Below are 71,279 nucleotides of genomic sequence, written 5' to 3' on the forward strand. Positions count from 1 at the left end.
TCTGACATTGCTTTTAGTAATATTTTTTCTGATATATCTCCTAGGGCAAGGGAAACAAAAGAAAGAATAAACAAGAGGGATTACATAATGGTTTTGTACAGCAACGGAAACAATCAACAAAATAAAAGGACAACCTACTAAATGGGAGAAGATATTTACCAATGTTACATCCAATAAATGATCAATATTCAAAATTTATAAAGAACTTATACAACTGAACACAAAGAAAAAAACACAAACAATTTTAAAAATGGGCAGAAGAGTAGAATAGATATTTCTCCAAAGAGGACATATAGACAGTCAGCAAACATATTAAAATATGCTTAGCATCATTAATCATCAAAGAAATCCAAATTAAACCACAATGCTACATCACCTCACACCTGTCAGAATGGCTATCATAAATGGATCAATGAACAAGTGTGCCTAATGGGTACTAGAATCATTAAGAGTGCCACTTCATAAATTCTATAATTGCCTAACCAATATGCTGTGACTTGAAATAAATACAAAATAATGTTGAATGTCAATGGTAATTGAAAAGTAAAAAAGATTTTTAAAACTAAATGTTGTCTTACCATGAAATAAAGCTCTCTTACTTGTTTACCATTTGATTTGAAATGGTACCCAGACTGTTAGGTCGCTGAAGGAGGAATGCACGAGGCCAGAATGGTGAGAGATTAGGAATTTATTCGATCATCCACACACCGGGTGGCTGAGCCTGGATAGCTCCAGCCCGCAGTGACCAGAGTTTTTAAAGGACTTTGGGTGGCTTTTTCTGGGCAAAGAATTCTCTGTACAGGTGGGGAGGGGAGAGATAATGGAACGTGGTCTCAACTAGTAAAGTGTGGTCTCAGCAAAAGGGAATGTTCCTAATGAAATGGCCTGAAGATCAGTTCCCGGGGAGGAGTATCCATTCAGTTATTTGATCAAACCTAACACGGACAAATTCTGGACACAAATGTTCATAGCAACTTTACCCACAATTGCCAAACACTGGGAATAAGATATTCTTTAATAGATGAATAAACAAATGCCGTTACATTCAAATGATAAAATATTATCTACAATAATAAAAGTGTAATATGCTAATTAGACCAAACATCCTTCTGGATGACCTTCCAGACGAAGCCGGGGCTGTGAGGGCCTAGGCAAGCTGCTGCAGCTGCAACCAACCTGTGGGCTGCAGGGAGGGGGTGGTGGTGATGGGTAGGGCCTCCCTCTCCGAGGAAAGCCTGGGTCCCAGATGCCTGCCGGAAATTCGAGGGAAGCTCTGGTCCTGGATGTCGGAGGGAAGCCTGTGCCGGCAGCTGGGGGAAGGAAGGCTTACTCTTGCACGAATTTCGTGTATAGGGCCTCTAGTCCAACAATAAAAAGAAACGAGCTACCAAGCCATGAAAAGACATGGTTAAGCTTATGTCCCTATTGCTAAGCAAAAAAAGCCTACCTGAGAAGGCTACATACTGTATGATTCCAACTGTCTGACAGTGTGAAAAAGGCAGACCTCCAGAGGAAAACAATCTTGCTTGTCAGAGTTCAGGGATAATAAGTAGGTGGGCCACAGGGGATCTTTAGGGCAGTGAGACTGTTCCGTATGATCCTGCAGTGGTGCATACACAACATTATTCATTTGTCAACACACATAGACTATACAACACAGAGTGAACCTTTATGTAAACCATGGACTTGAGTTAATAATGTATCGATATTGATTCATCAGTTAGAACAAATTACCACACTAATGCAAAATAACAGGGAGAAGTGTGCCTGCAGGGGGAGGTGTATAAAGAACTCCCTGCTCAATTTTTCTGTAAATCTATAACTCCTCTACAAATAAAGTCTATTAACTTTTTAAATTGCTTTTCTCATCTCACACTGTATAATGTACTCGTGCAAGTAAGCTTCTTTCCCTCTAAAATAGTTGTCCTTGTCACTTGACCCTCATTCTAGGAGTGCTCATAAGATCCTTTGATCCTCCTGGCACTGGCACGTCTCTTGGGAGAGACTGTGACTTTGAAGAGCAGCTGACAGTTTACCTAAAGCTAAACTAGCAAATAGCATGGCTGATTATATATATATATATATATATATATATATATATATATATATATATATATATATATAAAGAAAAATAAGGCTGACTTTATGTGGCCTACACATTTAATCCACAGACAATTTGCCATGTTGAAATGAAAAGGAAAATTATTTCAAAGACTGGCCACACCTCTGGAATATAGTTGTAGCCTCTATATCTGGACTTTTCCCTAAATAGAAATAGCTTTATATTATTTTTTATTATCATTTAAAATGTATACAGGAGAAGGAAATCCAGTTTAATCCCAAAAGAAAAAAAGTCAGTTTTCAGTAATCACTGCTCCTTTGAAAGTGAAAAATACTCTCTCTAGCTCCTTTAGGATTCTTGGTCTTTTTTTCTTACCTGATTCCAATCATGTGTTTAGACATAGGTTATTTGTAGCTTTAATTTTGCTTTAGGTTTATTTTTTAAATAAATCTTTATTGTTCATATTATTACAAATGTTCCTCATTTTTTTCCCCTCCATTGCTCCCCTCCACCAGGTTCCCACCCCACCCTCTGCCCTTTCCCCACTCCCCATTGTCCTCATCCATAGGTGTACAATTTATGTTCAGTCTCTACCCGCACCCCTCACTCTCCTTTTCCCGGAGAATCATCAGTTCACTCCCCTTCCATACCTCTAATTCTATCATATTCACCAGTTAATATTGTTCATCAGATTTTTAATTCCCTTGGTTTTAAGATTCACTTGTTGATAGTTACATATTTGTTGTTCATAATTTTTATCTTTATTTTTTTCCTCTTCCTAAAGAACCCCCTTCAGCAATTCATATAATTCTGGTTTGGGGGTGATGAACTCCTTTAGCTTTTTTTATTTGTGAAGCTCTTTATCTGGCCTTCAATTCTGAGTGATAGCTTTGCTGGGTAGAGTATTTTTTTGACTGTAGGTTCTTACTATTCATCAGCTTGAATATTTCTTGCCATTCCCGTCTGGCCTGCATGGCTTCTGTCGATAAATCAGCTGACAATCATATGGGTGCTCCTTTATAGGTAACTACCTTCTTTTCTCTTGCTGCTTTTAATATTCTCTCTTTGTCTCTTGCTCTTGGAATTTTAATTATGATGTGTCTTGGTGTGGTCCTCTTTGGATTCCTTTTGTTTGAGGTTCTGTGCACTTCCTGGACTTATAAGTCTAATTCTTTCACCAGGTGGGGAAGTTTTCTGTCACTATTTCTTCCAATATTCTTTCGGTATCTTTCTCTCTCTCTTCTTAGCCCCCCATAATTCTGATGTTGGTCGCTTGAAGTTGTCCCAGAGTTTTCTTACATTATCTTCAACTTTCTGGATTCTCTTGTTTTCTTGCTTCTGTGGAGGAGTGTCTTCTGGCTCTTTATGTTCCAAATCTTTGACTTGATTCTTGCGATCTTCCATTCTGTTTTTAGGACTCTGTATAATATTTTTTATTTCAGACAATGTATTCTTTATTTCTAGTTGATCCCTTTCTATTTCTAGTTGATCCCTTTTCATATCCTCACAGATATCATTTATTTTATTGGCCTTTTCTAGGAAATTCTTGAAAAACCTTATAAGTGTGGTTTTGAACTCTATATCCAGTCTCTTGTTGTCCTCCATTTCTTTCGTTTGTGATCTGTTTCCTTGTCTCGGCATTTTTGCAGCTTCCCTGAGTTGGTAGGGTGGCTTTGTGTGCTAAAGCATCCTATATGTTTCAGTGGGTCAGCCTCCCAGTTACCTGAGGTGGACACTCTTGGTGCACCCCTTTGTGGACTATGTGTACAGCCTTATTGTATAATGGTTAAGTTTTGATTGTTGTTGGTATCACTGGGAGGAACTGAGCTCCAGGACAATTGGCTGTGTCTATGCTGGAAGACAGCCTTATTTGACTAGACTCGGAAAATTGTGAAAGCCTCTGTGGTCAGCTTGGATGAAGTGGAGTTTCAGGGTGGAGCCTACAGCCTTGGCTTTCTTTCAGCCCCGCCATATGAGGTTCCTGAGTCTCAGTGTTCCTCAGTGTCCTTTGGTACTCGCTGCAAGCACCTCTGAGAGAAAGATGCCCTTGAGTTTTGCCCGCTGCCAGACAGTCTAGTCTCTCCCCCAATGAGGGGGTTCAGGGTAATTGGAATTGGGGTTGGAAGTGGGGTTCAGTGCATTCCGGAGCTTTTGTCGCCTTCCTGCTAGGGCAATCCAGCGGAACAGTCAACAGTCTGTCCTCTGTGTGCAAAGTGCATGCCTCAGGGACTCTGCCTTTCACTGCTCCCCTGTGTTTCCACCTTACAGCCCAGATTCCCTCCGTATGAGCCTGGGACCCCAGGGTCTGGCCTAGAACTGGGGTTCAGTGAAGTCAGAACTGAGGCTCAGCACAGTCAGGAGCTTTTGTCGCCTTCCTGCTAGGGCAATCTAACAGCAGAGTTAACAGACCATCCTCTGCATGCAATGTGCGCGCCTCAAGGACTCTGCCTTTTGCCGCTCCCCTGAGTTTGCACCTTATAGCCCAGATTCCCTCCATATGAGTCTGGATCCCCAAGGTCTGGCCCAGAACTGGGGTTCAGTGCAGTCAGAACTGGGGTTCAGCACAGTCTGGAGCTTTTATCTTCTTCCCGCTAGGGAACACCAGCCAGGCACCCAGCCTCCCCCTCCTCTCCGACTTCGTCCTCTCCCTGTGAGCACACCGTGTCTCTGTACCTTAGGCTTTTATAGCTCCTCTGATTTTCCTTCTGGTTTTCTCTTTCCTTCTAGTTGTAGAATTTCCCGTCAGTCCACTTTCCTGTAGTTCTGGATAATGTCCATTTAGTATTTTAGTTGTATTTTTTTTATATTGTTGTGTGAGGCTGCAGTTAGGTGTTTACCTATGCCACCATCTTGGTTTCTCTGCTTTAGATTTATTATAGCACTGTGACATGATGTCTTTTGTCATTTGGGGAAAATTGCTGACCATAATTTTCCAGTGTCCCTTCTACCTAATGGAGCCTCCTCTCCCTCAGGGAGTCCTATTGTGGCTCTTAATTTGCTTTCACCAGGCTCCAAATGTCTCATATATTGTCACTGTATTTTGCATCTTTTTCTCGCCATGCTTCAGTCTATTCATTTTTATCTACCTGATTTCCAGTTAATGAATTCGGCTATGATTTTATTGTATTTTACTTCTAGAATGTTCATAGAATCTTTGTAATCATTTCCTGATAAAAGTCTCCTTTTTTCCAGCTAACTCCTTGAACATATTATTATAGAGTTTATGCCTAATAAATCCAATGCCTGTATTTTCTAGGGGTCTGTTTGTGTTGTTTGATTATCTATTTTTAAAATCCTTAACATAAAGTGCACAAATATTGACTATACAACTCAATGGGTGTCTAGATATAACAGTGATTAATAATATATAAAGTTTTAACAAAGTAATAAGAATAGAAAGAATTACCCCAACAGAACACAGGCAAAGAATATAAACATGCAATTTAAAAAAAGAAAAAACACCCACAAACGTGTTATACAAGAATGGGTCTGATAGATGTGCAGGCCCACATTTAATCAAGAAAAATGCAAATTAAAATAGCAATAACATGCTATTTTTATACATTGCATTAAAAATTACAAATTGATAAACATCATTGATCTATGATAGTGAAAAAGACTTTCATTACCTATGGAAGTAGGAATGAAAAATTTTAATTGGCATGTATCTCTATATTTCCAATTTATCTACTTTTTGATTCAGCGATATCATTTTAGGACTGTCATTCAAAAATTTTCACAAAAGCAGATATATTACCTGATAATAACATTAACATTTGTTGACAACTTAGTATTTGCTGATACTGTTCTTAGTGCTTTATATATATGAACTCAAATAATTCTCAAAATAACATTGACTCAATAAATATAGCCCAGTCTGAATGATAGTTGAAGTTGGCAACTAAAGATTAAATGGTGCATAGTGCTTGTTTCTGCCTCAAACACTAGGTAAAAGAAGCTTTTTTAAAAATGGCTAAATGGAGGCGACCAGGCATAGATCAGAAAATGTTGCCCAGGTGGTTCAAGGGGGTATGACGTGAAACAGGTGGATAAAGCCATGAGCTAGACAGGCCTGGCTCCTACAATTTGATAACCATGTGGGGAAGATTTTGCTTCCTTCATAACATTATTTTCAGTCACCTGCCATCTCTGTGTGCACTCCACTGTGCCTACTGCTATGGGCTGAGGGAGAACTATTATACAAGAACTAGACTTAGTTGTCTCTCAGAGACATTGGGTAGGAACACTGTGCCCTCTTCTCCAGTTGCTCAGAAAAGGAGCCCTGCCCAAACATCGAGGCAGCACCTACAGCAGTCTGCAGGGACTTCCTGTCCAGTGTTCCTCTCCTGTACACGTCTCTGCTCTTCTTGATGGCGATTCTATATCTAATTCATCTCTGCATCCTCCGTACCTAGTACAGTGTCTGGCTCACAATGGACAACTAGTGAGTGGCTGTGAAATAAATGAAAGATTGGATCCATGGATGGATAAATGAAGGTAAGTGCATGGTGGATGGGAGGGTAAGTGAATACCTCAGATATAGGGCTAAACCTTCCCTGTTATATATAGACTAGGGGCCCAGTGCATGAATTCATGCACCTTGAAAGGAACTCTGGGCCGTGAGGCTGAGGTGGGCACAGGGGTGGATCTTGGCCTCTCCTACGTGCCCCCACTCGGCCCCTCCCACAAGGGCCCCCAAACCCTTGTCTGCCAGCAGCCCCATTTCCGCCAGCCCTGCTTACACCTGCTGATGGCACAGAGTGAAAGAGGCTGGCACCAGCAGTGGCTGTGAGCGGGGCCAGTGCGAGCGGCAGTTGCTGCCCCAATCATCCCTCAGGAGCAAGGAAAGGTGGAGATGCCCTCAGGGGCGATCAGGGCCAGCAACCACCACTCGCACTCACTGACGGCACCGAGTGATCAGGACGGGTGCCAGGCACTGGCAGTGGGTGCAAGTGAGACCAGCACTGGCAGCAGGTGCGAGCACAAGGCAGGACCCCAGTGCAGGAGCAAAGAATTTTTAGTAACCACCAGAGCCTCGCCCCTTCACCTGCTCCACCATCCCACTGTGGCCAATGCCCGCCATGTTCCACGTTCTGCCACCTGCTGCCAACACCCACCATGTTCCCTGCGCACCCTCTCATGGTCAGCGCACATCATAGTGACTGGTTGTTCAGTTAGTTCAGTTGTTCCGCTGTTCGGTCTATTTGCATAATAATGTTTTATATACATAGATAAGAGAGTTGCACTAGAGAATATCTAAAGTGTATTGTCCTGAAACCGTTTCTATATTCTGATCTAGCTATTTTCCATCCTTTAGATTTCAGTTTTGTGGAATTTATTTCTACTCTTTAAGCTTCACCAATACAAAGAAAGCTATAATTAAAATGGTAATGTTTTCTTTAACTGCTTTTTCTCCTTTCAAAGCAGACAGATCTTTTGTACTTCCTGTTTCATGTTTCTGAGAAAGCAAACACTAACAGACTCAGAGATGAATACAGAATATCTGTTCATTGTCCTATTACGTCTTATCTGAAAATAAAATCTATTTCATGTTTATCATTTAGTATTGTTGCCATAGTCAATGAAATCATGATATGTTTCAGACTGTCATTGCCAGCAATTTTAAACACTCAATCAAAGCTTCGAGGTGGAACAGTGAGAGCCAATGACACGTCCAGCAGTGTGGCTCCCTGGAGCATGCTCTCCCCACAGCGGAGGGCTGGAAGCCAAGAAGCTGAGCCAAACCATGCAAACACATTCCGAGCCTCTGCTGCGGTGGGGCTAAGGTCATGACCACTCACATTCCACCGGCCAAAACACATCCCATGGCCAAGTCCGTCCACAGAGCAGGGCCCTGCTGGGGAAGGGGAGGATAAGCATTTGTGGGATGATAACACAAGTTATCATAGGGGGTCATTCCGAGTGAATCCTCAGACTTTAACCCCTGATGGGTAACAATAATAAGAAAATGAGTCGTCACTTATTGAGTTCCTCCTATGTCCCAGGCACTCCTATTTTTTGAAATGTATCTTTACTGTTGAAAGTATTATAGGATCCAGAACATGGCAGCAGGCAGGACTGGAGTGAGGGTGAGTGTATGTGGGTGCGAGAGTGGGAAGGCATCTGTTTGTGGGAGTAGGTATCAGGGCTGACCAGCAGACCCTGAGTGACGGATGAACAGATTACTCCAACAAAGGTTTCTGTAAAAGAAAGGGCTAAGGGACTCTCTACTTCAGTCATAAAAGCAGTCCTGTTCACCTGCCTCATTGGCTTTTTACTGTAACAACAGCTGAACTCAAACTAACCTTTAGATACAATCAGCAGGGTAAGCATCCTTGAGAAAGTATATACTTCTACAAGGCCAGGTCTTTAAAGACTAAACATAAAGATTCTAGCAAAACACCAGGCGATTGGACTTGTTTGGAAAAGTCAAAGCAGGGGCTGCCGGCTTCAGCAAGGTCCCCTCAGAGGCCCCTGACCTTTCAGAGAATCCTCTTCACAGACCTTCCAACCAAGTCCTGTGCTTCCCCACGAGCAGGAGTTTAGGGGGGACTGGGGTGCTCCAGATGGAGGAACTGCCACTCCAGAGTGCTGCTCAGCCAGGCACTTCTCTCCATTACAGGGGAGAGTACACTATTTTGAGGGAGCTGCAGGGTCCTCTGTGGAAGAAGGCTGTGGGGAGCAATCCTGCCCCAGCAACCCTTGGCCACTGATAGACACTCACAGCCCCACTGCTGAGGCCCAGAGTCCCCAGACACACAGACAAGTCATACTGGCCCAGTTAGCCTGAACTGTGCTCCTTGGAGGACCTGCTCGCTAACTTGACTGGCAATGCACAGGGTCTGCCCTTGCTATGTTGGTGAATGGGGCACCTGTTTGGCCCTGCCTCCTCCATAGGGAAGTGACAAGCTGCCTCCTCCCATTTTGGCTAACAGGGCACCTGACCGGACACCTCCTCGGCAGCAGAGTGCCCAGCTTGCCCTAACACTTCAGTGAGCACAGTCAGTACCTGACTGGCCCTGCCTCCTCCACAGGGGAGAGACAGGTATTTCTGCCTCATCAGCAGCAAGTACTCAGTCTGCCCCAACCCCTCTGAGGACAGAGCAAATGGGGAACCAAGCCTGCTCCCTGCATCAGCAGAGCAACACCCAGCCTGAACCTCCTACCTCAACACTGGAGCAGCTGACCCGACCCATCACTCTAACACAGGCTACTCCTGGACACAGGGACCTGCCGTCTCAAAGCAGCACCCTGACCGAGTATCCCTGGACAGCTGGTCCCAATGCCTTAATGTGGTGAGCCCAGCTCTGCCACTACGAATTGATGCCCCCAGATGCATGGGCCTGTCATCATGGCCCACTGTGTATTACCCAGCAACCCTGGACAAATGGCCCCATTGCCTGACACTGCCCAGGAAATGTAACCTGATGCACCCCAACACATGGATCTTCCAGAGACCGGATGTGCCTAACCCAGTGCCAGAAGATCAGGTGCACTGCTGTGACCCAGTGGCACCAGTCACCTCTGAACACACAGAACCACCATCATGAATCTACCCATCTCAACTGACTCCTCAGACTACCAGACTAAAATGGGAAGACAAAGAAACAATCCCCAAATGAAAGAAAAGAAGGAATCACAAGAAAAGAAACTAAGCAAAATGGAGGTAATTCATCCATCTGATAAAGAATTCAAAATAATGGTTATAAGGATGCTCAAACATCTGAGTGAGAATAACAAGCAACTTAATGAGAATTCTAAAAAGCTGAATGAGAAATATACCAACATGAATAAAAATCATGTAATAAAGAACAATCTGAAAGGATTCAGCAGTACACTAGAAGAAGCTGAGGACTGAATCAGTGTGTTAGAACTCAAGGAGAAAAAAAGCACCCAATCAGAGCAGCAACTGGGGAAAAAATTAAAAAGCAGGAGGAGAGTTTAAGGGAGATTTGGGACAACATGAAAGGAACCAACATCGACATAATAAGGGTGCCAGAAGGAGAAGAAGCTGAGAAAGGAATAGAAAACCTGTTTGAAGAAATAATGACAGAAAACTTCCTTGACTTGGTGAAGAAAAAGCCACACAAGTCCAGGAAGCACAGAGAGTCCCAATCAAGATGAACCAAAAAGGACCCCCACCAAGAAACATCATAATTAAAATGGCAAATGTTAAAAACAAAGAAAGAATCTTAAAAGCTGTAAGAAAGAGACAGAAAGTTACCTACAAAAAGAACTCCAATTAGACATCAACCGAATTCCAATAGAAACACTTCAGGCCAGAAAGGAGTGGCATGAAGAATACAAAGTAATGAACTCCAAGGGACTACTTGAATCCAAGACTACTCTATCCAATAAGAATACCATTTATATAAAATTGAAGGTGACAAAAAAAGACTAAAGGAGTTTATTACCATCAAATAATTGATACCAAAAAAAATGCTAAAGAGACTGTCGTAAGAGGAAGAAATAAAAAAGAGGAAGTAACACAGGCATAAAGAATAAAAATGGCAATAAATAAGTACCTATTAATAATGACCTTAAATGAAAATGGATTAAATCTCCAATCAAAAGATATAGGGTAGCTGAATGGATAAAAAAATAAGAAACCCACATCAAAACAAAAGATTTAAACAGAATAAAAGAGAAGGTATGGAAAAACATTTTTCCATGTAAATGGAAATGAAGAAAAAAAAATGAAAAAAAAGCTGGGGTAGCAATACTCATACCTGACAAAATGAAGGCCATACCAAGAGACAATGAAGGCCATCTCACAATAGTACAACAAGAAGATATAACTCTGGTAAACATATGCACACTGAATATAGGAGCACATGAATACATAAATTTCTGGAGCATTTAAAGGGAGAGATTGACAGCAATACAGTCATAGTAGATGACTTTAAAACACCACTGACATCACTGGATAGATCTTCTAGACAAAAAATTAACAAGAAAACAGCAACCCTAAATGACACACTAGATCAAATGGATTTAATAGACATTTATGGAACATTTCACCACAAAGATACTGAATATACATTCTTCTCAAGTGCTCATGGGACATTTTCAAAGATAGACCACATGCTAGGGCAAGCCTCTACAAATTCAAGAAGATAGAAATTATATTAAACATCTCAGTTCACAATGGCATGAAACTAGATACCAAATACAATAAAAACACCCCAAAGCATTCAGACACACAGAGGCTAAATAGCATGTTATTAAACAATGAATAGGTCACCAATGAAATCAAGGAAGAAATAAAAAACTTCCAGGAAACAAATGAAAATGAACACATAACCCAAAGTCTATGGAACATAGCAAAAGCAGTCCTGAGAAGGAAGTCCTGATAGGCACTGCAGGCCTATGTCAAGAAACAAGAGCAACTGCTAATAAAATATCTAAACTATGACTTAAAAAATTAAAAAGAGAACAACAAGAAAAGCCCACAGTAGGAGGAAGAAAATAATAAATATCAGAACAGAAAGGAATGACATGGAGACAAAAAAAAAAAATACAAACGATCAATGAAACCAAGAGCTGGTTCTTTGAAAAGATAAGATTGATGCTTTAAACTGGCTCATCAAGAAACAAAGACAGAGAATTAAAAACAAATAGTCAGAAACGAAAGCAGTGAAACAACAATGGACACCACAGAAATTCAAAGAATTGTAAATAAATACTATGAACAACAATATTCCAACAAGCTGGACAATGTGCATGAAATGGACAAATTTTTAGAAAAATACAACATTCCAAAATTGAATCATGGAGAAGCAGAAAATCTGAATAGCCAGATAATTTCTGATTCACTATAACCAGTAATCAAAAAAAACTTCCAGCAAATGAAAGCCCTAGCACAGAAGACTTCAAAAGACAGTTTTAACAAACATCGAAAAAACTAATACCTACCCTCCTCAAACTATTCCAAAAAATCCAAGAGAATGAAATGCTTCAAGCTCTTTTTATGAGGCCAGCATTATCCTAATTCCAAAAACAGATAAAGACACCACAAAGAAAGAAACTTACAAGCCAATATATATAATGAACATAGGTACTAAAATCCTCAACAAAATATTAGCAAGTCAGATTCAGCAATAATGAAAAAGATCAGCTCTAGCTAGTTTGGCTCATTGGCTAGATAGAGTGTCAACCTGCGCACTGAAAGGTCCCAGGTTCAATTCAGGTCAAGGGCATATGCCTGGGTTGTGGGCTCGATCCCCAGTAAGGGGCGTGCAGGAGGCAGCCGATCAATAATTGAAGTTTCTCTCTCTCCTTTCTATCCTTCCTGTCTGAAATCAATGAAAATATATTAAATAAAAAGTTCATACACCATGAAGAAGTGGGATTTATTCCAGGGATGTAAGTTGGTACAATAAATGTGATGCACCATATAAAGAAACTAAAAAAAAAAAAAAAAATCACATGTTCATATCAATAGGTTCAGAAAAAGCATTTGACAACATCAAACATACTTTTTTGATGAAAACTCTCAGCCAAGTGGGAATAGAGGGGTCATATATCAACATATTAATAGCCAACATCATACTCAATGGGCAAAAAATAAAATTATTTCCTCTAAGAACAGAAACAAATGGTCTGCTTTCACCACTCTTATTCAACATAGCACTGGAAGTCCTAGCCATAGTGATCAGAAAAGAGGAAAACATAAAAGGCATTCAAATTGGAAAAGAAGTTGTAAAACTATAAATATTCTCAAGTGACATTATATTGTACATAGAAAATGCTAAGGATTCAACCAAAAAACTGTTATATTTAATAAATGAATATGGCAATGTATCAGAATACAAAATCAACACCCAGAAATAAATTGGCATTCTTATATACCAATAATGAACTCTCAGGAAGAGAAACTAAAAAGTAATGCCATTTACCATTGCACACAAAAATTAAAATACTTAGGAATAAGCTTAACCAAGGACCTAAAAGACCTTCACTCAGAAAACTATAGAACATTGAAAAAAGAGATAGAAGGGGATATAAACAAGTGGAAGAATATAGTGTGTCAATGAATTGGTAGAAATAACGTCACTAAGATGCCCATACTAAAAGAGGCAAGAACATACAAGGAAGTAAAGACAGTCTCTTCAATAAACAGTGTTGGGAAAACTGGTCAGACACATACAAACACATAAAACTAGGTCACCAACTTACACTACACACAAGAATAAACTCAAATGGATAAAATACTTAAATGTAAGTCGTGAAACCATAAAAATCTTAGAGGAGAATATAGGCAGTAAAATCTCAGATTTCTCACATAGCAATATGTTTATGGATACATCTCCTAGGGCAAAGGAAACGAAGGAGAAAATAAATAAATGGGACTACATCTAAATAAAAAGTTTCTGAACAGCAAAAGAATTCATTAAGAAAATGAAAAAGGAACCCACTGAATGGGAGAACATATTTGCCAATGATACATCTGATACAGGGATAATAGCCAAAGATTATATATGTATGTATTCATACAAGTCAAAAAAAGGAAAACAAATAACCCGATGAAATAATGGGCAGAAGACCTGAATAAACATTTCTCCAAAATGGTCATAGAGATGGTTAAGAGACATGAAAAAATGCTCACCATCCCAAATCATCAGAGAGATACAAACTAAAATGACAATGAGGTAACACCTCACACCTTCCAGAAAGGCTGCCATCAATAAATTAACAAACAGCAGAAACCGGTTTGGTTCAGTGGATAGAGCACCACCCTGCGGACTGAAAAGTCCTAGGTTCGACTCCGGTCAAGGGCATGTACCTTGGTTGTTGGCACATCCCCAATAGGGGGGTGCAGGAGGCAGCTGGTCGATGATACTCTCTCATCGATGTTTCTAACTCTCTATCCCTCTCTCTTCCTCTCTATAAAAAAATCAATAAAATATTTATTAAAAAAAATTAACAAACAAGTGCTGGTGAGGATGTGGAGAAAAGGGAACACTGCTGGTGGGAATGCAGACTGGTATAGACACTAGGGAATTCAGTATAGAGTCTCCTCAAAAAATTGAAAATGGGACTGCCATTTGACCCAGTTTTTCTACTTTTAGGAATACATCCTGAGAAGTTTTTAACACAAATCAGAAAGAAAATAAGCACCTCTGTGTTCATAGCAGCGTTACTTACAATAGCTAAGATTTGGAAACAGTTCAGGTGCCCAACAATACATGAATCGATAAAAACACTGTGAGAAACTTGCACTTTGAAATACTATTCAACTTTAAAAAAGAGGGATCTCTTTCCCTTTGGGACAGCATGGATGGACCTGGAAAATATTATGCTAAGTGAAATAAGCTAATCTGAGAAAGACAAATATCAAATGATCTCACTTGTGTAATTTAATGAGTAAAATAAATTAACCAACAAAATAAGACAGAAGTGAGGATGCATGGAACAGACTAACATACCTCCATGTGGGTTTGGGGTGATGAGAAGAGATAAACCAAAGATCTTATATACTTGTAGGCATAGCCCATGGACACAGGCAGTAGTAAAGTGAAGACATGGGCTGGTGGGTAGAGGTTGGAAAGATGGAGGTAAAGAGGGGAGGAAAGGAGAGATATCTGTAATACTATCTATACACAGATAGTCCTTGGGTTACATTGGACTCAGCGTACGTTGTTTTATGGTTACATCACCATCTCCTATTTATTTATTTAAAAAAAAACACACACAAAAAAAGTTCTGTCATTTTGACATATGTCCATATGTGCTTTATGTTTTTTATTATTTATTTACCACAAGTAAATGTCAGGAATTGTTATCTTTCTTTTAAGTTTTTTTACTGTTTCACTTCATTACTGCTGTGTATGTGCTCCATGTGAATGATAAGTGCTTATGTAGGTGTATTCCCACTTATGGCAAAAGTCTCTTTATGTTGTGCTATAAGAACGGATCTCCAACATAACAAGAGGACCTACTGTATATAAAAGTCCAAACGACCGAACAACCAAATGACCAGTTGACTGGTCGCTATGACTGCACTGACCACCAGGGGACAGTTGCTCAACACATAGAATTGGGCTCTCTCCTATCTGGATTGGCCCTGCAAGGATCAGGCCAAAACCAGCTATCCGACATCCCTCCAGGGGTCTCAGATTGTGAGAAGGTGCAGGTCAAGCAGAGGGACCCCAATGGTGCACAAATCTATTTGACCTCAAAGTGTTTAAATTTTTTTTTTATTGTTTTTATTGTACTTTATTTCTAGTATTATGCCATTGGGATCTGAAAAGATGCTTGATACGATTTCAGTCTTCTTGAATTTGAAGAGACTGTGCCTGTGTCCCACAATACGTGGTCTGTCTTTGAAAATGTCCCATGTGCACTTGAGAAGAATGTACATTCTATAGCTTTGGGGTGAAATGTTTTGAAGATGTCAATTAAGTCCATCTGATCTAGTTAGTCATTTAGTAGAGTATTAAAATCCTTTACTATGATTTTATTGCTGTAAATCTCTCCCTTGATATCTTCCAGCAGTTTTTCTTTTATTTAGGTGCTCTTCCATTGGGTACATATATGTTTACCAGAGTGATACCCTCTTGTTGTATCAATCCCTTTAGTATTAGAAAGTGGCCTTCCTTATCTCTTGTTATGGCCTTCACTTTGAGGTCTACTTTGTCAGATGTGAGTATTGCTACTCCAACTTCCCCCCCCCCCCCATTTCTGTTTGCCTGAAAAATATTTTTCTGTCCCTTCACTTTTAGTCTGAGGTGGCTCTCTTGTAGACAGCATATTTATGGGTCATCTCTTCTTATCCATTCAGCCACTCAATGTCTTTTGATTGGAGCATTTAGTCCATTAACATTTAAAGTTATTATTGATAGGTACTTGTTAGTGGCTATTTTTATTATTTATGCCTGTGTTCCTTCTTTCCTTTCTATTTCTTCTTTTTACAACAGTCCCTTTAGTATTTCTTGCATTGCTTGCTTGGCAATGATAAACTCCCTTAGCCTTTTTTTTTTTTTTTTTGTCTGCAAAGCTCTTGATTTTCCCTTCAATTTTGAATGATAGCCTAGCTGGATAATGTTTTCTTGGATTTAGTCATTTGTTTTGCATCACTTTGTATACTTTGTTCCATTCTCTTCTGGCCTGATGTGTTTCTATTGAGAAATCATTTGGTAATCAAATGGGAGATCCTTTGTAGGTAACTCTCTGTCTCTGTCTTGTAGCCTTTAAGATTCTCTTTTTGTCATTAATGTTTGCCATTGTAATTATGATGGTCTTGGTGTGGGTCTTTTTGGGTTAATCTTGTTTGTGGCTCTCTGTGTTCATGTGACATTTTCTTCCCCAAATCAGGGAAGTTTTCTGTCATTATTACTTCAAATAAGTTTTCTAATCCTTGCTCCTCTTCTTGTCCTTCTGACACCCCTATTATATGTATGTTACTTCTTTTAATGCTGTCCCAAAGTTCCCTTAGGCTCTCCTCCTGCTTTCTAATTTTTTTTCTCCAATTACTATTCAGATTGGGTGTGTTTTTCTGCCCTATCTTCTAACTCACTGATTCAGTCCACTGCTTCTTCTAGTCTATTGTTGAAACCTTCAATTGTGTTTTTTATTATAGCACTATCACTTTTTATTTCCTCTTGATTCTTACATAAGTTTTTTTATTTTCTCATCCATCAGGTTTATGAACTGTAGTACCCTTACTCTGAATTATTTTTCTCACATATTACATGCCTCTGTTTTATTTAGTTTCTTTTCTGGTGATTCCTCCTTTTCTTTCTTCGGGCGGGGGGGGGGGGGGGTTGTTTCTTTGTCTCCACATGTTTGCTGTCTCTTTTTGGCCCTGGGCACTCTGCTTGGGGTTTGAGAGATGGAAGATTCTATCAGGGCAATGGTCCAGAAATTGTTAGCCCAGAGGATGGGTCTGGCTTGAGTCTCATGCCTTTATCATCTCTGCTCTGAATTATATCTCCTTATCCCATAAATCTGGTCCCTCAGTTGTCTGCTTCAGATGCTCGGGGTGTTGGGAGCATGTGCATAGTTCCTCTGGTGTACAACTTCCTGTGAGGACCCAAAGCCCTCTGGCATGCAATTCGCTGTGCGGCCCCAGTATTGTGGAGGGTGACACCCTAGGTCTTTCTGGAAGTGCACTTGCAGCATGGTCCTGTGACCCCTGGCTGGGCCACCACTTGTTCCAGGTCACTCCTGGGTGACCATCCCATGGGCTGGGAAGAAGTGAGTGCAGGTTGCTCTGGGTTGCACAGTCAGAGCTCCCCTATGGCCTGAGAGGAGTGTGCACTGGGCTACTCCAGGTTGCCCCAGCAGCAAGACCCTGGGCTAAGGGTGGAGTGGGCTCTGAGTCACACAGTCCTCACTTTATTATAGCCCAGAGTGAGATGTGCACTGGGTTGCTCCAATTTGCCCCTCCTCAGTGTGGAGCAGGGGCAGGTTGCTCTGGGTAGCTCAGAGTGAGGTGCACATTGGGTTGCTCTGGATGGCATGGCAGAACTCTTCCGGGGCCAGTGGGAAGCGGGCACAGGTTGCTCTTGGTCATACAATCAGAGTTTCTTTGTGGCTCTGAGTGAGGCATGCACTGGGTCGCCCCTTCAGGCTAGAGTCCAGTGGACATGGATTGCTCCAGGTCACCCCAGCAGGGTTGTCCAGGGGACCAGGGCAGAGCAGACCCCAATTGCTTTGGGTTGCATAGTCTGTGCTATCCGGGAGTGGGATGTGCTCTGGATTGCTCTGGGTTGCCCCAGCAGCAGGTCCTTGGGTTCAGGATGGAGTGGGCACTGAGTGGCTCTGAGTCATGTTGGCAGCACTGCTCTGGGTTCCAGGGTGGGGTTGGAGCACAGGGCTTGCACTCACTGCAGGGGTCTTGGAGCTGGATTCTAGGATGCTGGGTCTCAGCAGGGTGGTGGGAGGCCTGGTGCAGGAGCTCACTCTGGTGGCACATACTCCTGCAGACGTCTGGGAGCCTACCACTCACTGTCAGGGCATCGTGGTGGTTCCACGAGTGTTATGCCTGGTAAGCAGTGTTCTCTAGGTGTCCTCTGCCCTTCCTTATTGAAAATTGTCTCCTCAGCTGTGTCTAATTTGTTAATTCAGGGTGGATGCTCTCCAATTTAATTGCTTTTTTAGCCTGGTCCTAAAAAGAGGTGCACTGCTGTCTATTCATGACCATTTTCTCTTCCTGACCCTTCTTATTCTTTATGTCTGTGTTCCTCTTTTTTTAATTCTTTATTGTTTAAAGTATGTCTCCTTTTTTCCCCATTGACCTCTCCCCAGCTATTCCCACCCCTCTACCACATGCCCTCATCCTCTTACTGCCTATGTCCATGTGTTATGCTTATATGAATGCATACAAGTCCTTTGGTTGATCTCTCATACCCTCTACCCCTGTGTCCTTCTCTTTCCCTATATTTCTTTCTCTTATAACAGTTCCTTTAGGCTTTCTTACAGGTCAGCTTTGGTGGTAACAAAGTATTTTAGCTAAGGTTTTTTGTTCAGCAAACCACTTTATTTTACTTTCAATTTTGAATGATAGCCATGCTAGATAAAGTAGTCTTCAGTTCAGTCCTTTGGTTTGGTTTTCATTACTTTGTATTCTTCATGCCATTCCCTTGTGGCCTGAAGTGTTTCTACTGAGAAGTCAGCTGACAGTCTAATAGGAGTTGCCTTGTAAGTAACTTTCTCTCTCTTGCAGTCTTTAGGGTCATTTCTATGTCTTTATTGTTTGCCATTTTAAATATTATGTGCCTTGGTGTGGGTCTTTGGGGCTTCTTCTTGATTGGGGATCTCTGTGATTCCTGAACTAAGTGACTTTTTCCGTCACCAGGTTAGAGAATTTTTTGCCATTATTTCTACAAACAGATTCTCTATTCCTGTCTCAGTTTCTGCTCTTTCTGGTTCCCTTATAATGTAAGTGTTATTAACTTTCACATTGTCCCAAAGCTCCCTTAGACTCTCCTGCTTTTTTTCTCTCCATTTGTTGCTCTGAATGGGTTTTTTTTCTACCTTGTCTTTTAATTCGTTAATTTGGTCCTCAGCTTCTTCTCATGTACTGTTGAATTCTTCCAGGGTGTTCTTTATTTCAGCTATGTCATTCCTCATTTCCAATTGATTCTTATATATTGTTTCAAGCTCTCTTTTCATGTTGGTGTAGCTCTCGTTAAGTCCCTTATAATTCTCATTAAGTTGCTTGTAGTTCTCACTGATTTTTGAGCACCCTTATTACCATTACTCTGAATTCTTTATCTGACAAATTGCTTGCCTCCATATCATGTATTTCCTTTTCTGACAATTCCTTTTATTTCATTTGGGGTTGTTTACTTGCCTTTCCATTTTTGCTGTCCCTTGTATTTGTATTTGATCAAACCACTATGCCTCCGACTTTGTGGGGTGGGCTTATATAGTAGGTGTTTTACGGGACCCAGTGATGCAGCCTCTTAGATCTCCTTGGCTGGGTGCCCTAGGAAAACCCCTTACATGAGTTTTTTTAGTTCTCCTGCTATAGTTATACCTTGAATACTATTGTCCCTCTGTGGATAGAGTCCCCTCCCAGGCTGTCTGACTATGTGGCTCACCCCCAACCACATCGTTGTAGAGGTGCTGACCAAACAGGACAAAATGCCACACAACAAAACATGAAACAAAAGAAACAGCACAAAAGCATACAAAGACCCCGAGAGCACCAGCATAAGTAACCACCAGAGAAGAGAGAATTAGGAAAGAGAAAAGAGAGCAAGAATGATAGTAAAAGAAAGAAAAATATGTGAGGTGGGAACAAAACAATACAAACAGACAGACAAAAGCACAAACAAAAAAAAAGGGGGTGAAATATGTAGACACAGATCAGAAATAAAGAAAATAATAAAGCAGTTGGGAAATATGAAAAGGAAATAGTTTACAATAAAGGAGGAAGAAAAGAAAGGGAAAAAAAAAAACATTTTGAAAAAGAAAATAGAGGAGAAAGCAGATAGACCTACAAGAAAAGGGAAAAAATGGGAATGCAGGAGAGAAAGTAAAGTGGGGGGAGGGTGAGTGGTGAATGAGTATTGAAAAACAGAAAAAAGAGAAAAAAAATGAATAGGAAAAGGGAAGAGGAAAATCAGATATATGAACAAAACAACAGAGACTAGAATAGTAACAAATCAATAAAGCAGACAGATAAAGAAGATTTAAAAGGAGAAAAAGAAATGAAGGAGAAAAACATTGTAATGGGGAAAAAGAAAGGAAAAGGGAGGAAAAGAGAAAAGGAAAAGTGAAGGTGTGTTCCTCTCTGAGTGTGCTTGCCCCAGGGCTTCTCTCTTTGGGACCTACTCCCCTGGGCTTCCTCAGAGTAACTTTCATGCTGACCACTGTCAGGCCCTGCCTTCCCTCCTCTGCCCAGCTTTGCCTGCTAGCCAGCTGTCAATCTTCATCACCAAAAGTCTGCTTCTGAAAGGGCCTTAGGGGGGAGGTGCTGTTTGGCTTTCAGGGAATGTGGTGGGTGTGTTTCCCTGTCCCAGAGCTGCTCCTCTGCAGGTGGGCAGAGGTCCTGGGTGGGGACCAGAGGGGCGGCTGGAGACATGGAGCTACTATCAGCTCCCCGTGTGGGAGAAGCACCAGCTGGTGCCCAGGACAGTGGGGCTGACAGCCCCGCCCCCGATCCAGGCACTGATGCTCCTGAGCCCTTTCAACCCTTAAGCTTGGCCTCTGTGTCTGTTTCCTCTGAAAAGCTCCAGTGCAGGGTGAGGCATGAGGCCTCCTGAGGGTGGGGGCGGGCTGTATTCCTTAGAGAGAGGGTTTTTCCTTCTCCTGCCCTGTGGCTATGGGGAGCAGCCAGCCCCTCTCAGGAACAATGGCCATTTTGGTTTGGGGGCTGTGACTGCATCCTCCTGGCTGCTGCTTTTCCAGATCTCCCTGCAATGCTTCCCACCCCAGTCTCTCCTCAGGCACCCAGTCCACATCTCCCTCCCTGCACCAAGGCCATGGTGAGTAGCTGCAATGAGGAAGCCTGTCCTCTGGGTTAAAACAAACAAACAAAGACACAAACAGATGAAAGGAAACTGGCTTTCTCCCTGACTGACTCTGGCCTGCTGGCTCCAGGCTCCTCCAGGGCCAGCAGCCCTGCTGCCTCTCTCGGTGGATATTATGGGGCCATGGTCTCTGTTCTGGTGCTCTGGGCTGTGGAGCCCAGCCTGCGTTCTGGGTCCTTCTCTGAGGGAGCAGACCCTCCCTTAGCCCAGTGCTCCTGCCTCACTCTGCACCTGAGACCTGTCCCCTGGAAGCTGGGTCAGCTCCTCCCCAGACCTTGCCCATCTGTGTTCTCCAGGTGTTTTCTGTCCTTCCTGGATATGTCTCCTCCTCAGCAGGAACCTAGCTAGTAATTCCAAGTGCATGTTTTCCAATTTAGGTGTATTTCCAGCCTGTCCCCAGGAGGATGTGCACAGCAGCTCTGCCTAATCAACCACCATTTTTCTCCTTCTCCCTATCACTATTATTTTGATTTTTCACCACAAATCTAAGGTGAGAATTGGTATGCCCACATTATATATGAGAAGCTACAAATCAAAGAGAGAAAGTATCTAGTCCAATGTCACCAAGTTCAGACCAAGTTCAGACCAAGGCCTTTCCAGCAGCTCATCTAACTCCCCATGAGCACTTTGTAGTTTTTTTAGAGTGTGCAGCCAACTGTCATCTTATCGGATTTATTATTTATTTATTTATTTATTTATTTATTTATGCCAATTAACAGCACAATGAAATGCTCTTCACAACAGACAGAGTAAGTAAATTTGGAAGACTCCAAAATACCAAGTGATTGGCAGGTGTATAAAAAAAACTCCACACCCCACTGGTGGCGATGGAATCTGGCACTTTGGAGAACAATTTGGCATCTTCTAAGTCGAATGCATGCTCTATTACTGCCCAGCTAGCCACCTCCTCCTGAGTAGTGTGTCATGTGCATAGATGTTGACCTCAATGTAGACATTGACATACAGACAAACAATTAAAACCAAACAATCTCCACTAGAGAGGACATAAGAGGAAGGAATGTCACTAGGGAAAACCAGGCTCTTGGAAGAGCAAGAACATGAAAGTAACATTTAACAAAAAGGTCACGGAACACAGTCCTGCTGGTAGGACTGCGTTTTGGAGCACCTGTGGAAGGTTTTGGAAAGGTGGGGAGAATGGGTGATAGTCTTCCAATAATGATTTAGGAGCTGAGTGGGATGAGGGAACTGGGAAGCTTGAACTTGGGTGGTGGCTGAAGAGAAAGGGGTGTCCATGGATAGTATTCTGTAAGGTAAACCAGGAGAAGGCAGGGTATCATTTGTACTCAGAGCTTCAGCTGGACTTGCCTGGATGCAGTGCTCAGAGCCAGCCATGAACTGATCACAGACACTGAGACACTCCCCCTTAAGTCACGCTGTGGGCAGAGCTGGGCTGAGACGGATCTCAGGTATGTTTTTTTTGGCACTGCCAATGTGTAGTTTTTTGAAACAAAGTCAGGGATATAAATGAATTGCTGCTAATTTCATCTTCTTAAGTCAAGCCCATTTTCTTAGCCAGCTATCTTCTTGATGTTTTAGTTTTTGGCTTGCTAACAAAGTGTTCTGATTTCACCTGGTAAGGGCTCATCAGAAGAGTGTGCAGTTGGGTTAGAGTCTCCAGGTATTTTCTATCCTTCCTTGATATAAGTCTTGAACTTGGGTGGTGGCTGAAGAGAAAGGTCTAACCGTTAGACCAAAGAAGGCCCAGTACCAGGCAGGCGGACAGAGAAGTCCGATAGCTGCTCCACAGCCTCCCCTGTGCCGCCTCCCTCTGTGGCTCTGTGAGGCCATGACCCTCCAACACAGCCACTGTCAGGAGGCCCCACACTGGGCCCTGCCCAGGCCCAGCCCTCATAACCTGTTCCTCCCCTGCACTCTAACCCTGAGCCTGGTGTTCATCCTAGGATACCAGACCAGCCCCTCTAAACTCTCTACAGTCATCCCTTTCTTTAAATCCTCACCTGAGGATATGTTTTTATTGGAGAGAAAGAGAGGGGGGGGGGGGTGGAGAGACATTAATGTGAGAGATAAACATTGATCTGTTACCTCTTGTACACACACCCACCAAGGATCAAACTCGCAATCTTGGTATATGCCCTGACGGAGAATCAAACCTACAACCTGTACAGGACGATGCTCCTCCCAACCAGGCTGTTCATCATTGTCCCTCCAGTATCCTGACTAACCTCGCTTTACAAGAAATGGTAGCACATTAGCATTGGGCACCAATTCCTTTCCCCTCCTTCTCCAAATGGTGAGTCACATTATTGTATTTGGTTCTTCTCTTAGTTGATTGTCTTTGTAACTCAGCACGATCCTTAGGGCAGACAACCTTGATGCCATCGATATCTCAATGCCCTCTGTGTGAAGTGAGAATACCCACATTCTTCCCCCTTCCCCCTCTGTCAGCTAGGACTTGCGGACCAGGATCTGTAAAATGTCAATGTTATCAGAAGCTGCAGCCAGCGATCCTAGCTGTCATTGTTTGTTTTCTCGGGCTTGTTCAGAACAGGAATACCAGCTAGCCATGGGTTTGTGTGGTCGCTGAGGAACTGTTCCCATTGCAGAGCCCAGTGGTGTGGGAGGGTTGTGTTTCCTGTTCTTGGGGTCTCAATTTCCCAAAAGAAAGTGCGCCCCGACTTGTGGTGAAATGAATGATTGTTTCTCATACTAGTACTTCATCAGTAGCTCAAAATCGTGCTTCCTATTCAGACCATGACTTATTTGTGTAGTTCTTTGTTTGCTTTATTGGGCTTTTAGTCAACATTTCTTTTCCTGGAGGGGTAGCAAAGTGTGCATTCTCACCACATGTTCAGGAGTATCTAGTTGCTCAACCCTCTTGCCTCCTGCAGCATATTATCCCTCCTGACAGCTTCCATCCTCCAGAACTGAGGGAAAGCCCTGGAACCTCCCTGCCTGCCCTCCCACCGCACCCACCTTCCCTGGACCCACGGCTCCTCTGCTAGGCATCTGCCTTGTTCTGACAAATTTTTATTCTCCAACAGCTTTCTCCTCTGTAAGAAGTAAACATTTTTAGTCTTTACATATCCAAAGATATCTTTTTTTTCCCCCCTAAGACCATTGATTTTTTTTTTTTTTTTTTTTTGCCAAGTACAAAATTTGAGGTTCAAAGTCACTCTCAGCCTGTTTCATAGGCTGTTTGACTTCATTCTTCTGGTGGAAGGCACCCCGCTGCCCGCCCGCCACCCACCAGGCTCTCAAAGCCTTTAAAAATCTTCACTTTACCATGTTGTTCTGAAGTTTCATAACATGTAAACACCGTTTTTAAGCCCTTCCAGTCCGCAGTCCTGTGGCCTTCAGCAGCTCTGCTGTTTCCTTCTCCTCTTTGTTCTTCTTTTCTTCTCCATAAGATTTGTATGTGATTTTCTGTTCCCTCTTTGAGAAGTTCATAGTAGTTGGCCTTTCTATATCATCCTTCGTTTTTCCCCTCTGTCTTGTTTTGCTTTTCTCTTGTAATTTCTTTAGCCTTAATTTTCAAGCTTTGGATTGAATTTTCATTTCAGCCACTGTATTTTTTCAGGAATTCTTTCTTATTCTTTTCTTTTTCTTTTTCATAGCACAGTACTCTGATTTTATGGTTTTATTATTTTCTCAAGTGTCTGAGCATATTAAAGTTTTGCCTTGTTCCTTTGTTTCTTTTAAGTTCCCTTCTTAATTGTTTCTTTCACTGGGTTAGTGCGCCCTTTTCTCCCACACTCTCCTCCTGTCTGACTAGGTTGTCGTATACATTCATCTCTCCACGCCTGCTGATTATCCAAAGAAGCTAAGGGCCGTCCTCTTCTGCTGCCTAAACCCACGTCTCCGGGGGGCCCTTCACCTGGGGGAACTGGCTGAGGGGCCTGTGTTTCAGGGTGACGCTGTTTCTGCTTTAGGGTGAGTGGGAAGGGCTTCCTGACAGCCAGATCCCAGCAAAAGGAGGGCTTTGCTGAAAGAGGCTTGCCCAGCACCAGCAGCCTTGATTCTCTTGCAGTTTCTTCATTACCTGAGAGACATCCACACATTTTTGTCCCTAGAGGCAACTTCTGTGGCCAGCTTGACATTTTGTACCCAAAGGTGGGTAAGTGGGGATGGGTTGTCTCCACCCCAAATGGGCCTTCATCCCCACTTTCAACCCCCCACCTCCCACCTGCCACCTCTGAGCCCAGGGCCCTGTGGCTCTGAGGGGCTTAGCCTTTCCACTCTCCACCCTCCACCACCCCACCCCCCTCACTTCCACCCACCCACACACACACTAAGGCTACCCTGCAGCCGGCCTCGCCAGTCTTCCTCTAGGCTGGAGCCTCCATCTCTTTTTTTCGCTTTAACCTGCTCTCCCTGATCCAGCCTCCAGGAATTCTTGAAATATCCCGCATATGAGGCTCTTCACTCTGTTAGTTTTTCCTTTTATTACCTATCCATTTAAAATGTCATTGTAACGGCCTGTTGAAAGGCAGAAAGCACAACATAGGCTAAGTCTATTTATTGTCTTGAGCTATACATTGGAAGGAACCAATACATGAAAACACTGCATGAACACACCATGGACCTGTGACCTGTGCATGGCCAGCCCCATCAGCCCCATCTGTAGGAGGGCAGTTATATCTGGTTGTGACCATGGCACACTGTGTGTGTGTGTGTGTGTGTGTGTGTGTGTGGTTCACAGCATAGTTTTGCAGTTTTCTGAGTGAGTGCTGGGAAGCCTTAGTCTTTGTCACCTTAACGAATGGGTGGGCCTCCCTGGCACCTGCGCCACCTGCAGAGCACATCTCCGTTGACCTCATTTACACCTGAGACTATGTGGAGGCAAAGCCCCTCAGCAAAGTGGCAAGTGGTGAGCCAGGAATAAGCATCCGTGCAGGCCATGTTCCCACCCTGCTCTTTTCTTGCCCAGATTGTCCTGGGACTAAATAAGATAAAACATGTGGGACTCACAGAAAGTCTGGCAGATGAATTACTGTTCCAACTCCCCCTTCTAGGTCACAGACCTACACACCCCTCTTCCTCTCTCCTAAGGGAAAGAGAACAAAAGCCACAGCAAAGCCCTCGGGAGGAAGTGGCCTCCTTCCTGTAGGGGACTCAGAGTTCAGTTGGTAGCAGCTGAAATGTGAATTTTAGTTCAGTTTCCACACCAACAACTTGTACCCAAAGGAGAAGGGCTGTGATCCAAACACACCTTCCGGGAAGTTGGCAATGCACTCGCTAATTAATGAGATTTCCATTTCTCTGCGGGTTGATGGGGACACGGGGCGGGGCTTGCTCCGCAGCTCCCTGCCTGCTCCGCAGCTCTCTGCCTGCTCCCCTGTGCTCAGGGCCTCCAGCCTGAGCAGCCCAGGCTGAGCGTGGCACCAGGGATGGCTCCAGGGCCTCCAGGCTGCTGGAGGGATGCGAGGAGAACTGGCAGAGATTTGGGTTTGGACAATCCAGGCTCAAATTTGAGCTGTCACTGAGGAGCTGGGGAGCATGAGCCGTTCCCTCACCTCTCTGTTCCTCAGTTTCCTTTTTTACAAAAGGAAGAAGGGAAAAAGGAAAACCAGACAAGCAAAACAAAGCCCACTTCCCGGCAATGGAATGCCCTAGCATCGCAGCAAGCACACAGGGTGGGCAGTGCGGGAGGCCTGGGTCCTTCTAGGTGCTCACTGCTAGGTGCTCGCTGACTGTGCACTCCAACCCCTGCTGGGATGCCCACCTCACACGCCTCCTGAGGCTCAGAACAGCAAGCAGCATGGGCTGAGCAGCAAGCAGCGTCCTTCTTCAGACTCGCTCCTCTTCTCTGCCTGAGATTCAAGCCAGCCCTTCCCTGACATTTGCCCTTTCTTGCTTCCTTCTTCCTTTTCTCCAGTCTGAGGCTTCCTCACTGTTCCCGTCCAGTCCACAGCAGGCTGGCTTCAGTGCTGTCCACCATGTGTGCGCCTTTGTCTATGTCACATCGGACTTTCCCAGACCCCTGCCGGGAGGTCCTATGGGTCCCCAGGCTGCCCCTCTTTCCTCAGGGAGACAGTAGGTTATGAGGTAGCCAGAGGCTTAAAGATGTACCCCCGAATGAGGTGCCCCTGGAAGTTAGGGCCCCCAGGTAGCTCTGGCTCTCACAACCTCATCAACTGGCCCTCCTCCGTGCCCCACACACTGAGCACCAGCCTTTGGCAACGAGCAGAGGAGAGGGGCCAGCAGTTCAGTCCTGGCCGCAGCACTAGGCCTGCTGCCTCTCAGCCTCAGCCTCCTCACTCACAGCTTCTCCTCAGGGAGACCTGGTGCTGCGGGAAGGGAGGGTTCCAGGCCAAGGCTGCAGGGCCCGAGCCCCCAGACCCTGGAGCCCAGGTCTCTGCTCTTGGCTTCCCTGGACCTGCCTCCCCATGCCCCTCGCACCCTCCGCACCCACAGCCTGTGACAGGCTGTTGCTTCTCTCCACGACTCTTAAAATATGCATAGCCACTATTTGGTTTTCTTTTTAAAAATACATTTTTATTGATTTCAGAGAGGAAGGGAGAGAGAGAGAAACATCTATGATAAGAGAGAATCATTGATCCCTTCCTCCTGCATGCTCCCTACTGTTGATGGAGCCCACAACCCGGACACGTGCCCTTTACCTCTTGACTGGAATTGAAACCAGGACCTTCAGTCCGCAGGATGATGCTCTATTCACTGAGCCAAACTGGCTAGGGCCACAATTTGATTTTCTTAAAAGAGCTGACTTGCCAATGGATAAGTCTAACTCGGCCTCTGTGCTCACACACAAGAACAGGAAAATGTCCAAGGAAAATACGTTCGCAATACACATGAAAAGGTGGTATTGTCTTTTGTGTATAAAGCGTTCGAATAAATTAATAAGAAAAACATTAACCATCTCTGACTGAGGAAATAGCAGGAACAAAATATTCACCTAAAAGAACTTGCAATTTATAAATGAACCTGACAGTATACTCAACCTTGTTAGTAATCAAGAAAGTACAAACAAATAATTTCAAATGTTTGTCATCTACATAAATTATTTTTTACTTAAAATCTAATGCTTAATTCTGACAAGAGGCTCTGAAGTGAGCATTGGTACATCTCATCACTGATTGCTGAGACTATAAACTGCTGCAGCCACAGAGGGCTCCGGTTCCGTAGATGAGAAAATGGAGGCTCAGAGAGGTTAATGTTGAAGGGCACCCAGCTCCAAGGCAGCGAAGCTAAACCCAGACGGAGCTCCTGGAGCCCGACGCCCGGCTCCTGGCCTGCCCGCGCCATCGCACCCCGTTCCTGGCTGGGCCCAGGGCTCTGGCTGGCAGAGAATGTCACTTGGCTCTTACCTCCCATCTCTACAGTTTGTCCAGCTTTAGACTGTGGTCAGTTAGTTGCTTTGGTTTTGGGCATCCTCTCTCTAAGGAATTCTTGTTATGTTTTGGTGTTTTTAACCTGTCCTAGTCTGAGAAATTAATTACTTCTTCTGGTTGTCAAAGGCCATGGGCCGACAGTGAGCCTCTGAGAAGTCCTCCCATGGTGAGCTGTGACCCCGAGGACTTGTTCTGGGTCACCCCGTGGGTCTTTGCCTGGGTCACCCCGTGGGTCTTTGCCTGGGTCACCCCGTGGGTCTTCCAGCTCCCCAGCGGTATTTCTGATCACTGAAGTTGCTTAATGTAGGAACTCTGACCCAAGGGATATTATTATCCAGCACCATGTGAAACTAATATTACAGTCATTGCTGCTGGCTCCTTCAAGCGGCTTTCCTGCGCCGCCGTTTAGAGGCACTGTCTGTGAAACTCTGGAAGGAAAGGTTCTTGTCTCCATGCCACAGACAAGGAACGCAGACACCTCCAGGCACAAACCCACGGTGCCCACACCTGCCAGGGCGTTCTGCACGCAGTTCCCTGGAAGTCTGCACGGGCATGGCCCGCATGGAAGACTTAGCAGCCATTGCGGTGCTTCCTTATAGAACTAAAGGGACTTATGAACACGCTCCCACCGTCAGACAGTCCGCACAGGGAAGCTGGAGCTGGCCCGCCCGGGGGGCGCTGGGCAGGCACCTGGGCACCTCCAGGGCAGCCTGCGTGTCCCACAAGGACCCTCCCACGGACAGACGCACACCTGGTGCTGACAGTGGAACCGCCCGGGGTTGCCGCAGGGAAGGGGGTTCCCAGCCGTGCGTGGGGGACTGACTGCTGGGTAAACCGCACGGAAATCCCCGCCTCAGGGAGGCTCAGAGGCCAGAGGGGAGAAGTGCAGGGTGTCTCCTGGGGCTGAGACTTAATACCCGGGTGACAGTGTGAGGCCCCTTCCTTTCTCTGGGCGTGGAGAATGCCGCTACATTTAACACCACATTCTTTGCAGGGAGGGGGGGAGGGTAGGCCCCATTACACCAACCGGTGTGCCGAAACCCAAGGGGAGTGTTTCGTTGTCTAAGTAAAGTGGATTTTCCACAAACTTCCACTCTGCCCGGAAGCCCAGACGAACGTGATCCAATGAAAGCCCATGGCCTTTGCCGGCCATCCTTTCTGCTGTGAATCCTTCCCAAACGTTAGTGGTGCATTGGGACAGCGCCCCCTAGGGGCCACAGGCAAGAACGCCCCTGGCCCCGAACCATAGGCGCGAGGGGCCGCCCCCGGGGCAGAGCAGCCAAAATGCAGGCAGGTCTGTCCCTACTTGGTCACCGTCCGCCCAGGCCGGCAGCCCGTCCCATCGGGAGTGTCCCGTCCGAGGGGAGCCCTCAGCCCCAGCCCCGCGCCCGCCGGAGCGGGGGACCTGGAGTCCGCGGGGGAAGAGTTCCGAAGTGGGCGGGAGCGCATTTTTTTTAAAAAGGGTGGAAACCCCACCAGCCGGGTGTGCAGAAAAAGTGAATGAAGTCTGCCTGTCTGGGCCGGAGCCCCTTCCCTCGGCCCGCGTAGAGCAGCCGACCCAGGGCCGCTTCCTCTGGCCGCGGAGGGTCCGCGCCGGCCCCGCGCCCCCGCCGCCGCCCCGGACCCCTGCCGCCCCCGGATCCCGGCCCGCCCATGAGCAGCCTCAACGCCACCACGCCCGGCCGCCCCGGTGAGTACCCGGCTCCGGCCCAACTCCGGCCCAACTCCAGCCCGGCTCCAGCCCAGCGCCAGCCCGGTCCGCACAGGGCGCAGCGGCCCAGGACGCGGGGCACGGCCGTCCCTGCCGGACTGGGGGACCCGGTGCCCGCCGGGCTCAGGCCGAGCCCCGCGCCGTCCCAAGGCTCGCAAAGCCCGGTCGCAGGGAGGAGCCCCCTCTCCCGCGCCCGGAAGGACCTGTCCCCCCAAGCCCCCCTCCACCCCCACCCTAGAGGGGGACTCGGGGCTCCCGGACCCTTGCACGGGCTCTGCGCCCTCCGCTCCGCACCCTGTCCCGCCTGCAGCCCCGGCCTTGGCGCGCACGGTGCACCTTGGGCCTGGAGAGGCCTCCGCTCGCCCGGCCATCGCGCCCGCTGGTGTGTTCTGTGCGTGCAGGTCGGGGGGTGTCTGGCCAGAACTTTCCCCTAAAAGAGTAAGTCGGTGCCTCCGAAGAAGCGCGGAGGTTAGGCACGGAGAGGAAGGCAGGCTGTTGCTGGGCCGCCCAGGCCGGACTGGGCTCCTTGGGAGAAACCCGGGTCAGCCCCCACCCCCGTACTTGCTCTCAGGCCCTGTCCGGTTGGGGACTGAGATGGGGAGGGAGCGCTCCCTCCACCATGACTTCAGTGGTTGTCACTTCCCACGGCCGCTTCTTTGGGAAACCCGCGTGTTGTTGGGGACAGGAAATCATACCCCCTGCCAGTCACAGGGGCTGCCCAGAAACATTTCTGGGCCGTCCCACGCCTCCCCGGGCCGAGCAACAAAAGCTAAGCATGTATTTATAAAAAAGAATGAATGTGTAGCCCTCTTTCCCCAACCCTAGCCCAGGCCTTAGAAACTGGAGGAGATAACCCGCTGCGTCTATAATGTAACCATGTCAGTCATTAATATAGTAACCATATGGCGATTGGTGACACCCGTTCGTTTTGCGTCTCTAAAACCCAGGTGGCTGTGAAGGCTGAGGGGCCAGGTCTGTGTCTGTGCTGTGGCCTCTGTGCACGTGGCTGGCTCAGCGGGGCCTGGGCATGCACAGAGGGGGTCACAGTGGGAGCCTGGCCGCCTGTATCGGCATCCTGTGTGCCACTCAGTAGCCAAGGACAGGCCCGAGGCAAGCACCTTCGTAGCCACAGTTTTATCATCTGCCAAATGGGAACATAAGCCATTCCTCATGGGGTTGTGAGAATGCAGTGTGTCCGTGGCTCAGCACAGAGACCGAGGCATGAGAAGTGAGATACATGTCCGGAATCTTTGTTCGTGTGGAGACTGTGAATCTGTTAGTTCATGTGTGTCAGCATGTTTATGTGTCTTAGAGTATGTGTGCATCGAAAAGTTCACTACTGGGGGAGGGGGGGTGCGCGGCGCTAGGATTTGGGGACAGAACACCTGTAATCGTCCAGGTCAGGTGCTGAGGGAGTGCAGGCCTGCGGACAGGCCCTGTGGACAGAGGCCAGGCCGCCTGCCCCAGAGCTCACCCAGCCCCTCCCCCAGCAGTGTTCTGGAATTCAAGTTTCAGACCTTGACCAATGGCTGCAAACACCGCCCTCCTGGAACGGATGGGGATGCAGCCCCCACTTGCACACCATTCCAGATTTCCCTCGGGACTGGTTTTCTGGCAGGCTCTCCGCTGTGGGAGAACCCTGGGCCTATTGCTTGCTGCTAACTGGGGCAGGATGTCTCAGTTTACATCGCTGTTCCTCTGAACTGGAGGTCAGAATGGAGAGGACCCTCTACCCCCTACCACCCCGCCCCCCCAACCCCCGCCCCTCAGGCCGGGCCTGCCCTACCCAGCTGGGCTCCCAGCAGCTCAGAGGCCACAGTGACGGCAATGTGTCTGTGCAGAACCCCACGGCCTTGCCCTTGGATGAAAGAGGCCAGCGCTCAGTAAGGAGAGGGCCAGGTTTGCAGCCCGTGGAGAATGTGCTGCCTCAGACAGAGCAGGAAGGATGGCAGCTAGTGCCAAAGGAATTCCATCTCAGCCATCGCTCTACCCTCCTGGCATCAGTGGAAGAGAGCCAATGCCAGGTGACCCCATTCCACTGGGCCTTTCCAAGGGGCTGCAGCGGCCCCCGGGAAACAGGTGTGAGGGAGCGAGCACTCCGGGTTTGCAGTGGGAGCACATCAGCCCATCTACAATGAGCAGGAAGAGGCCCCTTACCAGGCCAGGGGGAAGGTTGGCAAACCAAGTCACTTTGCCTCTTTGGGTGGCAAATGCCATTGTGATGCCCCAGCAAAACACCTTCCAGAAACTGAGCAGACACCATGGGCCAGCAAGCACAAGCTCAAAGCAAAGCAAATCGGAACAGTGAATGGAGAGCGAATGCTGGAAAAAGGACACCTCTGCCCGCCTCCAGGCAGGCAGGCGCCGTACTGCTTTACCAGAACCCTAGGACCGTTGCGTGTGTATACAGTTACTCTTCATTCTACAAAATGAAACGTATTCTGTGTGTCCTGCTTCGTCTTGGTTTTTCTTAAGAATCGATGTGAAAGGTTACTCCGGCTCCTCCTCCATGCACCTTGGGGTTGTGTACAGTCTTTGGTTGACTTTTTTCTAACCAGACACAGTTCTGCCATTCAGTTTGTAAGTAGAGTTGTACGTGCATGTGTTTGCATACGTTCAGGATAAATCCCCCCAGAATTTAATTCCTGGGACAAAGTGTGTGTAGCTTTAAAATGTTAATAGATATGGAAAATTGCCCTCTAAAAGATCACGTGATTGTGCCAATGAAAGTTGCCCTGACAGGTGAGGCTGGGCGGGGTTTTGTGCCCCTGGAGGACAGTGTCTTTCTTCTTCAGGGAAAGTGCCTCTTGATGGCCTTTGCCCACTGCCTGTCAGGCCCCTGCCCCCGTGGGAAATGCCCCCAGAAGTCAGTGACGTGTCCTCCCTCCCGTGGCGAGCTGGTGGTAGAGCAGGGACCCGGGTTCCCCACATGCTGTGGAGTCGCCTGGGTTGACCAGCCTCACTGGCTTTGGGGAGGTCCACAATGCCTCAGAGCCTCGGTGTCCTCTCTGTACATGGGAGCAGTAGCGGCCCTTCACAGGATCACGTGATGGGCAGGGAATAAAGCTTGGCCCCGTGCCCGGGAACGTGGTATCTGGGGCTGTTGTTGGCTGACGTTATCACCGCAAACCCTGCCTGCAGGTGCTGGTAATCTCCGCCTGGCTGCGGACGCCGCTGTTTAGTTTTTGATAAAGTAACAGCACCACATCACATGCCAAGTCCTGTGGCCGGCCTTGCCCGGGTCACCCCACAGCCTGGTCTCCCCGGCCTTTTCTTACCTGTTTCTCTCGGAGCTCAGGGGTAAGGCTCCCCAGAACAGAGGCCTCAGCCAGGCTGGGGACACCAGAGTTTCCGAGGCCAACCTGAGGGGGCATGAGGGCACAGTGGGCCTGCTGACCCCGTCCCTGCTGCCCTCCACCTGGGAGCCGTGCCCAGGCATCACGGCTTAGCTTTGCACCAGGGAGACTGTGGCACAGGCACTCAGAGCCTGCCAGGCAGCCATGCTCTTCCTCCAGGCCTGTGGTCCAGCCTCGGCTCACCACTGCCCGCCAGGCTCCCTGTCTGTGGTCAGGCCTGAGCCACACGGGGCCAGCTGCTCTCCACCTGCCTTGCCAGCCAGCTCAGGCTTCCCTGAGCCTCCTCCACGGCCCTCCTCGTGTCCAGGCCACCTGCCTCCAGGGCTGCATCCTCACAGCTGCCTGCTTCAGCCCCACGCCATTCTCTGGGCCCTCCCCCTCCCCACCCCCGCACTCCCCACCCTTCCCTCCACATACACAGGCAGCGCCTGCCCGGCTCACAGCTGCGTGTCACTTAGGCCACCTCCCAACACAGAACCACCCCCCCCCCCAGGGCCCTGGGGACACTTTTCAGCCCCGACAGACCAGGCCTGCCCGCCTACAGGATTCTGCCCTCCCCAGGGTCTCCAAGACTCACCTGCCGCCGAGGGGGCCTGACACAGGCTGGCGCTCAGATGGTGACGTGGAAGTGAATGGAGTGTCCGTTCCACAGGCCCAGGTGCCTTTTGGAAACCGGACACGAGAGTTCCTAGTCCCGGCCTCAGCACATCTAGGGAGTTCGTGAATAATACATTGAGAGGCACAGAAAGTCAACCCAGAACAGATTCTACCACATGCGGATGGGCCCCAGCGCCCTGTCCCCCCACCCCCCGCCCCCCCAGCATTCACTCACAAAACCACCCTCAGGGGGCCCGCCCTCACCAGGTTTAACGCTCTGTTGTCACCGTCTTAAAATGCTTAAGTTTGGAAAGGGGACTCACATTTTCATTTTGCATCGGCCCCAGAAATTCTAGCTCTTCTTCATTGGGTAAACGGGTAATAACCATTTCTGCCTCAGGGTGTGTCTGAGGACCGGAGGGGTCACCCTGGGTCAAGTCCCCAGCACAGTGCCTGTACACCTTCCTCACTGGACTCGCTGTGCCTTGAGGGCACCCAGAATGAGAGCCGGTGCCCTCCCACTGCCCCGTTCCCTTGTTCCCAGGCCTTCCCTCTGGCAGCCCATTTGAACCCAGAGAATAGCACCCAGCGACAGCATGGCACAGTGGGCCCAGGTCCTGAGGCGGGACCAGGCCTCAGCCCCGCAGGGGAGGCGGCCAGCAATGGCTGTGGGAAGCTGCTCCCCCCTGAGCCCTGAGAGCTGCCTCCAACCCGCCTGCCCCTCAAGTTTCTATCAAAGAAGGGCCGCAGTGAGTGCGAGGGAGCGCGTGAGGCCAGCAGCTCAGTCTCCTTTACCTGACTGTCTCCTGCTCCACGGGGAAGAGAAGACTTTAAAGACTGAAGGGAGGGAGGGAGGGAGGGAGGGAGGGAGGGAGGCAGGGAGGGAGGGAAGGAAGTTCCAAGCTGTGCAGACAAAGCCTCATCTCCACAGAGAGCCATGTGGGTCCTGGATTCACTGAATCCTCTCCCGCTCAGGGAAGGACCCTGCCACTCAGTGGCCTGTGTGATAGAGCTCCCTAGATCAACCCAGGGCCTTCCCCTCCAGGCCCTGCACACGGGGCCTTCCCCTCCAGGCCCTGCACACGGGGCCTTCCCCTCCAGGCCCTGTCCCTGCACACGGGGCCTTCCCCTCCAGACCCTGTCCCTGCACACGGGGCCTTCCCCTCCAGGCCCTGCACACAGGGCCTTTCCCTCCAGCCCTGTCCCTGCACACGGGGCCTTCCCCTCCAGGCCCTGTCCCTGCACACGGGGCCTTCCCCTCCAGCCCTGTCCCTGCACACGGGGCCTTCCCCTCCAGCCCTGTCCCTGCACACGGGGCCTTCCCCTCCAGCCCTGTCCCTGCACACCGGGCCTTCCCCTCCAGGCCCTGTCCCTGCACACGGGGCCTTCCCCTCCAGGGCCTGTCCCTGCACACAGGGCCTTCCCCTCCAGCGCTGTCGCTGCACACGAGGCCTTCCCCTCCAGCCCTGTCCCTGCACACGGGGCCTTCCCCTCCAGCCCTGTCCCTGCACACGGGGCCTTCCCCTCCAGCCCTGTCCCTGCACACGGGGCCTTCCCCTCCAGGCCCTGTCCCTGCACACGGGGCCTTCCCCTCCAGCCCTGTCCCTGCACACGGGGCCTTCCCCTCCAGCCCTGTCCCTGCACACGGGGCCTTCCCCTCCAGCCCTGTCCCTGCACACGGGGACTTCCCCTCCAGGGCCTGTCCCTGCACACAGGGCCTTCCACTCCAGCCCTGTCCCTGCACACGGGGCCTTCCCCTCCAGCCCTGTCCCTGCACACGGGGCCTTCCCCTCCAGCCCTGTCCCTGCACACGGGGCCTTCCCCTCCAGGCCCTGTCCCTGCACACCGGGCCTTCCCCTCCAGCCCTGTCCCTGCACACGGGGCCTTCCCCTCCAGCCCTGTCCCTGCACACGGGGCCTTCCCCTCCAGCCCTGTCCCTGCACACGGGGCCTTCCCCTCCAGGCCCTGTCCCTGCACACGGGGCCTTCCCCTCCAGCCCTGTCCCTGTACACGGGGCCTTCCCCTCCAGCCCTGTCCCTGCACACGGGGCCTTCCCCTCCAGCCCTGTCCCTGTACACGGGGCCTTCCCCTCCAGCCCTGTCCCTGCACACGGGGCCTTCCCCTCCACGCCCTGTCCCTGCACACGGGGCCTTCCCCTCCAGCCCTGTCCCTGCACACGGGGCCTTCCCCTCCAGCCCTGTCCCTGCACACGGGGCCTTCCCCTCCAGCCCTGTCCCTGCACACGGGGCCTTCCACTCCAGCCCTGTCCCTGCACACGGGGCCTTCCCCTCCAGGCCCTGCACACGCGGCCTTCCCCTCCAGCCCTGTCCCTGCACACGGGGCCTTCCCCTCCAGGCCCTGTCCCTGCACACGGGGCCTTCCCCTCCAGGCCTGTCCCTGCACACGGGGCCTTCCCCTCCAGGCCCTGTCCCTGCACACGGGGCCTTCCCCTCCAGGCCTGTCCCTGCACACGGGGCCTTCCCCTCCAGGCCTGTCCCTGCACACGGGGCCTTCCCCTACAGGCCCTGTCCCTGCACACGGGGCCTTCCCCTCCAGCCCTGTCCCTGCACACGGGGCCTTCCCCTCCAGCCCTGTCCCTGCACACGGGGCCTTCCCCTCCAGCCCTGTCCCTGCACACGGGGCCTTCCCCTCCAGGCCCTGTCCCTGTACACGGAGCCTTCCCCTCCAGGCCCTGTCCCTGCACACGGGCCCTTCCCCTCCAGGGCCTGTCCCTGCACACGGGGCCTTCCCCTCCAGCCCTGTCCCTGCACACGGGGCCTTCCCCTCCAGACCTGTCCCTGCACACGGGGCCTTCCCTTCCAGGCCCTGTCCCTGCACACGGGGCCTTCCCCTCCAGCCCTGTCCCTGCACACGGGGCCTTCCCCTCCAGCCCTGTCCCTGCACACGGGGCCTTCCCCTCCAGCCCTGTCCCTGCACACGGGGCCTTCCCCTCCAGGCCCTGTCCCTACACACGGGGCCTTCCCCTCCAGCCCTGTCCCTGCACACGGGGCCTTCCCCTCCAGCCCTGTCCCTGCACACGGGGCCTTCCCCTCCAGGGCCTGTCCCTGCACACGGGGCCTTCCCCTCCAGGCCCTGTCCCTGCACACGGGGCCTTCCCCTCCAGACCTGTCCCTGCACACGGGGCCTTCCCTTCCAGGCCCTGTCCCTGCACACGGGGCCTTCCCCTCCAGCCCTGTCCCTGCACACGGGGCCTTCCCCTCCAGCCCTGTCCCTTCACACGGGGCCTTCCCCTCCAGCCCTGTCCCTGCACACGGGGCCTTCCCCTCCAGCCCTGTCCCTGCACACGGGGCCTTCCCCTCCAGGGCCTGTCCCTGCACACGGGGCCTTCCCCTCCAGGCCCTGTCCCTGCACACGGGGCCTTCCCCTCCAGCCCTGTCCCTGCACACGGGGCCTTCCCCTACAGCCCTGTCCCTGCACACGGGGCCTTCCCCTCCAGCCCTGTCCCTGCACACGGGGCCTTCCCCTCCAGCCCTGTCCCTGCACACGGGGCCTTCCCCTCCAGCCCTGTCCCTGTACACGGGGCCTTCCCCTCCAGGCCCTGTCCCTGTACACGGGGCCTTCCCCTCCAACCCTGTCCCTGCACACGGGCCCTTCCCCTCCAGGGCCTGTCCCTGCACACGGGGCCTTCCCCTCCAGGCCCTGTCCCTGCACACGGGGCCTTCCCCTCCAGACCTGTCCCTGCACACGGGGCCTTCCCCTCCAGGCCCTGTCCCTGCACACGGGGCCTTCCCCTCCAGCCCTGTCCCTGCACACGGGGCCTTCCCCTCCAGCCCTGTCCCTGCACACGGGGCCTTCCCCTCCAGCCCTGTCCCTGCACACGGGGCCTTCCCCTCCAGGCCCTGTCCCTACACATGGGGCCTTCCCCTCCAGCCCTGTCCCTGCACACGGGGCCTTCCCCTCCAGCCCTGTCCCTGCACACGGGGCCTTCCCCTCCAGGGCCTGTCCCTGTACACGGGGCCTTCCCCTCCAGGCCCTGTCCCTGCACACGGGGCCTTCCCCTCCAGCCCTGTCCCTGCACACGGGGCCTTCCCCTCCAGCCCTGTCCCTGCACACGGGGCCTTCCCCTCCAGCCCTGTCCCTGCACACGGGGCCTTCCCCTCCAGCCCTGTCCCTGCACACGGGGCCTTCCCCTCCAGCCCTGTCCCTGTACACGGGGCCTTCCCCTCCAGGCCCTGCACACGGGGCCTTCCCCTCCAGCCCTGTCCCTGCACACGGGGCCTTCCCCTCCAGGCCCTGTCCCTGCACACGGGGCCTTCCCCTCCAGCCCTGTCCCTGCACACGGGGCCTTCCCCTCCAGCCCTGTCCCTGCACACGGGGCCTTCCCCTCCAGCCCTGTCCCTGCACACGGGGCCTTCCCCTCCAGCCCTGTCCCTGCACACGGGGCCTTCCCCTCCAGGGCCTGTCCCTGTACACGAGGCCTTCCCCTCCAGGCCCTGTCCCTGCACACGGGCCCTTCCCCTCCAGCCCTGTCCCTGCACACGGGGCCTTCCCCTCCAGCCCTGTCCCTGCACACGGGGCCTTCCCCTCCAGCCCTGTCCCTGCACACGGGGCCTTCCCCTCCAGCCCTGTCCCTGTACACGGGGCCTTCCCCTCCAGGCCCTGCACACCGGGCCTTCCCCTCCAGCCCTGTCCCTGCACACGGGGCCTTCCCCTCCAGGCCCTGTCCCTGCACACGGGGCCTTCCCCTCCAGCCCTGTCCCTGCACACGGGGCCTTCCCCTCCAGGGCCTGTCCCTGTACACGGGGCCTTCCCCTCCAGCCCTGTCCCTGCACACGGGGCCTTTCCCTCCAGCCCTGTCCCTGCACACGGGGCCTTCCCCTCCAGGGCCTGTCCCTGTACACGGGGCCTTCCCCTCCAGCCCTGTCCCTGCACACGGGGCCTTTCCCTCCAGCCCTGTCCCTGCACAATGGGGCCTTCCCCTCCAGCCCTGTCCCTGCACACGGGGGCCTTCCCCTCCAGCCCTGTCCCTGCACACGGGGCCTTCCCCTCCAGGCCCTGCACACGGGGCCTTCCCCTCCAGCCCTGTCCCTGCACACGGGGCCTTCCCCTCCAGCCCTGTCCCTGCACACGGGGCCTTCCCCTCCAGCCCTGTCCCTGCACACGGGGCCTTCCCCTCCAGCCCTGTCCCTGCACACGGGGCCTTCCCCTCCAGGGCCTGTCCCTGTACACGGGGCCTTCCCCTCCAGCCCTGTCCCTGCACACGGGGCCTTCCCCTCCAGCCCTGTCCCTGTACACGGGGCCTTCCCCTCCAGGCCCTGCACACCGGGCCTTCCCCTCCAGCCCTGTCCCTGCACACGGGGCCTTCCCCTCCAGGCCCTGTCCCTGCACACCGGGCCTTCCCCTCCAGCCCTGTCCCTGCACACGGGGCCTTCCCCTCCAGCCCTGTCCCTGCACACGGGGCCTTCCCCTCCAGCCCTGTCCCTGCACACGGGGCCTTCCCCTCCAGGCCCTGTCCCTGCACACGGGGCCTTCCCCTCCAGCCCTGTCCCTGTACACGGGGCCTTCCCCTCCAGCCCTGTCCCTGCACACGGGGCCTTCCCCTCCAGCCCTGTCCCTGTACACGGGGCCTTCCCCTCCAGGCCCTGCACACCGGGCCTTCCCCTCCAGCCCTGTCCCTGCACACGGGGCCTTCCCCTCCAGCCCTGTCCCTGCACACGGGGCCTTCCCCTCCAGCCCTGTCCCTGCACACGGGGCCTTCCCCTCCAGCCCTGTCCCTGCACACGGGGCCTTCCCCTCCAGCCCTGTCCCTGCACACGGGGCCTTCCCCTCCAGGGCCTGTCCCTGTACACGGGGCCTTCCCCTCCAGGCCCTGTCCCTGCACACGGGGCCTTCCCCTCCAGCCCTGTCCCTGCACACGGGGCCTTCCCCTCCAGCCCTGTCCCTGCACACGGGGCCTTCCCCTCCAGCCCTGTCCCTGCACACGGGGCCTTCCCCTCCAGCCCTGTCCCTGTACACGGGGCCTTCCCCTCCAGGCCCTGCACACCGGGCCTTCCCCTCCAGCCCTGTCCCTGCACACGGGGCCTTCCCCTCCAGGCCCTGTCCCTGCACACGGGGCCTTCCCCTCCAGCCCTGTCCCTGCACACGGGGCCTTCCCCTCCAGGGCCTGTCCCTGTACATGGGGCCTTCCCCTCCAGCCCTGTCCCTGCACACGGGGCCTTTCCCTCCAGCCCTGTCCCTGCACACGGGGCCTTCCCCTCCAGCCCTGTCCCTGCACACGGGGCCTTCCCCTCCAGCCCTGTCCCTGCACACGGGGCCTTCCCCTCCAGGGCCTGTCCCTCTACATGGGGCCTTCCCCTCCAGGGCCTGTCCCTGCACACGGGGCCTTCCCCTCCAGGCCTGTCCCTGCACACGGGGCCTTCCCCTCCAGGCCTGTCCCTGCACACGGGGCCTTCCCCTCCAGCCCTGTCCCTGCACACGAGAGCCACCGTCCACAGCCCGTAGGTGCTCCCCCTGCCTGTCTCTCCCACAGTCCCACTTTCCTTCCCCATGGGACTGCCATTGAGCTCACAGCGGCCTCTCCCAGAAGAGCCTCCTCTTCCTGTCTCTCCCCTTCCAGCCTCCCCTGCCTGAGCTCCATGGCATCTGGGCTGCCTGGCAGGCCCTGGGGCTGCCTGCCATTTGAGTTGTCACCCTGTAAGTCCCATTTTAGTGAATTAATTTTAGTTATGGCTGGAAACCCAGAGGAGTCCATTTTTTATTTCCTTTAAATTCACAATCTCTTTCCCCCCTTTTCTACACATTCCATAAAGTGTCCTGACCCCCCTCCTCCTCTGGTGACACCTCTCCACTCTCGCTGACTCAAAGCTCCATTTCGACTGAGTTATCTCACTTCACCCTGAGCAGCCCCGGGAGGCATTCTTATCTCCGTTCTTCACATGAGGACCAAACCTGAGGGTGAAGGTTCCTGGGAGCCAGGCCGGCAACCAGAGCTGCTCGCAGAGGCGGGTCTCCGGGGAGCCGCCCCACCCCCACCCCCCACCCCCCCCCCCCCCCCCCCCCCGCCCCGGGCTCCGCCTGCACTCCAGGCGCCTGGCTAGGGCCTACGGTGCTAGAGACCCACAAAAGCATGTGCTTCTCTTAAACTCAGAAAGGAAAAGTGAACTTTTAGGACAAAGCGTTATGTTTTTTACACCAGTGCCACTGTAAGAAACAACTTTTAATAACTGGGGAGAGAAGGGACCGGTGAAGGCCAAGCACCAGGCCGGTGAAGGTCACACTGCGGCCCATCCAGGCCACAGAGCTGGAGGCCTGCTGGTCCCCACACTGTAGCTCTCCCACCGGACCCTGCCTGCTCCCAGGCTCCGCTGCCTCCGAGGCTGCCCCTCCTCCAGCCCCCGCACTCCTTCCCCTGCTCACACTCCTTCCCCTGCTCACACTCCTTCCCCGGCTCACACTCCTTCCCCTGCTCACACTCCTCCCCGGCTCACACTCCTTCCCCGGCTCACAAACCTTCCCCTGCTCACACTCCTTCCTGCTCACACTCATTCCCCAGCTCACACTCCTTCCCCAGCTCACACTCCTTCCCCTGCTCACACTCCTTCCCCAGCTCACACTCCTTCCCCTGCTCACACTCCTTTCCGTGCTCACACTCCTTCCCCAGCTCACACTCCTTCCCCTGCTCACACTCCTTCCCCTGCTCACACTCCTTCCCCAGCTCACACTCCTTCCCCTGCTCACACTCCTTCCCCTGCTCACACTCCTTCCCCAGCTCACACTCCTTCCCCTGCTCACACTCCTTCCCCAGCTCACACTCCTTCCCCTGCTCACACTCCTTCCCCAGCTCACACTCATTCCCCTGCTCACACTCCTTCCCCTGCTCGCACTCCTTCCCCAGCTCACACTCATTCCCCGGCTCACACTCCTTCCCCAGCTCACACTCCTTCCCACAGCAGTCCTGTTCACTCTCCTTCCCCTGCTCACACTCCTTTCGGTGCTCACACTCCTTCCCCTGCTCACACTCCTTCCCCAGCTCACACTCCTTCCCCAGCTCACACTCCTTCCCACAGCAGACCTGCTCACACTCCTTCTCTGGCAGTCCTTCCTGCTCACATTCCTTCCCCTGCTCACACTCCTTCCCCAGCTCACACTCCTTCCCCGGCTCACACTCCTTCCCACAGCAGACCTGCTCACACTCCTTCTCTGGCAGTCCTTCCTGCTCACATTCCTTCCCCTGCTCACACTCCTTTCCCTGCTCACACTCGCTTTCCCTGCTCGCGCACTCCTTCCCCGGCAGGCCTGTTCACACTCCTTCCCCAGCAGTCCTTCCTGCTCACAATCCTTCCTGCTCACACTCCTTTCCAGGCAGCCCTTCCTGCTCGCACTCCTTCCCCAGCAGGCCTTCCTGCTCACACTCCTTCTCTGACAGTCCTTCCTGCTCACACTCCTTCCTGCTCACACTCCTTCCCCTGCAGGCCTGCCCAGTGTGTGTGACCCCTGGACTGGCCAGACGTCTCTTTCTTTCTTTCTCTTTCTTTCTCTTACTCTCTTGGCTTTTTAATTCATATTCCTTGTAGAAAGATGCACCCAGACAAGGGGAAGGATGAGGGGGATGCTTTCCAGAGCAGGGTGATTTCAGGGACCCCCAGGTGAGGGCGTGGAGACCACACAGAGGGAGGCCGGGCAGAGATAGAGACGGGGCCTCAGTGGGAAAAGGCCCCGCCCAGGGAGCTGTGCGGAGCTGCTGGAGCGGCCGTGGTCGCTCTGCATTGGGGTGCAGGGCCGTGTGTGGGTCCTCGCCCAGGCCCAGGCCCAGGCAGCCTGGTGAGTGGTGTGGGGCTACTCCACACCCCCGGGATGCACATGGGACAGGGATGTGATATGTTAATGCCATGGCAGTACTGAAACTGACGCTCACAGAGCTCATTCCCCGGGGCCTCTCTGCACACTGGCACTGCCAGCCCTGAGCTGTCCCTCCACCTCTGGGACAGGCCCACCATGACGGAGGGGCTGGCCATGACCCGGCCCTCTGCCCACTCCATGCAGCCTGAGGTCACTCTCCTGGCCTCAAAGAAACAACCTTTCTCTGTTCCCCCGCCTCTGCCACTTGTGCTGGCTCTGCCTCCGCCAACCCCCCTGTCGGCCTAGCAGCTGCTATTGAAATGCTCAGAGGCTGGGGGCCACTGGGCCTGCAGGTCCTCAGCTGAGGCCAGCCCCCACGCAGTTCCTGTCCGCTGGGCAGGCGGTGGGTAGCTGCCCTCGGCGCACACAGGGCACCGCAGGGAATAATGCCCCACAGTCTGGGACCGCCTCCACAGAGCGGCAGCTGTCTGTTGCTGAGATCTCCCACGCGGGGCCTGGGACCGTAGGCGTTACACTTCGCTGGCACTTTCAAGTCGGTTTCCTGCCTTCATTCAGGGCTACCACCCCCTCTGACAGGGAAATGAAGTGAAGCTCAGACAAGTAATGTGATGGGTGAGGATCACACAGCCGGCATCGGAGGTGGTAAGATGGGACGAGGCCTCTGGCAACCGTGGGTGCAGTTTGTGCCACAGCAGCTCAGTCTCAGGCTGTCAGTGGGGTTCAGGACGGAGTGATGCTGAGGTGCTGGGACTGCCTGTCACCCAAGAGAAGGAACTGTGACATTAACCCCACGTTACCCGTACTTCCCTGCCCTACACACACATGTGCACAGGTACCCACACACACACACACACATACACGCAGACATTCACACATGCACACACACACGTGCACAGGTACCCACACATACAGATACACGCAGACATTCACACACATGCACACACATGCACACACGTGCACAGGTACCCACACATACAGACACACACGCAGAGAGACATTCACAGACACACACACATACACGCAGACATTCACACACACACACACACACACATGTGCAAGGCACTCACACATACATTCACACACACATACACACAGACATTCACACACACACATGTGCAAGGCACTCACACATACAGACACACACACATACACACAGACATTCACACACACACACACACACACGTGCACAGGTACCCACACATACACACAGCATTCTCACACACACACATATGTGCACAGGTACCCACACATACAGACACATACACATACACACACATGTACAAGGCACTCACACACATACACACAGACATTCACACACACACATGTGCAAGGCACTCACACTCACAGACACACACATACACACAGACATTCACACACACACGTGCAAGGCACTCACACATACATGCACATACACATACACTCAGGCACTCACACACACACACACACACTTGTGCAAGGCACTCACACATACAAACACACACACAGGCACTCATACACATATAGGCATGGACACACATGTGTGCAAGGCACTCACATACATGCACACATGTGTACGGACATGTGTGTGCACACATGCACACACATACAGTTTTGGACACATACATGTATGTGCACAGGCACTCACACAGACACACTGGTACTCATACATACACCCGTGTGTGTGCACACATGCATGGGCACATGCATGTCCATGGGCACTCACACATGCACACATGGACACACACATGCATGTGAACAGGCGCTCACACATATATACAAACATGGATACATACACATATGCGCTGGGCACTCACACATACACACGTGCGTGCACGTGTGGAGACATGTCACACACATACGGGTGTGGGTGCATACATGTCGGCATGCGCACATACATCCATCCACACAGTCACTCACATGCACACATGCACACACACACACACACACAGGAATGCACACCCATAAGCCCCTTACCACTTCTTGCATTTCTCAGTGACAGACTGTGAGCCCAGGTTTAAGGCAGAGCAGCACTCTCTGGGAGTCTAGTTTGGTCTGGAGCACAGCAGGCAGGTCTGGGGCTTACTGACCGCTCTCCCCACACCCCACCCTCAGAGTAACGGAAGCCGTGGAGGGACTGCCGCCTACAGCATCACTGGCCTTAGGTGTGTGTTCCAGCTCCTCTCTGCACCGTCATTTCCCAGGCTCCACCGTCTCTCCACCTCATCCAGGGTGTCCGCAGTGTGCCGGCTGTCGGCCTGCGTTCTCAAAGCCCCTCTGTCCCATCTCACCCGAGCCAGACCCCACAGCCGGTGGCAGACAGGGGGTGGGGGGTTCAGCGAGGTAGTCTGGGTTATTTTAGGGTGGGGCTCAGCATTGCCTCTCCCTTGCATTCCCCCCTCGAACCTACCCCAAGTCTGTTTGCGAAGACAGTGATCCCTAACCAGGCCGGCCTTCCCTCCGGCAGGGAACCCCGCGCACGATCAGGTGCCAGGAGTTAAATTCTGGGGCACTTTCCAGATTTGACCTATGCACACCTCTCTTCACTCCCAGCCCATCACTCCACAGGGGTCCTTTCATAAGTCCCAAGTTCCCAGTGACCCCTTGGGTAGCAGGTGACACAGCCAGGAGCCCGCAGCTCTCGTCCACTTCTGGGGAACCCCCACCCAGGCCGGTGCCTCTGAGTGGAGCCAGGGGGGTACCACCTCCGAGCAGGGCGGCATGGAGACCCGGGCACAGGCTGTGCCTTCACAGGGGCTGAGCCTCAGGGGGTGGGAGCAAAGCCTGCAACATCGGAGGCGAAGTGGTGTCGACACCAACCCCAGCACTGGGTCCTCCGCACCAGCTGCCACCCCTGGCTCGTCCCCTCAGGAATGAAGGCTCCTCCAGGAGAATGGCTTCCCTCCGGGGGTCCCCACGCCACCAAAAGGTGTCACAGCCACAGGTTTCCACTGCAGGGATTTTAATCGGAAATGACATTTCCACAAAATAAATTCTCAGATAAAGTGTGAACATACAGGTGACAGAAACCCCTCTGACGCGGCTGTGTGGGAGTGAGTGGCCTGGTGACCCACTCCAAGGCCTCCGTCCTGGCTCCCCTTACTGTCACCTCTGGACACGGCGGGTTCCATGGCACCTTCTGGAATGGCTGCCCAAGGCCCCCTCGCTCTGTTCTGCCAAGACGGTGCTCTGGGGGCTGGACTCAAGGACCCTCAGTACGGGACATTCCGTCCTGTGAGGCACTACGTGCTCTCTCCTTGGGGGGAAGCGTGTGCCATAGCCAGCTGGCAGTGTGCACCCCGCTGCCCACGTTTACCAGCTGATCCCAGGAGTAAAGCTCTTACCAAACCTCGGGAACCCCAAGGCTCCGGGAAGGCCATCTGAGAAGTTGGAAAGGAAACTGGGTGGAAATTTTACCATGAAACCATCTCCTCACACATGCTTACTGTCCTCCCTGGCCCACCAGTGGACACGCAGAGTTACAGTGTGCCCCGTCCTCTGTCCGGGCTGGAGGAGGGGACAGCGGACCACAGGACCCCGCCCTCGAAGCTTTGCTGGGCTCTTGGGCACCGAGGCGCACACCATGGCAGGGATCAAAAGCACCCAGACCTCCGGGTTCTGGATTTCCTATCGAATGAGTTCAGCTTCCAGATCGAAATGTCCGAGTGTTGCAATTATTCACTGAAAGAGCTAAAGAGATATCCGTGTCTTTAAAGAACGAGTTCAGATAATGTAACCCCAAATACAAACCGAGACATACTGCCAGCTGATTTTGATGGCTAGTGTTAAATAGTTTCTCCTCCGCTAATGGAGTTTTCTCTTGTTGGGCTGAGATTCTGTGCTGAAGGAGCAGGATCGGGGCTGCTGTGGAGAATGGCCTACCACCAGGGAATGACTAAGTAGAGCAAGTGGCAAGGATGTAAAAATAGGACAGACTGTGGGCATGCACAGTGCCCACTACGGACAGGCTGGGCTGGCCTGTCACAGGTGCCAGGAAATGTGAGCCGGGCAGTCCCTGGCAGCCAGCCAGCCCTGCCTGTCCCTGCCTGGGAGCTGGATCTGCAGGCCACGCCTCTGCCTCAGGACTCGGGATTGGATTGTGAATGGCAGGGCTGTGCTTGAGCCCAAGTGGTCAACCCCTTAGCCATCTCTTACCCCCTCCACGTGGGCAGGAAATGGGGAGTTTCACTGTGGAGCAGTTTCCTGTCACAGGAGGAGTAAGAGAACATGGGCTCCATGGGCGTTTTAACTCCTTCCATTCAACACCAGGCTGTGGGGATCACCCCAGGCCACGGCCTGTTAAGACTCGTGGAGCTTCTGAAAGACCTTCTAGAACATGTTATTTTAAAGCAACTGTTTGTGTGAAAAGGTGTTGGTCCCTCACTGAGAAAGCAAACAGTGCTGAGAAAGTCCAAGCACATCTTTAAGACATTTCAGTCCAAGGCTGATGAGATCCATGGTTTCCTTCAGAGTCCAGGGCCCTTGAGGCTGCTCCCCGCTCAGGGTTAGGGTTAGGGTTAGGGCTAGGGTTAGGGCCTGTCGGCAGGTCTGCACTTCCTCAGCACCTGACCGGGATGATTACTCATGGGACAGGTTCTCCCTGGCCTTCAGCTAGAGAGCCAGCCCCTCACCATGCCTTCAAAGAGCCGGGCCTCTCACCCAGGGTCCAGGCAAGGGATATCCCACCCCATGTGGTGCTGTCCACCATACCTACGTATTTTCCGGCGTATAAGACGATCCCCCTAATTTTACAGTTAAAACATAGGTTTAGGCCTATATTCGCTGTATAAGACTACCCCCCACTTCCGAGGCAACACCAATTCTTTTTTTAATAGACCACCTCTCTGACTCTGGCCAATCTGAGCAGGCTTTTTTTTCGTTTCAAAAGTTGTCTTATATGCTGGAAAATACGGTGACCCTCCCCCCTCTTCTCCGTTTGGAGATGGAGCCTCGCGGGAAGAAGTGTGTCCGATTTGACCAGTTATAAAAGGCTGCCCCTGAGTCCAACCCTGGTGTGTCTGCATCTGTGCCCTGTGCTTTGCCTCCGCCCCTGGCACCAGCAAGCTTGTGGCCCAGGAGTCACAGCCCACGCACATCTACTGAGCACCAACTGTGTGTCAGTCCTGGTTGAGGTCCCTAAGGGGAGCTCACATCCTGGCGGGAGGGAGAGGTGGACACAAGAGAAGTGGGTGTGATATGCAGTTGTCAGCTGGTGCTAATCAAGCGAGGGAGGGAGGCAGAGGAGGCCACAGGGGCGAGGGGCCTCATTTTCAGGCACGGCCACCGAAGTCTCCATTCGGGGAGGTGATGTTTCAGAAAAACCGAAGAAAGCAGGGAGCCAGCAGGGGGTCTCTGAGAGGAGACATGGAGGCGGAGAGCACAGCAGCGCACAGGCCCTGAGGCAGAGGAGACTGTGGGCTGGGAGGAGGGTGGAAAGAGGAAACCAGGAGATGAAGTCAGACACTGAGGTGGCAGGGAGCTCCTTCAGCTGTTGGAGCTGCTGGGATTCCAACCTCCTCCTGCGTGTGGGTCCTCCCCGCCCCGTCCATGACCTCTGGGCGGCCCGTGACCCCGAGAGAGGAGCCCCTCAGCATGAGCGGACTCTAGCGAGGGGCTGCGAGCTGGGTCCTGGGCCAGCTTTGGAGAGAGCTTACAGGGGGAGGAAGAGATGGTGGAGGACTCCTGAGGAGTGCCTGAGAGGTGCCTTGGCCACGGGTATGGACACACACACACACACACACACACACACACACACACACAGAGGCACCCCAATGTCAGCGCCCTTGGAGAGCCAGCCCTCACTTTCAGCTCAGCTGTGCCCGGAGGCCCACATGGGGGTCTCCACGTGCGGGGCGGGGGGGGGGGGGGGGGGAATGGGTGCCTGCCCTGACCGCTGGCTGCAGGCAGCCCTTTGCCTCACAGGCGGCCGCCCGCCCGGCAGCCCTCCCGGCGTGACTGTCCCGATGCAAGGGCGTTACATTTCTTCCCTCCCCTTCTTTCTGGATGGAGATGGCTTTCCCCAGGCTGGCCGCTGATAAGGCCCCGGAGGGACAAGGGCAGAGCGAAACTCTTATCTGGCAGCTGCAGGGGGGCCCTGGCCACACGGGCAGCGCGGGTGCTGATAAGGGGTCCAGGCCCAGCCGCTCAGAGCTGATTTCTGAGGCCACACCTGGAGCCCAGCCCTCAGAACAGGGACCCGGAGACCAGGGAGCTTCCCTGCCCAGGACACCGAGGCAGGCTGCTGGCGGCCATAGCGATGGGACTGCGGAGCCATGGGGACAGCGGCTTGGCAAGGAGGGCTGCTGGGGCAGCCGTCTCTACAGGGGCCTTCTGCTGGGAGCATGGCGGGCGCTGAGCCTCCCACCCACCGTGTATCCGACTCCCTGTGGGATCTGCACCCGCTCAGCTGCCCTGCGAGGCCCCCCCTGCGTTTATGGGCAGGGCGCTGCGGCTCAGAAATGGAAGGGCTTCGGGCGTTCTGTCTGACGTGTGACCAGGTTTGCAGCCAGGTTTGCTGGCCCCTTGGCTGCCTCCCTCCTTCCTGGGAGCTCTGGTTGGAAGGAGAACAAAGAACTGATCCCCGGCTTTCCACGCACCCCACGCACCCCACTTAATGGCAGAAATCCTACCTTCAAAAGTGAACTCCTTTTCCTCTAGGCTTAGGTCACTGTGAACTTCCTATCCTTAGGGGAGGGCAGACTGGGTTAGTGAGCTGTCTTTGAGCTTCGTTATCCAATCTGTACAATGGGCCTCTCTGACCTTAGTTATCCAATCTGTACAATGGGCCTCTCTGACCTTAGCTATCCAATCTGTACAATGGGCCTCTCTGGCCTTAGCTAGCCAGAGGAAGGGCCGACTGAGGGGGCGAAGAGGCCAGCCGGGGCTGCTCGGGTGAGCTGGTGCCTGGGGAAGGCAGAGGGGCCTCCCACATCCCTCCCCTGAAATCAGTGAGAGCGTCTCTGAGTCACTAGAGCCACGGGAGTGGCGCATGTAACACAACCATTGTGGGAGGTAAGCTCCGGAGGTGGTTTTGACCACCCAGCACCTAGTGGGTGCTCAAGTGCATTGGTCTAGCGATGGCGGCAGATGTCTGGATGACTTTTCTGCTGCATGTTACTGAACTGAGGGAGCTTTCGCTCAGTAAGCTTTTGATGACTACCTATTATGTGCAGGCCACACTGCAAAATGCTGGGGCATCGGAGGAAGATGCCACTGCCTTTCCCGCGATGACAAGAGTCCGTTCTGACATGTGTTAACATAAAAAAACAACAACATTGAAACTTGTGAAGAATTTTTGTGAGTGTATTTGAGCCTAACTGTCATATGCCGGGAAGCAGAACCTCAATGAATTGAGGTAATGCTCCAGTGAATGAAGGGTTACATTGCAATTTAAAAAAAAAGAGATGTAGGTGAGTTACATGAAATTCATTGGTGATAGATTAGGGAGGTGGGACAGAGCAAATTGGGGAAACCTCTAGGATAGGGTAAAAGGTTAAATGATGGACATGAGCTTCTTTTACAGAGATGGATACAGGATACTCTAACGTAATTAACAGTTGACAATTACCTTTATAACAATAACAATGAGGGAATGTCTGGAGGCCATTTGTTGTGCCCTGAGGGGTCGAGGTAAAAAGGAAGTTACAAGTTACCCAGACATCTCACAGATATATTATCTTAAGGGCAAGAAGGCAGATGGGCTCAGTAAAGAAGATCTAAGTTGATCTTTGTCAGGTGAAATATCTAGGACATGACTGCCCAGTATAACCTATTTGTAGTTAAAGATTTAATTTTCAGATGAGTTTGCAAGACTGCCACACAGGCCTCCCCTGAGCTTGTGAGGTCAGCATGTGGCTCCTTTCGTCCACACAGGTTTGATGAGTGTCCGCAGTGCCAGGAGGTCACTCCTCCTGGAAGGTCAGAACAAACCCCCCTGTGGGTGGAGTGGGCCAGTGTGGGATGATGTGTGTGCGTCCACCAGACAGACCAGGAGTGGGCATTTCAGGCCAGGGGAACAGCATGAGCCAGCACCCAGGAAGATGAAATAGAGGGAGTCCATGTGATCTACATGGGTGTGACCCACAGGGGCCCCTGTGGGGCAGGTGGATTGGGAACATGTGAGATGACAATGTGGGAATCAGACTGGCTGTGCCTGTGGCTTTGGCTCGGGAGTGCTGTCCTCTGGGTGTGTCCCTAAAGGAAACTCGGAGTCTATCTGGATAGTTGACAAAAGGACTGAACAGTCTGTGGAGTTGGCATGTAATTTTTAGGACATATTTATACTAAAAAATAAATAAATTTTAAAAGTGGTGTTGTTTTTCTCCACCTCAAATAGAACTGGGTTCCTGCATTCTATCTGGTAGCACTAGGAAGAGGGCCTTGGGCATGGCTGTTCTCAAAGGGCCCCCTGTGATGTGAATGGCCAGCGGAGCTGAGAGCCAGGAGCACGTGGCTCTGGCTGCCGCAGCCGGCCCACCCGAGTCCCACGCAGGCCCCAGCGGCAAAAACTAGTGTGTGGGTGGAGCATTGCTATTCTCACAAAGCCTTCCCGGAAAGTTTGTGTAGCTCCCTGCTCATTCATCCCTTCCACCCTCTCACCCAAGTCTCCCACGATGGTTGAAAACCAATTTTTACATAAATTTTAAAATCTGAAACATATTAATTTTTAAATGGTTTGAAAAATACTTTAAATAATGTCTGTGATTTAATAACTGAATATATTTAAATACAAAATAATAAATCATTATTCATAACCCTTCTATCTCTCCCATCACCCTGAGACGACTCTTTCATCAACTTGTAATTATACACTTGCCAGAACCTCGAATTCCCTAAACCTCAAGACTTCCAGCCTTAGCAGGTGGGCCTTCCTGGAGCCCCGACCTCACGCCATACCTCCCTCGCCATGTCCACTATCCGCAGTTCTGTTGGTCTCTCATTCTTGGCAGCTCTCAAATGATTTTTTTTTTTTTTTAATCTTGGAAGAGAGAAGCCTTCCTTCTTTTCATCCCTGAATTACTGCAGAATTTCTAGAAAATTCTTTTTTTTCCCCCTGTAATCTCTCACTTGCTCACTTCCCATGGGAGAAGGCCCAGCTTCTCTAACCTGATCTCTAAGACTCTCCATTGCCCATTACTCACCACGCAGATAAATAGTAAAGTTTATTAATGATATTGAATGAGGCAGTGATGGTAGGAGAAGTAATAAGACAAGGGGGAAAAAAGAGAGGGAAATAAACTCAATATAGCTACTAGGATTAGTTATTCTTTGTTTTTCTTCCTTTAACTGAAACTGTAGCTTTTCTATTTCCCAAAACACAATTAAGACTAATTCTCTGAAAGGTGTAAAATTAAAAGAAAACCTGCATTTGTTTTAATATAAAAGCATCCATACTAAAAATAATAAAATTATTTGAAATCTGTTACTATCTGGTTTATCTGGCAGACCTTAATCCTGATATTCAAATGGAACCAACCCTCCAGCTGACAAATGTCTATTTATTCACTCTGTTTTCACTCTGTTACTTGACCTGCTTAAGAAATTAGATGCCAGTCTGACAGAATAGAAAACCGTGTTTGCACTTACCCTCCTGCCCCTAAAATGGTGTGATAGGTTTCAGACCTGCTCTTGAAGTGCTGAGATCATGATGAGGAAGGTGGGCAAAGCCTCCTGGGTATAGGTCTCCCAAAACCTCAGGCGTGATCCAGTTCACCATCCTGCTGGTCACTTACACCCACCACTGTCCAGCTTCAACCACGCCCTACAGAATTCCAAATCTGAGCTTGCTGGCTTTTTCTGATTAGTCTCCGGGGCGTTTGTCGTGTTCGATGAAAGAAACATTTAATTTAGATGGCAATTGATTTGCATCAAGGGATTTCAAACTGGCAGGAGAAGAGTTATGAATGTGTTTATGGCATCTTTGCTTTTGAAATATTAATGTGGGGGAAGTACCCCTCACTAGACCTGAGCTGGGGGCTGGGGTCGGGGTGGGGAGATGGAGCAGCAGTGTGCTGGGTGATGTGGGACATGGGTATCACAGAGAAGCTGCCGTCCAGGAAAACAGGGAAGGGTGGGGTCAGGGGTCCTGGGGCAGAACAGTGAAGAGAAATGGCTTTTCCTCCCCAAGCCCAGAGGCAGCTCAGGGCCTGGCACCAGGGTCAGACCACTTCCTGGTCTGTTGTCTGATGCGAGATGAGGTGAATCCGTGATTTCCTGGTGCTCCTTCCCTGTGCTGACACACGGAGAACGGGGAGGCTAACACACAAGGGGCGCTCAGGAAGTCTGACTGCCCAGCAACAAGCAAGCACCTGTGCCCAAGTCCCAGGAGCTGGCTCAGGCACCTCCCCACCAGCGGCCCTGTATGAGGAAAGGTGGTGTGACGGCGGGGTGTGCTGTGTATGTGTGTCGTGTGTGGTATGTGGTGTGGATGTGTGGGATGTGTGGTATGTATGGGTGGGTGTATTGTGTGATGTATGGTGTGTATGTGTGTGGTGTGTGATATGTATGTGTGTGGTGTATGGTGTGGGGTGTGTGGTATGTATGTGTGTAGTTTATGATGTGTGGTTTATGATGTGTGGTATATGTGTGGTGTGGGGTGTGTGGAGGGGGTAAGGGGGCGCCAGGACTCGCACTGTCTGTGTCACAGCCCCGGCTCCCTAAGCTGCACGGCAGGACGCCCTGGAGCGGGCTAAGATGATTTCCATAAAGAGCAGCTGATTGATGTGCATCTGCCCTTCTTGTCACCACCCTCCAGCAATATACCCCAATATGTAAATCAAAGTGCGCCCTCTCTTTGCTAGCACCCTTTCCAAACACGACTCCAACCACAAAGCCAAGGCATAGTAGTACCTCACAGTGTCAGCTCTCACGTGGTGTGTGTGACCTGCTGCCCCGCCTCTAGCATCTTCCCATGTCACCCGCACAGCCGCCCGTGGCTGGGCCCCTGGGGTCCCTGCACGGCAGGAATAGTGAGGCTCAGCGCCCCGCCCCGGGGGGAGACGGCAGCATCCCTGGGGCCCCGCTCTGGCTCCCTGCCCGGCGGCTCTCCTCCCGGCCAGGCCTTCCCCGTCCTTCCTAAACAGGAGGTGCCCTTGTCTCGGGTCACGGCCTCCCCTGGGCACGCCCTGCTGCTGTGTCTTCAGGATGCGAGCTCTCAGTCCTCTCTGGGCTCCCGGAGGCTCCGAACCCCTCCGCTCCCTCACCACCACGCTGGCCTCCCAGCAGGACACTGACCTCCCAGCAGGGCTCTGCAGAGCCTGCCTGTCAAACTTGAAGGAAGGCGAAAACATTTTCTGCCTCCTGTTTGCCAACTGATGAGCCTTCTGGAAATCCAATAACAGAGCGTGGCTAATTAAATCATCATTATTTACACGTGAGCCTGATCGAGGACAGTTAGTCATGTAATTAGGTACCCAATGGTGCTGAAAATGCAATTATATGATTGTTTAAGTGAATCCCCGCCTCCAGAGCAGTGGTCAGGCTTTACCCACGTGATCCCGCTGGAGAGCAGGGACCACAGAAGGCATGGCAGTGAGACCCTGGCTACACAGAGGTCGAGTGGTGTACACTTGAATCACATGTATGAGCACACATGCACAGGCTTGTGTGCATGCACACACATTTGTATGCATGCATACATACACACAACACACACATGATGTCAGCTTTACCTCTGTGTCCTTGGGATTCTAAGTAGACCTGCTGCATATGAGGCTTGATGAGTGAGAGCCATTGACTTCACTGGGAGCTCAGTGACCTCTGAGACACGACCATCTCGCAGATGACTTGGAAAGTCATGGGGCGCTGATTTATTTAACTTGAGAGATGGAGGTGTCTAGAAAAGAATAATGCTGAAAGAGTTAATTGGGACATGTCCGAGGGCTTTTATCCCGCATCACTAGCTCATGCCCCTAGCATCATGTCAGGTGTTGAGGCATAAAGTTCAGTCCCTGTCCTGTAGGAGCTAAAAAATCAGTGTGCAAAGCATTTTAATGGTGATTTGAACAACTTGCTCAGCAAACTGCAGCCTGCAGACTAAATCTTAGCTAGTTGACTTTGGTACAGTCAATTAGCTAAGAATGTTGTTTACACAAGTCAGGGAAGGCCTCTTGGAGGAGGTGATGTCACTGGAATTCGATGGCTGATCGGGAGTTGCAAAGGCCCAGAGCCCTGTGGCAGGGCGAAGCGCCACTGCCTGCCCGGAGCTTCCTCCAGCTGCCCACACGTGAGAAACGCCAGAGCAGCTTAGAGGAGACCTGAGATGACAGCTGCGAGAGTCCCGAGCTTCTGGAACTTGGACTAGGTCTTTAGCAGAAGGACCAACAGCCCTGCGGCCAGAGTGGCTGCCCTGCCCCGAAACACGGAGGCAGTGGGAAGGGACAGACAACTCACATGTCAGGCTCCGGTGGCCTCAATGTCGGTGACTTTAGCCCTGCAATAAGCAGGTGGCGTGTTCTGTGAACTGGATGTGGGAGAGAAGAGCACACAGACAGCTCGCACAGCGCCCACCACAGTCCCTGTGTCTGAGCGCTGTCCAGAGCCACACAGCTCAGGGGTCTCTCCTTCCGTTGTCACCTGCAGGAGGACCAGCCTGCAGCTCTTTGTTCTCTGCGATCTCCCCAGTGTGTGTGTGTGTGTGTGTGTGTGTGTGTGTGTGTGTGTGTGTGTGAGAGAGAGAGAGAGAGAGAGAGAGAGAGAGAGAGAGAGAGAAAGTAGTTGAACTCACTTAACCATTTCTCCTTCTCTCCTCATGGCCCAGGCTTGGATAAGCAAATGCATCTCTCTTCTCCTGTGCACCTTTATCCAAACAGCTGACTGTGGCTGGAAACACACCCCACGCACACTAGCGTGCACACACTCACGCACACTAGAGCATGCACACACATTCCCAGGCCATTCTGATGCCACCCAGGTTGGAGCACAGTGCCTTCAGGGCTAGCCCTCGGGGACCCTGCGAGGCTGGAGGCTTCTTTCTCTGTTTGCACAGGAGGAGAGGGGGCTCCAGAGTGGAGGTAACTTGCCCAAGAAGTTCCTGACACCAGAGATGTAATTCACCTCGAGCTGGGGAAGGTGGAGCTCGTGCCACCTGAGGAGGCCGCTCAGGGCATTTAATTCTTGCTCCTTAGGCCTTGCGTCTTGTGCTCAGTGAAGGCAAATCCGTTCATCTGTTCTTCCTTAGCCGTAGTTCAGCACAGGCTTCAAATGCCGCCCGGCCCCGCTGTTTCATACTCTGGACAAGAATGGAGACCAAGCATTCCTTCCTTTACTTCCTAGTAGACCCTGTGGCTAAACTGAGGCAGTCTGTGTTTAAATAAGGCTCAGTTTAAAAAACAAAAAACGTTCAGGACAAAAGCAGAGAGATGTAGGTGTAGAAACCTGGACCCTGACACTCGGGCTGTGACCACACATCCTCATCTTTCTTTCCAGCTCCCCTCGAACCCAGCCCCATGCCCAGAACAAACGCCCCGATGTGCAAACCCCCTGAGCAGGGCCCAGGTGCACGGGGGGAAGAGGTTCCCTCGCTGGCACTGCCCACAGCCCACTCCTCAGTGCCGAGTGCCCGCCTCCCCACTGCCCCGGAGCGGAGAGGCACGTCTCCTGCCACCTGGCCTCGCGGCCTCGGCGTGGGGTGGGTGGTAGCCTGCCAGACACTGGTCCTGCTCGCACAGTAGCTGCAGGCATGGCAGCAGGGAAGACGGGGCGGCCAGGGAGGGCTCTGCATGGTGTCAGAGCAGTATTGCATTGCGTAGCACAGCACTGGGGCGGTCCCGGAGACGGGAAGGTGGGTTACAAAGTGACACAGAGCGATGATGAGGGCAAGCATTTGACCTTGAGACTGGAAGGCCCACGCTGCCCAAGGCGGTCCAATTCCCCTGGCCCTCCCTGTGAATTCAGCCAGCAAACCAGGTAGCGGCACACGCTTTCACGGAAGGGAGGGTGGGTGGCCGTGCGGGAGGTGCACATGGGTAAGCTCCCCAGCGCCCAGCCAGCCCGGCCTGGAGCCCAGCCCCGCAGAGGTGACCAGGCGCACGTCAGTGAGGCCCAGAGCCCTGCCCACCACTCCCCTAAGGGCTCCTCCACGTCCTCTGAACACGCTTCCCGGCTCTCCTGCTGGCATTGCTGACCCCAGCCCTCCTCCTCTCTCTCTCTCTCTCTCTCTCTCTCTCTCTCTCTCTCTCTCTCTCTCTCTCTCTCTCTCTCTCTCTCTCTCTCTCTCCTCTCTCGGACCATTATAGCCTGAGGCCGATTTCCCTAGTTGCAGCTTGAATGCTACCTCTTCCGAGCGTGCTAACAGCAAACCATGCAAGAAAAGAAAATGAACTTGACCTTTTATCTACCAAGAAGAAAAGCCAGTTAATAAACTTCAAATGTCAAGTGATTTCTACTTCACTTTCATAAGAACTTCAAGGCCAAAATCAAGAGCAGGAAGGAGGAACTCCGTGAGAGCCCAGGAGGACTTTTCCGGCCCGGCCCCCCAGAGCCATGCTCCTCCCGAGCTACACAGACCCCCAGGCATCGCCAGCTGCGGGCCCTTCCTCCCAGAGCCCCTCGGACAGGTGGCCGCCCACCGCCCTCCTGGACACCGTCATGGCGGGCACTCTCCGGGGGCTCACCGCAGCCCTGCGTTTCCCTTCATGGTTTCCAGGCTAGTAGGCGTCTTCTCCCTAGGACACCCACACGTCTTCACTGAGGCCTCCTCACTCTCACCCCCAGGCCCTCGCTGCAGAGCCTTCGCCCTGGCTCAGGACCCGGGGCTGGGAAAGGGGAGTGGGCACTTTCTCCTCCGGCCCTGAGGCCCAAGGAAAGCCATTTGCAGGGGGCGGTGAGGATAGAAACACAAGGGAAGGGTCAGCCTGTGTCCTTGGGACCAGGCCTGACCATTGCTCTCTGTCAGCACCTGAGAAACAGCGACCCCTCCCCCAGGATCCTGCGCCCAGGCTGCCCGCTGGAGCCACAGTCCCGGCTGCCACTGGACGAGATGTGCAAGCATGGGCAGGTCACTTTCTGAGCCTCGGTGTCCTTCCTGGGAAATGGGTTCATAGAACCACATGTGCGTGGGACCGCTGTGAGGAGCACGTTATATACAAACAGAAAGCAGCTCAATGGCCCCGGTGCAGGCGAGCTGCCCACGGGCGGACACTCCACAGATGGTCTGGTTTGACCTCATTGTGAGAACAGCTTAGGTGGTGAAGTGCCGAATTCAGCAGGGGCCAACCTCCATGCCCTGAGATGAGCACTGAGCATGGGCAGGCGCAGGCACCCTTGCAGTGAGAGAGACAACCTCACACACAGCCCGGAGGTGCCCTCCCTGGGTCTGGCTCAATGGCTCCTGCTGTGCTGATCAGCCTCGTCAGTGGCCCAGCAGAGCCTGGCATGGCTCTGGGCGCCCCTGGCCAGAGGCCCGTCCAACATGCTGTCTCCAGTCCGCTCGGCCATTCACAGAGCTGTGGGCAGAGGGTGCGGCTGGGCTGAGACGCCGCTGGTGGGGGGACCTTCCTCTCTCAATTTGGGCTCCTCTGTTCTGTTCACAGGGCCCGGGCCCAGTTTGGCGTGGACTAAAATGGACATAGCCATCATGGCAGGTGAGTGGCCCCGGCTCTCCCCGCAGGCAGGAGGGCCGGAGACGGCGTCTGCAGGAGAACCGCTGAGGGTTCGGGCCAGGCAGTGCTCTCCCTCTCCCCGGGGCTCTGCGGGGGGGCTGGGAGAGCCTGGCCCATCAGAAAGTGTCCAGCCGGTGTCCGGTGGCGAGGAGGAGAGGAGGGCACGGCGGCAGGGTGCTCACGGGGCCCTGGAGTCACCGAGATCAGGGGCTGGACACAGCTAGTCTCGGGGGGGTGCTGATGGACAGGGCTCCCCGAACTCTTCTCTGTGCCCTCGTCTCCCCCAGTTCCTGTCCTGGGTCCACACCCCAACCCTCCATCCTTAAGAAAGTGACCCACTGGCACGGTTGTGACCCCAAACCGCTTCAGGAGGGCCTGGGTTTGGGAGGCAGCCTGCTGTTTCCCCCTGACACCCCCATCTCCCGCTCGGGAACAGCTCAGGGGGTGACTAGGTAGGCGGACGGGAAGGCCGCCCTCGAACTGCGCTCAGTTCCAGTAGCCTCTGCCCTGGCCCTCCCGCTCCGCGGACGGCGCTGTCAGCACCACACACAGCAGTGCTGTCCGCGGCGCAGCACGGTTAGGATGCTGTTCCTCAGGCGGGAACCTCCCGTAGCCTCTAACATCCAAGATGCACGGGTAAACCTGCCTCTGAGGCCAAGCAGAGGCTTGCTCTGTGGCCTCGAAACAAAAGCCTGACTCATAGCCCCGGGGCCCCATAGCCCTGCTCACCTGTCACCTCGCGCCCCCCTGTGACCTGGCTCTGCTGACCAGCCCTCAAACCTCATCTCTCCCCTCCTGGTTCCAAATGAGGTCCACACCCCGCATGTCCCCCAAGATCCCGCCCCTTCTGGCTTTTGCTTGGACAGCCCCTGCTCCCTGCAGACTCTTCCCAGATCCCACCTCCCAGGGGCTCAGGGGATGTGGGCGGGGCCTGGAGCACTGAAACCCCACTTCCCCCAAGTGTCCCAGAGACCCAGCCCACATGGTCCATCCCCTTGGCCATACTCCTCGCCCATGGTGCACGGCAGGCAGCCTGCTCCACGGTTTCAGTGCCTCTAAGTCTCAGACCCAGAAGCCCTGGTTTAAAACGGAAAGTTCTGATCCCCCGAACCGCTCCGCTTCAGGCAAACCCGCTGAGTTGCTTTACAGGAATTACAAACCATGCCCCCAGGTCTGCAAAGTGCCCAGAAGGGGCGGGTGGGGGAGGAGAGAGGGGCAACTCAGATGGGCACAGGGGAGGGGTAAGCGCACAGGGCAGGGAGGAGAGTGGCAGGAACGGCCAGCTCGGTCCTGCCTGGACCCTGTGTGGGGACCTCAGCGCGGCTCTGACAGCTGTGTCCGCCCTGCAGGAGTGATCACGGCCGTGGCCGTCTTCCTGGTGGGCCTGCTCCTGCTCATCCTGCACTACGCGTACCGGCACAAGGGCACGTACCGCACGCACGAGGACAAGGGCACGGAGTTTGCCGAGAGCGTGGACGCGGCCCTGCAGGGCGACCCGTCACTGCAGGACGCTGGGGACAGCAGCAGAAAGGAGTACTTCATCTGAGGCACCACACTCCCCTCCCCCAACCTCCTCCTGCTCCAGGACCTCACGCCACCACCTGTGCCTCCAAGCAGACCGCCCGAGCAGCCCCTGAGAACCCTGGGCTGGGGCGCTGGGAGGAGGGGAAGAGCCAGCAGGAGGCCCCTCCCGGGGGGACCTCCAGATGCCAGCCTGTGTCTATAGGGGACATTCGGGGTCCTCTGGGCAGTGCCATTGTCATCAGGGCACATCCCTGCTGGGTGTGAGTGGGGTGGGGGCTGGGGAAGAGAGAAGAGTCAGGCCGTGCTGACGGGGACAATGGCATCTGATGTCAGTCCTTGACATTTGGGGGAGCAGCAGGTGACTGAGCTGAAGCACCTTTGTCTCCTATTGATCCACCTCTCAGTGATAGGAAATAAATTTGAGACGTACCTGAGCTTCCAGAGTCACACAGCGTGAGCATCACTGTCTGGGGAAGCGAGATGCCACCCATGGCGGCTTTTCACTGCGTGACTGTGCCCCTGTCAAAGCCTGAGTGCCAGCGGGTGCACAGGGCTGGGCACTCTCCCAGCTGCTCTGCAGCCCCAGCACACACAGGCCCAGGTCCTGGGCCACAGGCGGGAGGGGCCAGTCACCTGCATTCCTTTCCCGAGGGGCCCCAGCTTCAGAAACAAAGCCGAGGTGGAACGCCCTGGCTGACACCCTCTTCTCTGAAGCGGGCCTAGGAAACACGGTGTAGCACTGAGCGAACTGTCCTCCCGGCACAAGCTCCTGGGTTTGCGCCCGCTCCCCTTTCCTGGCCCCGAACGTGGTCTGCTCGCTTGACCTCTGGCCTCACCGTTCTTGTCCCTCCAGGGGCTGAGGACTGTGACAGACATGCCATGTGCTGGGTGCGGGGTCCTGGCCCCACATGGTGCCTGGTGTGATAGGTATAGACAAGTTAACTAAAGTGCCTCCTTGCACCGCCTGTAAATGCTCCTGAACAGCAATCATAGCTCACAATGGGCGCAGGAAAGGAAGTGAATCCTAACCACCCTCTCCCACAGGAATCCCTCTGAGACCCCAGCAGCTCGCAGTCACCCCGAACCCAGCAGCTCCGCCTAAGACTGCCCCTGGCTACCGGGAGCTCCGGGGCCCGAGGGCAGCACCAGGGCAGCTGAGGTCCCAGGCACTCTCCCCAGCAGCTAATGGGGAGCGGCCACCACAAACGGAGCTGAAGCTAGGGCTGTCGGGGAGAGGCAGAGAAGAGAGGACCTGGCCCCCGGTGCAACCTGGCCCTCCACCGCCTCAACTGTGAAAGGAGGGTTGGCTAGTTCTCTGTCCCAAACTGTGCCCCATAGAACACCATGGCATCAGGTGCCAGACGGCCACACAGAAGGTGTGCCCGGGCACACAGGTTTGGGAAATGGCATATTGAGCCGAGTGAAGCTGCCGGCATGTTTAATGCCCACACATTCAGTGCCCACACATTCAGTGCCCACACATTCAGTGCCCACACGTTCAGTGCTCACACGTTCAGTGCCCACACGTTCAGTGCCCACACATTCAGTGCCCGGTGTGTGCCGTGACCCAGGTGTGAGGGCAGGGAAGGGAACGCAGTTTCCCCAAATGGGTTTGGCCAGAGACCCCATTTCTTCCCAAAATTCCTACTGCACTTTCATGCGCCAGCAGTTCCCAGAACATGTTTGGGAAGCACTGGACGACTTCTAACATTGCCTCCTCTGTGACGTCTTTGGTTTGAAGAACATTGGGCCTGTGGCCTCGTCTTCAGGGTGTAAGCATAGTCACCGCCTAGGGCACAGGAACCCATGTGCAGGCGCAGCTGCTTCCCTGAGGCTCTGGGGAGGGGAGCCCAGAGCCCTGGCAGGTGCGTGTGAGGGAAGAGAAGCGCCGGCCACTCTCCCTCCCTCTGCTGGTCAGCAGCCTCTGCACTGGCTGCCGCTGAGCACCGGCCAGGAGGCGGGCTCTGTGCCCTCACCTCCTCCCTCACCTGCCCTGGTCCTCATCCCCTGGCCTGCCCTTTGTCCCAGAGAACCTAGGGAATAACAGCCAGCTCCAGCCAACTGGGTCCCGGGCCGCACCGTGGCAGATGCAGTGTGCCGGGGACACCACAGGGCTGGGCTGACCAGTCCCAATGCCACAGGAGGGCGCTGGCCCTGCTGCTGCAGAGGTGAGGCCAGCACGCCAGCCAGGAAAGCAACTTAGTGATGTGTGCTCATTCCTACAGGAGCATGCATATACACACACCACACATACCACACACACACAGGCACGCAGTACACACTAGTGTGCAAACAACTGGTGCTCCTCCCCTCAGGCCAGGAAGCACACTTTCCTCATCTGAAATCTCCTGACAGTGCACTGAAGTCTTAGAGCGGCATGCCTGCAATGGATGTTGGGGGGCAAAGGGGGGATCTATGCATAACTAAGCACAAACCACACCTCCAAGCTCCAAGGACTCTGGGGAAGAATGAGGGGAGTGAGAGAAGAGGAAAGGAGGAGGGGAGTGAGAGGAGGGAGGAGGGAGGAGGGACACAGGCTGGAAGAAGGAAAGGGAACTGGCACACCCATGTGAAACCCAGCTTCCTGCACCTGGATGCCCTTTACCCTCTCAGTAGCCCTCACAGTGGCCGGCCTCGTCCTCCCTTCAGACCCGTAGAAACAGAGGCTCAGAAAGACGGTGGGTTTTTGGGGGTCACACAGCTTCTCGGGACCAAGAGACCAGTGGGAGGAGCCTCCTCCTCCCCAGGCGCAGGTGAGTCGTGGGAGCCCTTCGTGGGAGCAGAGCAGGCACCCCAGGACTCAGGGGTGCCAGACGACAATGCTGGCTCAGCACCCCAGGCTCGACCGCTGTGATCTGGACTCCCCCGCCAACACCCCGGTTCCCGGTGAGGGCCGGCTGGGGCAGAGCAGCCCTGAGTGGCCCAGGTAGGGTCCTGGGCAGTTGGCCCTCGGGATGGTTAGCCGGTCAAATGCTCCCAGTTGGGTCACACCTCATTCACACCTCAAGCACCCACTCACTCTCACCAAAGAGGAAGAGGATTGGCTAGCTGACATGCTGACCCTTCTTGAGTGATTTGTGCTTTAAAATTGCTCAACCCCAAATAAAAATGTTTCATGGCGAATTTTCAGATGCAGAGACAAACGTGTGTCTGGTTATCCAGGGATCAGGTACCTACCCCACAGTGGGGCAGCCTCACTGACTAGAGCAGGCCCTGCCTAAAGGGGTCTGTGCTTGGTGGCAAAAGCACACATGCCAAGTTCACAGCCCTAAAGGGGTGCAGGAGCAGTGAGAGAGGGGCACAGATCAGTGGGGAATGCCAAGGAGGGAAAGGTGTCCCACCTGGGGTGCGGTGGACTTAGGGCGAGGGAGGCCTGGGTCACCCCGCAGGGACTGGGGCATCCTCGAGGGTCTTCGGCCCCAGACTAAGAAATGGGACTTTGTCCCATGGGAGCCACCGGCCACAGGTCCATCTCCATCATAAAAGCATGCAACGGCCAAGTTAAAGAAGACACAGAGGAAATGCATGTGGAGATGGAGCAGGGGCTTCTAAAGGTTACCGTGGCAGAGACATTTCTGACCCTGGGGTGCAGAGACACCCCTCCCTGCCGCTTCCTCGCCCTTTAGACTGGATTTCCCATGACCCCGCCCTTCCTGCTTGCTGGAAGAGCCGCATCCTCTCCAGAAGGCAGGGCAGTAGGTCGCGCTCCCGCCGGCCGCTCTGTGCGTGTTGGAGAACTTTTCCTTCAGGGGAAGGAACTGCTGGTGAGTGTATCCTGTTTATGTTCCTTTGGAGGGGACACTGCTCAGCTGTTTCCATGTTTTGCCTGAGATTTTTTTATCATCATAGCAGCATGGAAGATTTAGGGGCCAATAGGATTTTAACCGGCCCAGTTCCAAAAATAGAACAAACTACAGGCCCGTTAATAGGTGATCGGATAAAGATGTGATACACAGACCCAGTGAGTATCACTCAGCCATAAATAAGAATAACATCTTACAATTTGCAGTAGCATAGAGGGTATTATGCTAGATCAATTAAGTCAAATAAAGACAAACCACATATGATTTTACTTCCATGTGGAATCCAAAGGACAAAATAAGTGAACAGACAAAACAGAAGCAGACTCATAGACACAGAGAGCAGACCGATGGTTGCCAGAGGAGAGGGGTTGGAGGGCTGGGTAAAAAGGTAAGGATTAAGAAATACAAGTGGCAGTTACAAAAAGTCATGGGGATGTGGAGTACAGCCCAGGGAATAGAGTCGGAAACATTGTATTAACTGTATGGCGCCAGGTGGCAGTGGAAATACTGGGGGAACACTTTGTAAAGCATGTGATTGTCTGACCACTGTACTGTACACCTGAAACTAACACAAAATAATATTGAATGTGAACTGTAATTGGAAAATAAAACTTATAAAGGCTCTGTTTTGAGGGATATTAACAGCACTCATGAAGCTGGCTTGCGGCCCAGACGCGCTGGCTGCATTAGAAAGCCAGTGGTGAAGGCGGACTTAAATGCTCCCCTTTTAACATACATAAGCTCCAATGAGCAGAAACCAAAGTGGAGGGCTAGGAGACAAGGGTGAGCTGGCACGTGCCACAACTCAGGTGAGCGCAAAGGAGCGTGTGCCCTCTTTTAAAGAGAACTGCGGGCATCCCGTGCTTACGGTTAACACGTCCACGTTACAGAAAAGAATGGTCCTGGAGGCAGGCGGAGCTGAGCAGCCCCCTCTGCACTGGCCAGCTCTGTGCCAGGAGGAGTTACTTACCTTCTCAGCTTCAGTCCCCTCAACCAAATGAGATAAAATAGTTGAATTTTAGGGTGTTTTGAATATGAAATTACCAAGGACACAAGCTGGTCAGGAACTGTGGGCCCCTGAGATGTTTCCTCTGCGAGGTAAACGCCAGCCTGTAACCCTGGGAGGGCATTACCACTCACAGCACGGGGGGGGGGGGGGGGGGGGGAACAGGGCCCATGTCCAGATACGTGGCACCGGGGTCAGTCCGTGCTCCTGTCCCCTCCAGCGGCGTAGTTACCTCTGGGCTGGCGCTGCCTCAGGCTCCGGCGGCTGCTGGGCCACCTGGCTGCTGCAGAGAGACCGCCCGATGAACACAGATGGCGACGAGGGCCAGGCCTGTCACTCGGGGAGAGGGAAGTGAGTCCACGGTGGAGCTGATTACATTGCCTCAGGCTTCGGCCCCGACAGGCACTTTTTCAGACTCCCATGGGCCCACCCCACCAGCCTACTTCCTAGACCCGTGGTGGGCAAACTGCGGCTCTCAAGCCACATGTGGCTCTTTAGCCCTTGAGTGTGGCTCTTCCACAAAACACCATGGCCTGGTCGAGTCTATTTTGAAGAAGGGGCATTAGAAGAAGTTTGTTTAAAAATTTTGTCTCTCAAAAGAAATTTCAATCATTGTACTGTTGATATTTGGCTCTATTGACTAATGAGTTTGCCGACCACTATCCTAGACCTACTGGGGTTGTGTCTCTTACCCAATTGAATCCTTTCTCCAAGGCTAGGCCAGCAGGCCTCTGTGTCACCATCTTGGCTCCTACCGTGCATGCGCCTGCCTGGCCCCATATTGTTCTTTCCCTTCGCTGGGGTCTGCAGGGCATGGGCCGATGGGGCCCTGGAGCGTGTCCCATGGAGAGCTGCAGCTGCCGGGGGAGCAAGCAGCTCATGCTCCCCAGCTGATTATGCTTAATAACGTCTGCCTCTGTTTGCTCCCCCTCTTTGTTAATCACTAGCTAACTACTCTACCCCACAGGGTCGCCTTACTAGTGGATGGCTGTGGGCGGACCATTTAATGTGCCCAAGCCTCGGTTTCCTCCTAAGTAAGGCTGGAGGAGCAGGCAGCCGGACATTCAGCAAGGGCTTGCTCCCCTGCTTGATGGCTGGACCCTGAGTGTCAATCACCTCACCTTTAAGAAATACAGAGCAGCCTCATTTCTCAAACGTCTCGCACCTTCAACACTTCGCTTCACAACCTGACACCATTCCATGCTGACACCTGTGTGATCAGTCACACGTCTCCCGGTGACAAACAAAGGAGAATCGTGAACCGGAGGCAGTTCACGGCTGTTACAATCTCAGGATACTGTGCTGTGAATATTTTCCTGTTGTCTTTGCTTTAGTTGCTGCTTATAATTATTGTAAATTTTTCACTTTTTACTGCACATTTCTTTTCTTTTTTGCTAAATTTTCATTTACATTTCATGTCCTCTTTGTTTTTAAAGTGTTTATTTATAGATTAATAGTACAATAGACATGTCCCTTATACAAGAAAGGTTAAAACAGGGAATCATTTGGGGGTCTGGAACAAGTTAATTTAATTTACATTGTTTCTAATGGGAATAAATTATTCGGTTTTCGAACAGCCCTCTGGAGCAAATTAAGCTCAATAAACGGGGTTCTACTGTATCTCCAAAGTCTTCGAGTAAATGGGCAATTTTCCTACCGTTGGGGCGCGTTCTTCCGGGCCCTGCCCAGGACCAGCGGCTCTCAGAAGCAGGACCCAGGGGAAATGCAGGGGGGTGGGAGGCAGGCGGCCCGCATGGGGGCAGGCCAGGCGCTGGCCCGGGTGGGCAGACCTCCCGCGTGGCCCATCCCACGGTGATGAGGATGATGACCCCAGGAGAGCAGCACCTGCTCCCGGCCTCACTGAGAGGAGTGAGGAGGTCCAGAGCTTTGCCACCCCAAATGTGGGATATTGATTAAGGGGCAAAAGACTCAAAAAAAAAAAACCCCGAAAACCTTTGACCCCTTCCTCCTACCACCACCACCTGCCTAAAGGGATTTGGGTCAGGCAGGGAGCAGCGCCCGCATACCCCCCTCCGCACATGGGAACCAGCAGGCAGACGGGGAACCCAGTAGCGCCAGGTCCCCTCCCTGGCCCATGTGCCTGGCGGCCAGCGGGCTGTTGGCCACGTGGTGGCTCTGTCTCACCTCCTGGCATGGCCTGCTCTCCCTTTGGAGTCCCAGCCCTGCCCCCTCTTTAGTCCAGATGGCACTGAGCCTCCCGCCAGTGTGTGCTGGGGTCTCCATTCCTCTTGGAACCCCGTGTGCACATACATAGTAACTTCGAACATTTCCTCCTGTTAAGCTGTCTCATGTTAATGATTGTTAGTCCAGCCAAAAAATGTTACAAGGCAGGAGAAGTGTTTGTTTCTGACCCACACCTCCTGCAATCAGGGCTGTAAAACCCGCTCTGCTGTGCAAGGCAGCAAATTACAATATTCACTGAGCACGCGGATTGGGCCAGGCATTGGGGTGGATTGCCACTTAATCCTCAGAAAAACCTGCGGATGGAGATACTGTCTTTATCCCCACTGGCTGGTTTTTCCCGGCTTGTGCTGGGCCCACCTCCCATCCATTCCCTTTCTTGAACCTTCTGGGTTTCCGTCCCCTTATGCAATCTGGTTGTTTTTCCAGATTCTCCCAGGCTAGATGCCACCCCTTTATGTTACCGCTTTGGCTCCTGCTGCACAAGACTCCAAGTGTTGTCTCCTCATCTGGCTTGTACTGTGCATGCGTCTGGCGAGGGGATTTCCACACCTTTTTATTGCTCCTCCCTATGCTGCTGCTGATGCTCGTGTCCCTGGGAGACTGGACAGCCCATCCTTCCTGTCCCCTCAGGGACGGCCGGTGACCAAGTTCCTCAGGCGGAGGACAGCGGTCTCTGGGAGCCTGGGAATGCTGCCCCTTCCGAGTGGTCAGGCTTCCTGTCCGGCTCAGCTCCTGGGTGTATGAGGCGTGATGCCTGGTTCCCCTCGCTCCCTCCCATTACTAATAACTGGCTGTGACATGGTGACATGGTGAGCACTGGTTCCCCGAAGTGTGACTTTGACCTCTGGCGCTGGAAGTGTCTGGAAGGTGGGGTGCCGCCTCTCGGACCGGCCGTCCGGGTGAGCGGTGAGGACATCCCAGGGCGCCACAGGGCTTCATGTTGCGATGTAAGAGCCATTTCCTAAATGCCCTAACCCTCTCTATCTGCCCATCCAGCCAGCGTTCTGGAGCTGGCGCACCCCATATGACTTGTTTGTGATGCCTTTGCTGTCCGTCAGCACGATTCCCCATCAATTGTTTTGATTTAGAAGGCATTCCACACCACAGGAGGCCGGCAGGGCCACGGGGCTGGGGAGGCTGGCGCAGAGGCTCACAAGCTATTTGTGTTTGTGTGGAAGGTGGGAGGGGCCGCTCTCCTGGCTGGGCTATGGGGTCAGCACTGGGCAGGAACCTGGAGAGACACAAAAGGTTGGTGCTTCTGGGTGTTACCACTGTCCCAGCTCCCAGCCAGTCGGTTGATACTTTGAAAGAACACCTGCTCCTTCCAGGAAACCTAGAAACTATCTGAAGGGTTACCAGGGATCTCAGAGCAGTTGCTGCTAGAACCTGCCCACTCTGCAGCTCAGAGAGCGTATTATTTCTCTCCACCTCGATAAGTCTGGCTGCTGTGCTTAAACTCCCCCCACGCATGTGCCCTTGGAAATTTCTTTCTCACACAAGAGCCCCTTTTCACCAGCAGCACAACCGACCAATTCTCAGACCAGCCAAGTGACAGAGCCAGAACCGCTCGAATGAAGGAGAGGCCGGGTCCCCTTGAGGAAGGGCTTCACTTTACTCCCCCAAATGTATGCGATTGCTTTTCCTCTGTGCCCCCCTCAAAGAGACCTGTGACCGTTTCCAGGGGAACTGTGAACTGGGGAGTGAAATAATCAGACTTTGGGGGGATTCCTGGGTACTGGCCCTGACCTGGCACTAATTCCCGGAGGCCTAAGATGTCACTGTGGCTCACCAGTCAGAGTCCATCTCACAGTGGGTCCTCTCATCTCCCCAGTTCTACAATGCATACTTGGAATAGGCACATTCAGGAAGTGACAGCATCCCCACATTGCTGCTCTGACCTGTGCAGCGAGCGTTATTATGGTGGAAAAGGCCAAATGGAAGGCACTAGAAGTGACTTTACCTAGGAAAATGCCACATCCTAGGGGTATTGTAGAGGTTGGTGCCATCGCTGACTTGAAGTGTGCAGGCACAGTGACCCTCACCGTACCTGGGTCTAGGCAGCCTGTGGAGAGGACAGATGGGCCTCGGAGAACAGCAGCAGATTGTCACAAGCTAACCAAGTGATAACTGTAGTCTCTGAGCCAGATGAGGTTCCATTTATGGAGCAAATTAGCACACCCCGTGGTGCCTGGTGTGCAGCCATTGATCTGGCCCCGGCCTTTACCCCATCCCTGCTAACAAAGACCACCGGAGGCAGTGTGCTTTCAGCTGGCAAGTCCCACAAGACAACGTCACAGTCCTATCTCCGGGGCATGTCAGCTCCCCAATCCTACACTCTAGTGCAGTCTACAGAATCTTGATCACCTTCCTGTTCCATGGGACACACATTAGTGACATGGACCCAGTGATCACGAAGTAGCAATGACTCTAGACACATTGGTAAAACATGTATGTGTTAGGGCGTGAGAAGTCCCACACAAATTCAGAGTCCTTCCACTTCAGTAAGACTGGAGGGACCCAGTGGCCTAGGGCGTGGTAAGCCAGCCCTGCTAACGTGAGGGGCACATGCTGCTCTGCTACTCCTACTACCAGGAAGGGGACATCCACCTCATGGGCCACCTTGAATTTTGGAGACAACGTACTCCTCATGAGGGTGAGTTAACCCAGTTCATGTACTGAGTGACCCCAAACTGCCCGTTTTCAGTGGGTCTCTGAACAAAGAAGGTTTTGCCCAAGTCCAGGCTGCTGTGCCAGCCACTCTGCCACTTGGGCCTCATCACCCAGTGGGACCCATGGTGCCTGGAGTGTCGGTGACAGGCAGGGATGCTGTATGGAGCCTTAGGCAGGGTCCTATAGCTGAATTCCCAGCACAGACCCTTAAGATTTGAAGCAAAGCCTGCTGTCATCTACAGATCACTACCCTACATTTGAGATACTCTTTGGCTTGCTACTGGGTCTTCGTGGAAATGGAATGCTTAACCATGGGCTACCAGCTACCACGCAGCCTTAGCCACACATCATGAACCAGGTGTTGTCTGACCGCCAACCCGTTAGGCTGGGAGTGCATAGCAGAATCCATTACCAAATGGAAGTGTCGGGAACCTCCCTGGCTTACCCTGGCCCAGCCCCGATCAAACCCAAGCCTTGCCCAGTCTAAACGTAAAAGATCAATTTTTAAAATGCTTCCTGCCACCAATGGCCATGGCTACGGGCATATCAGTTCAGCCCCACTGTGCCAGTCCTGCCCCCCGCAACCACCCCTCCCTGAACCCAGACCGGGCTCTGGACTTGGAAGATTTAGCACCCATCTCCGAGGCTCTGAGGAGAGGACAGCTGTGCAGAAGCCAAGGGCACAAGGGCCGGATTTATTCTCAGCAAAGTAGCCTTGGCTGTGAGGCCTCTTTAATGCCAGATTAATACAGGAAGCTGGAATGCTGGAGTTCCAGGGGTTTGCCGAGTTCTGCGTGCACTCCCCACAAAGTGGATTAATGCTGTGGCTGGCGGCCCTCGGCATGATATATTAATTTATTGGCATTTAGATTTATGGGCTTCAAGACATGCTAACCGAATACAGTTAAAATTAGCCAGCCTGACCCTGCTGTCCTCAAGCCTGAGAGACAGTTGGAGGATTTATGTTTCTCTGCAATCACGGGAGTGCTTTGGAATCAACCCAGTGCCGGGCCACCGCTCTGCTCCGCTCAGCGGGGGTGGGGGTGGGGGGAGAACAGAAGAGCATGTATTAGCCACATTTTAAAGCCCTTATTCAAGTTCAGAGGCACTTTTCTGGCTTGCTCCATAGGTTTGATAATGTAATGGTCTTTTAAAGATGCTGGGAGGCTGTGACAAAAAGGGGAAAGATTAATCAAAAGGCAGTTGAGTTTCCAGTTGATCTGGCTGAGAGAGAGACTGCATCACAGAACTGCCTGCCCGGGCCTCCCCATGTCACAACACCTCATGGAAGCATCAATTCAAGTCCACGTTGTGCCAACAGCAGCCAAAGGAGGAGTGGGGCATGCCCTGCTGCACTGCAGCCCCAAACGGGAAACTGAGGCCAGCGCAGAAGAGGGAGCCCCCTGGCCCCACTCTGAGCACACACCAGTGAGGCTGCGGGGCCCTGAGGCTTCTCCCTCACACCCTCCCACCAGAGTGAAGGGGCGGGGCTGGGCTGAGGAGAAGTGGGGAGGTTGCTGCTGCTGAGGAGAAGTGGGTGGAGTGGGATGGACACTCCCTGTGGGAAGCAGATGCCTGCCGGGAGGGGAGGAAGATTGGGAGCCATCTCACAGGGATGTGCACGCGCTCCAGAGCA

At 52.5% G+C, this 71,279-nt stretch overlaps 1 protein-coding gene across 1 annotated transcript; it reads left to right on the top strand.

Annotated features, from left to right (window-relative positions):
• Positions 1 to 29,642: 29,642 nt before the first annotated feature.
• GYPC (glycophorin C (Gerbich blood group)) lies at positions 29,643 to 60,398 on the top strand. The gene is made up of 3 exons (XM_084892245.1): positions 29,643 to 30,066; positions 58,367 to 58,417; positions 59,785 to 60,398. Exons 1-3 carry the CDS (start codon positions 30,030 to 30,032, stop codon positions 59,979 to 59,981), a joined length of 285 nt encoding a protein of 94 aa, XP_084748371.1. The 5' UTR covers positions 29,643 to 30,029; the 3' UTR covers positions 59,982 to 60,398.
• The last annotated feature ends 10,881 nt before the right edge of the window (positions 60,399 to 71,279 follow it).

This window comes from Pipistrellus hanaki, assembly GCF_964339955.1.
Source record: "Pipistrellus hanaki genome assembly, chromosome: 8".
NCBI classification, from domain to species: domain Eukaryota; kingdom Metazoa; phylum Chordata; class Mammalia; order Chiroptera; family Vespertilionidae; genus Pipistrellus; species Pipistrellus hanaki.

Coding starts and splice junctions, on each gene's coding strand:
- GYPC (XM_084892245.1), top strand. CDS start 30,030: ATGAGCAGCCTCAACGCCACCACGCCCGGCCGCCCCG. Junction 30,067..58,366: donor CACCACGCCCGGCCGCCCCG/GTGAGTACCCGG, acceptor TTCTGTTCACAG/GGCCCGGGCCCAGTTTGGCG. Junction 58,418..59,784: donor GGACATAGCCATCATGGCAG/GTGAGTGGCCCC, acceptor TCCGCCCTGCAG/GAGTGATCACGGCCGTGGCC.